Here is a 71,584-nt window from a genome sequence, read left to right as displayed (position 1 = left end):
GTAGAGTATGTGGAAACCATGTATGTATATACACTTAAATATGTGTACATATACAGCACATATGTGTACATGTATTTGTATGTAAATAAAGAGAGTTTACTAAATCTGGCACTTGCTTCTGGCCTATTTTATTTTTTTTTTTTTAAATGTTGCATATATAAAGACACAAAGGTACAGCAACACGTCACTGAACATTTTTCCCCAGTTGGAATTTGTTTTTCTAGGAGATATTTAAATATGTGCTATGGTGAACTGTGTGCAGGCCTGGGCAGAGTTCAGCACTATTCAGGTGATATTTGAGAAATGAAGTGCATGTTTTGACGAAGACAATCATGAACTGTTTAATAATTGTGCAAGTGAAGGGGTTAGTTTAAATTAGACAACGTTCCCAAGCAGGAACATGCTGGGAGACACAGCAGGCCACTGCTGATTCAGCCCTTGCTCAGTTTCACATGGAAACAGGAGCTGGATTCTCCTCCTCCACAGACATCCTCTGGCTGCAGCACAGACACCTCCCAGGCTGAGGTTTCCAGGCCTCAGGAAAACAAAGGATGGGAGAAACTCGCACTGCTCTCCTGCCTTGGCTCAAGGAGTCAGCCTGGCAGCCAGAGCAGGAGCAGAGGGAGGGAGCCTTGGTACCAAACTCCATCACACCTGAGAACTCACCACCACACTTTTTCCAATCGCAATACTGTACAAACCAACTTCAAAGCAGTAGTTTTCTTTGAGATCAGTTTTGAGAAAGTCACTGCAAATAAAAGCACTTAAAACCTTATTGCAGTCAAAATCTGATTAAGAAGAAATTATTCACACCAAGCAAAGTAAGCAAAACACAGTCCAATGATGACAGACTTGATTGGGTCAAATTTCACACTTCCCATATAAACAGAACTAACTTTGATTTCATTTCACACAGAACAGGCCAAATTTTTAAAAAGATTTTTCTGTATAACAGGTGATTATTTCAGACAAGTTTCAAATCTCAGTGACTGTTCCTCTTATGGCTCTTATTCAAAGGATTTTAAATCAAAAACTTCAAAGATTAAATACCTTTTTTGGGAAGAGTTTCAAGTGGGCAATGACAACTTATGACAGCAGCAACTTAATCTAGAAGCCTTTAATATACATCCCATATTCAATACAAATCTCAACAGGATAGTTTTGCACACATTTATATCAATGCAAATATCATAGAATCATAAGAATATCTGAGGTGGAAGAGACTCACAGAGATCATCAAGTCCAACTCCTGACCCCGCACAAGACAATTCCAAAAATCCCACCATGTGCACAAGAATATTGTCCAAGTGCTCCTTGAAGTCTGGCAGGCTTGGTGCTGTGACCACTTCCCTGGGGAGCCCATATTAAATCCATTAAATAAGTATTTAAACTTCTTGGTAAATACATATCCTACTCTTCTCACCATCCATGGATATTCATAAAAAAATCCCAATAAAAAGCTCATTCATGACACGCAGACAAGCATCAACTTTTTTATTTTGGCCAGCATTCTGTACAGAGCTGCAGGGACTGTGCACATCCATATTTTTTAAATCATTTCACCTTGAACAGGAAGTAACTTAGTTTGGTTTTCCTTTTCCCCTGAAGGATTTTGTCCTTTGTGCCTTTAAATCTTCCTGCAGCTCTCACCACTGGTCAGATCCTGCCACGAATTCGTCAGCCTTGGTCACTGGATCCCCAGCACTGCGGGCTCTCTGCCCACATGGCACTCCCTGAGCCCTTACACGGGGTGCCCATGCTGTACCACAGAACCCAGCAAGGCAGCAAACAGCAGAGCTGAGTGTTGTGTGCTCTGAGCTCCCTGGGGCTGGCACTTTTTAGGGAGAATTTACTGGGCAGTGCTGAACGAGCAAATCCCTGAATTATCCTGATGCAACTGGATAAACTCTCACAGCAACTAGAAAAGGTGTTCCATGCAAATCAGCATCCAGTGCTGCTTTTCTTTTTAAATTGTAATTCAAGGACATTAGAATTTGCTATTTGTTTTATGCTCTGTTGACCAGCATAATCTGGATAATGTTTTATTTATAGTATAATAATGATTTGTCATTAGCACTGTCTCTATTCAAATATGCACAGTGGAAAAGACAATAACAAGCTGCAATACACTAAGTAGCTCAATGAAACACACATCAATCAAGTAGATTTTTAGTTGTAGGGTGTCTCATTTGAAAAACTAGACTTTGCCATTCCCATCCCTCCCTCATGAACACCTCTTGCAAGCACCCGTCAGAAGCAGCATCCTTCTCTCAGAACTAGCAAATAAATTGGGTTTACAGAGAAGGAGTTGAATTGTCATGAAACATCCCACTTCGTGTCAAACCACACTTCCCTTGGTGGGTTGTTGAGCTCAGGGCTGCAAAACCTGTTCAGATCTGCAGTCAGGAGTGACGGGAACTGAAGGCCTCCAGCTGTTGGTACTCTCAAGCAAGAACCCCAGCCATCCAGACTGAATTTTGAAGGGGGGAAAAAAACAAACAAAAAAAACCACAAAAATTGCTTTTTCTAAAGATGTAATTCGGTCTCCAATTCAGCACAAATCCAGCACCAGCTGCAGCCCAATTAAAAAGCCATCACGGTCATAGGAAAACAGTTTACTCCAGGAAGAAAAAATTCTACCTGCATAAACAGTGGTAGGACTTTTGAGTCCATCATCAGCAAATTTGCTGATGACACCAAACTGGGAGGGAGTGTCGACCTGCTGGAAGGCAGGAGGGCTCTGCAGAGGGATCTGGATAGACTTGAGAGATGGGCTGATTCCAATGGGATGAAGTTCAATAAAGCCAAGTGCCGGGTCCTGCACTTTGGCCACAACAACCCCCTGCAGCGCTACAGGCTGGGCACAGAGGGGCTGGAAAGCAGCCAGGCAGAAAGGGACCTGGGGGTACTAATTGACAGGAAGCTCAACATGAGCCAACAGTGTGCCCAGGTGGCCAAGAAGGCCAATGGGATCTTGTCCTGTACCAAAAATAGCGTGGCCAGCAGGACCAGGGAAGTGATCCTTCCCCTGTACTCTGCGTTGGTGAGGCCACACCTTGAGTATTGTGTTCAGTTCTGGGCCCCTCAGTTCAGAAAGGATATTGAGGTGCTGGAGCAGGTCCAGAGAAGAGCAACAAGGCTGGGGAAGGGACTGGAGCATAAGTCCTATGGGGAGAGGCTGAGGGAGCTGGGGTTGTTTAGCCTGGAGAAGAGGAGGCTCAGAGGTGACCTCATCACCGTCTAGAACTACCTGAAGGGAAGTTCTAGCCAGGTGGGGGTTGGTCTCTTCTCTCAGGCACTCAGCAATAGGACAAGGGGGCACGGGCTTAAGCGCCGCCAGGGGAAATTTAAGTTGGATATCAGGAGAAAATTCTTTACAGAGAGAGTAATCAGGCATTGGAATGGGCTGCCCAGAGAGGTGGTGGATTCACCATCCCTGGAGATTTTTAAATGCAGATTGGACGTGGCCCTGAGTGCCATGATCTAGTAAATGGACTGGATTTGGACCAAGGGTTGGACTCGATGATCTCGGAGGTCTTTTCCAACCCAATCGATTCTATGATTCTATGACTCTAAAACAGAGTCCAAAGGAAACATCAGCATCTTCCTATTCAACAGTAATGGAACAGCCAACCACGTCAAACAGTCTCTTACACTGCTCTCTGGTTTTGTCCTCAAGTCAAAACAGAGGAAAAAGAATTCCACTGCTTCAGGGACATTTTAATGTATTTTCCTCATTTTATGGAAAATCCACACCCATGATTCCTCACCCAGACACAGGAAGCTGACTAATTCTGAGAGTTCAGAGGTGACAAGCATTCCTCTGTACGAGTCAAAAGGCTCAGCCACCTTTCCTAGCTGGATACCAGGAAAGGAGCGATGTGGGAAGCACACAGGGAGACTGTGGTCTCTTTTAGCTTTTCAGCAGGCAGGACTCACGGTTCTCACCCAGAACTGGGCCATTGGAGCAGGGCACAAGGCACACAGGACACAGCCTGAGGGCAGCAGTGGAGCACAACCACGATGGAGGAGCAACTGTGCAACAGCTGCCCCTGGAACACCTTCCCAGACATCCCACTGCTCACCTTGCCTCTCTCACGTTAACTGTCCTTGGAAAACAAGACAGCTTTATAACCAGCCTGATCCCAGATCAGCACCTCACATTCAGTCATCATGCTGCTCATCTGCCCTTGGCAGCTCTGCACTGCAGCCCCCTCGGATGCAAATCCCATTTCTTTATTCTACTGCCTCATTCTCAGACAGTATGTGGTTCTTTCATCACTAGCAGTCAATTAAGCTTTGGCTACCTTATCTTAACAGCTCCATATAAGCTGGTGATCTTCCTGAAAGATGATACATGATAATTGGTTCCAAACTGGCAAGAAAGAGAAGTATGAGACTTGTAGGTTATTTGAATTAGCCCTGAAGTTAAAAATGGCCAAAAAAACCCCCTCCACCTAAAGCTATCAGGGTGTTTGCTTTGAACTTCTAGTATTTTATCAGGTTTGTATCATCTGTTAGAGTTGCTGTTACTTCCCAGGACACAAGACTTGGGACCTTTTGTTCTGGAGATCCTACAGACAGCAGCAATGCTGCCAGCTCCCAAAAGCAGGCAAAGAGCTCTGCTGTGCTCACTAAGCACCCAGCCACCTCGAGGAGAGAGGGAAGGGCAGAGCCCAGCACAGGGCACAGTTCAGGTGCCCACACTCCGTGGGTGTCCCTGGCACATGTCAACAGTTTTTCAGAGCCCACAGCTCAGACAGTCCCAGGCAAGCTCAAACAAACTCTCACTTCTGAACTGTAACATCACGGTATTTTTTTTGCATTGCTGTGATCCCTGCTTTCATCCCTGTGATACTCCCTTGGGAGGGTGGTGAGGCCCTGGCACAGGTTGCCCAGAGAAGCTGTGGCTGCCCCATCCCTGGAAGTGTTCAAGGTCAGGTTGGATAGGGCTTGGAACAACCTGTTTCAGTGGAAGGTGTCTCTGCCCATGGCAGGGGTTGGAACAAGATATCTTTAGGATCCCTTCTGGCCAAACCATCCTACAATTCTATGACTGAAGTAATAAACAATGCCATAAGAAAATCATCCCAATCATGATGTTTTTAGATGGGTGAACAGCAATTACACCACCTTCCATCCCCATTCCAAAAGGCCCTGATGAAATGCAGCTCACCCTGAGCTCATCTAGAGCATGACAAAGGTATCTCTTAAAAAAAAAAAATCAGTTCAGGTTTCCAAAACATGCCAAGCTGATTTAACTTGAAAATGAGCACGTGTGTTCTGGCTTAGCAGGAGAACTGCTCTGAGAGGAGACATCAGTCTATTCTAAACCAGCAGTACTTAATCCTTAAAAGAAGAGGTGGTGGTCGAAAAGTGCATCCGAAGCAGGTGATGCTGAGCAGACGTGCACTGCTGTCCTGGGAGTACAGAATATTTAACACAGATTTCTGAGCAGGTAAACCGAAGGATTAAAAAATATTTCAAGTTGCCTTATTGCAGATGATAAGCAAGCCTATTTATTAGATAGCACTTAGAGCTACTTAATTCCAATCCACTTCTCATGTCAGATATATTTAACTGCGATGTTTCTGACTTCAATCACTGAAGATTTGGATTAGCCAAAGTACTCTGGGAAAACAAGATGCCTGCTCACACCAGCTTCTTGGAGGCGATGCCAGACAGGGAGATTGCTCTGTCCCAGAGGAAAAACCTCTCTTTTCCTCCTTTTTCTGCTGGTTTTAAAGCAATTATATGATAAATACCAGGCCCGCAGTGTTTGGTCACAGCCAAGCACAACCTGACTGCTCAAAAGCAAAAACAGCACCACAGATGAATGGTGTGCAAGGCAGCCCAGACCCACGAGGTCAGCCAAGCTCATCAGTGGGTCCAGACATTAAGGGATACTTATATTTGGCTAAAAGTGGAGAGGGAAATCTATTTTGATTCACTATCCCAGTTATCTTTTAAAATAAGCACAGCCCCTTATTTAAAATACGAGTACTGAATTGTGTTGCCAGAAGCAGATTAATTGCAGCTTCCAGGAAAAAACTCTGAGCTTATTTCACACGGACTTTATTCCCACTTGAATTAAGTTCCTTATGTTACACCAGCTCATTTGAATTTTTTGAATTGGTTTTGCATAGTATCATTTACTGATGTACTATCTTTAATTACATAACACACATACACTCTCCAACTGCATTATTAATGAAAGTGTTTTTAATTAAATGGCTCTCAGCATAATATTCAGTCATTAATTTCACATGCTCAGGGTGTGGAGAGATTCTATTCTGATGGTCTGGGGAAACTCTGTACTTTAGATGAGGGATACTTGCGAAGTGATAGTTTTAGAGAGAAGTTGAAATCATTATGAGCACTGAATTACCCTCCCAGCAGCTGGTGCCGCAGTTCTGCTCTACTGGGTATTATCTGTTCTTCAGCTCAAGTGCTCCTTTTGCTCTGACACGCTTCACCACTGGTAATCTGAAAATGCCTCTCACTGGATTCACATATATTCCAGGGTGGATAATAGCAGAGTTATCTTTTAGGAACAATTTACACTTAGACAATGGCACTAAGGCTGCACCCTCTACAATAAAAAGTTCTGCACCCTCCTCCCCAATTATGGTCACACACCTGCCTCCACTCTTAACCTTTCAGTGCTGTTAGAAGTGACAAAGAGCATTCAACGCTCTTGGGACTGGGAGGATTTTTTGCCCATGCACCACATGGAGGCACAGCACACACTGGAACATTATACAGCCACTGTTAGGAGCATGCTTAATGCTCACCTGCTGCAAAGGTTGCCAATTAAGGGCAAGAAGCAAAAGAAAAGTACCAAAAATTTTTTTTTTCCCTCCAAACTAGCACGAAGTTACCACTGCCTCATACAGAGGTGGCAGGCAGGCCTCTTCTCCAGTCCAGCTTGGGAAGGAAGGCCCATCCAAGCAGTCCTGTACAAGCTTTTCCCTTCCATAAAGTCTGCAGAAAGAATTAATTTTCACCTCAGTTTATGCTTTTTATTTACTGATGAAAAAGACATTCCTATTTAAAAAAAAAAACGTTCTAGGACAGCATTTTCCAGGAATACTTTGGAAGTCTTGGAATTAATTCTTTTGTTTTTCTAGCAGAGTCTAAAAGGGCCTTGAGAGGAACAAGACTGCACAGAATAGTACCTGTTTGACTTCTGAATTTTGTGGTAAGTTTGTCCATCCTCCCCAAAGGCAACTGCATATAAAACTGTATTTGTATTTGTTCCTGGGACTTGTCATCTAATTAGTCTCCAGTCTAAATAGTCCTGGACTTTTGTTTTTGAGTAACAAAGTCCTTGCCAAAAAAAGTCCTCTAACTTCTCCGGCTTAAAAGCCTTTTTCTCAGTGCTAATGCATGTGAGGAAGGGAGCAGCTCTTGCCCATCCCATTCTCCTGAAAGCAAAACGTCCTGGATTACATCTCCCTTACCAGACCCCTCTGCTTCAGCTCAATCTCCCACTGTCAGGCTCACCCCTTGGACTCCTCTCTCTGTTATGCTGCCCTACAGCTCTGTCCTATCTGAGCTCAAGGCTGGCCCTTCCAGCTCCTTCAAAAGAAAAAGGGGTGAACACAAAAAACTTTATTTATATTAAATAAAGACCTACTCCATCAAAAAGATACTATACATGGACCTCCAGTTCATTTACAGTGAATTTCTGAGAAGAGAAATAACTAATATTTTTATATGACAAGACTAATAATAATACATGCCCACGTTCCCAGCACTTCATGTCTACATAGAACATTGCACCATAATGAAGATAATTGAGAGTATGACTTCCATCAATATTTAATTAGCATTTGGTGCTAACTCATTATTTCAGTACGATTAATTTGACATCTTGCTGTACAGCCTGCACAGATTTCCTTCTAGAGGACTGTTTTATTGGTGGGACATAAGTAACATAAGACATGTGCACCTTCCCCGGGGCTTCTAGGAGACTATGAAATATGGAGAATATGACTGACATTTTAATCTACTGCAAAAGGATACAAAAGGATATTACAGCTCAAAATATGCAAGTGTATTTGCCTGATGTATTTTTGTAATAAGGGAAGTATTCTACCAAACTAACATTTTCAGAAAACAAACTGTACCATCATCACAACGGCCTTTGCCTTTTCCTCCCTGAATCGTCTAGTTTGTGTACCCAGGAACAATTCAGTAATCCAAAATTTCCCACATATTAAATGAAGGGCTCCATTGGATCCTGAGTGTGCTGCAAGTGGGGATTTTCTGAGCCACCTTGAGTCAACACGGAGTAGTTTCCAGAAGCAGAAAGCAGTTAACACCAAATCCAGCATTTTCCAAAGACAAAGGACTACCTTCATAGTAAATACACAACAGTACTTTAAAAACTGTGGTGACACATTCAGAATTGTCATTTATTGGAATTTTCACCAGTTTTAGGCACCCCAAAAGTTGGCCCCATCCCAAAATTTGAGATTGCTCAAATCATTACTTTCCTACACTTGAGGCATTTGAATGAACTGTTCAACAACGCTTTAGTGAGAGTTACACATTATGTACAGGTATTAACAGCTGTAAGTGGGAAGTTTTAGGAGCTGCTTTAAGAGCTGCTTTCCTTCTCTTGGCACATACTCACATTTTTTATTAAACAAAGTCTTCTCAGTCTGATTGAATTTTGGAATTTTCTTCACCTCTCGATTTTCAAACATGTACTACTTGAAATTTTTAAGGAAAGATGGTTCTTTAAAAATTATTTTCAAGTGAAGGTGAATCTAATGAACAGATTCTACAACTTCGTTAATTTTGGAAACTAAAAGGACAATAATATTCATGCCTAGCATGGTAATTAGCAATATATTTAGGAAGAAATTCTTTACTGTGAGGTTGGTGAATTCCTGGCACAGGTTGCTGAGAGAAGTTGTGGCTGCCCCATCCCTGGAAGTGTTCAAGGTCAGGTTGGACAGGGCTTGGAGTAATCTGGTCTAGTGGAAGGTGTTCCTGTCCATGGCCAGGGGGGTGCAATGAGATGACCTTTGAAGTGCCTTCCAACCCAAGCCAGCCTATGATATTTAAAGAACAAGTAATTGCTCTTTAATATTGGAAAGTGTTTCTCAGCTGGCTTGGCAAATACCATTTTTGAAATGCAGGCTCTTCCATGTGTTCTTGTTCAAATCCCTTTACTGGGACGCAGAAGGACAAACATCATGTCAACACACAGTTCTGGGCAAGGACCAAAGAAAGATCATGTTTTCTCTGAATTCTTCTTGCATAACTTCCCAAGTTAGTAGTACTGAACACCTACTGGCACTCCTGAGCAGCACTCACTGCTACTTCCAGCACTTCCAAGCTGCCAGCCTGCCATGAAAGGGGCATACTTTTCAAACTCAGCTCAAAGCACAAGCACTCACTATTTCTGCTCTGTTTTGAATATTTGACAAAGACAAAAAAGGAAAAAAAAAAAATCACAACTATCAAACTGCAATTGGTCGCTCCACTGCTCATTCCTCCTGCCCTGCTGGAGAGCACTGCTGTAGGCAACACAACTGCCCTCCTTCATTTCACCCCCAACTTCACTATTTAAGCCAAACTTGCTGAAGCAACAGCTTTTGACCACCCCATACGGGGATATCAGCTGTTTAGCAGGTGAGCAGTGGTGCCTCAGCTCCACCCAGCCAGCCACACCCTTTGCCTTCCTCCAAGGCAGTTCCTCTGGGGGAACTGGCATTTCCCTTACAGATGCTTAAACCCTGTGTATCTGCAGGCATAGAAGCCAGTTCTGACAAAGTTTAGCCTTATAAGAAGGAAGTAAAGATCACAAAACTACACCAGCAGCATTGATGGTTCTGTGATAAGAATCTCTACATACAGGTAAATAAAGTTTATTTTTATTAAAGATGCTGTCCTTGTGGCACTGAACTTTGCTGAGCCAGCCCTGGGCTTTGTGTTCATCTTTAAAGCACAAACCCCCCCATTTATGCCAGGAGAAGCTTCTTTCCATCTTTGTAATTCATGCTAAAACACTAACGAGGATTATTGTTAAGGATGGCCTCAGTGCAATACCACCTTCCTCTACATGTTTTTATATCCAGGGAATCAGGAACAAATGTTTAGTTTGCTCTCAGCAAACAAGTAACGAGGGAAGATTATGGACTTGCTGATAGCACTGACTCAAAGTAAATACAGCGACTGTTCATAGTATGACTACCACCAATAGTGTAGATGTGATTATTTATTTACACAAAATGTGCCCAAATTCTAGATGCTCTTGGACTTATACTACATGGGGATTTTTTAATAGTCAGCTGTTGAGGATACTCCAAAATCGTCCTTTAACATCCCTTTTCTTACCATTGAGTCACAAAATACCTACACTTTTTACTTCTATGTTTTTAACTGCCCAGAATATCACCTTATTGGAAAACTGCAGCCCCCTAAGTGTGCACCTTTGTTACCATCTCAGCACCTCTTGGACACCCATACTATTTTTTGGGAGGATAATTCTTCCAGAAAGCCAGTTTCTATATTCTGCTTAAGTACTCTGATTAAAATTTGTACAGAATATTCAGAGGTGGATATAACCAGGGCATGCTGCCCAAGCAAACACCGCATATTTAACTAAATGAGTGGCAAGAAAACTAGAATGAAGTATTTATTGATTAAAAAAGTAGTTGAAACTGCAAGCACTCCATGTCTTTGATAAAGTGTGTCTAAAGAAGCCTTTGTAGAGCTACCTGAAGAAATGTTATTTCAGACATACAGAGCCTGCCACTCTTGCAGAACTTCCAACTATGAGTTATCCTAACAAGCATCTGAAATACATGTCCTGTGGGCAGGAGAGCTGCAGAGTCACAGCTGCCCCAGAACAGCCCCAAAGGCATTTTTCTGCATTAGTAGCTTTACAGCATCTCCCTCACACAAAATCTGTTTCAGCTAATTGTCCTGTCAAATATGAAGTTCCATTTCTTCAAGTTGAATCTTTATGTCCTGCCAATGAAACAAAGTTTTACCCTACTGTGCCCTTTTTCTGCTACTGAAAAAATACTTTCGTTTGATCTCAGTTCTTTCCTCTGGAGGAGCATTTGTATCAGAAGGCAAAAGACTAATTAAGCAGAAGCCAAAATTGCTGGGGTTTTTTTGTTTGGTTGGTTTTTTTCTAAGAGCCAAACATTAGATACCTGCAAAGCAGCATGGAAAGCTTGAGTTCCTATGCAGACAAAAAAACAATGGCTTTCAAAACTTCATGCTGCTCTACTGATTTCAAACACAAAATTCAGATCATGGATAAATCCATACATGTGTGCATGTCAGGAGTAGAACAAAACTGAATGACAACATAAAGGAGGCATACAGAAACTCTAAAAATAAAATAAAATAAACAAACCAAAACCAACTGCTCAAGAACAGATGCCCTCTACTGCAGATGTAGATGTTTTCAGATGCAGACTAAAGGATGAGTTAAGCTCCTGACAATAACTTTGCACCCCTACATTCCCTACCTATCCATCTTTACAGGGAAGATTGGAGACCTCGGTTATGCCCAAATTATTTATGTGGAAAGAGTATATTAAAGTCCCTAATGCATCCATCATATTCTCCCTGTTCAATTGGAAGTACAAAACCGAAAATCTGGAAAACCCCAACACCCCAAAGAAATAACAGACAAACGTGCCTCACCCACATACACAAATCTGTATTTTTTAGTAACACTGGAGATTGAATATGCAAATTAAAAGAATGTATTAATTATCATTAATCATTCTTTCACAAAGACTAGAACTAATTGGAGAAATAATTTGAGAAAATTGAAGTACATGACAGAAAGCATTGAGATTCATTAAGTTTCAATTCTCTGGTCTGTCAGCTTGTCAAAAGTAGATGCATGCTATTCTAGCATTACTGGTAAAATACTGCACATTTTCCTAATTTAGTACACAATTTAACCCCTTTTACAGTTTGTTCTGAGATTAACTACATCTGTCACCATACATTTTTGTTAAAAGGCACTTCCTTTCCTTTCACAAGGAAATTCACATCTCCATTTCTTTAAATCAGGACAATTGAACTTGATGACATTTAATTGCTAGGTATTTTGTATTTATTTATATTATTTGAGTGGTGCCAACACACATTCCAAAAAGCCACCACAGCAGATAAACAACAAGGCATTTCAAGAATCCAAAAAGACACCCACACTTCTCCATACCTGTGTCTCCAATTCACCTTGACCAAAAAAGCCAATAAATACACAAAAAAAAAAATATTTCATGTTCCTCTCTTGATTGCCCTGCAATAACCCTCCCCAGGGAAGTTGTGTTGGTACAGACTCTTTTGATCCAGTGTAGTAAATCCCAGTCCTGCTGTAAGGGAGAAATGAAGACTTGGTAGCGTAAGAACTCCCTCATGTGTGTGTCTGACAGGAACAGCCCATCTGCGAGATGTGACAGGGAGAAGATGCACAATCTAACAGACTTTTTTTTCTCCATTCAAAAACATATGGTGTGGGCTTCACAGAGAACACACCACCACAGCTCTTCATCTGGGGATGGCACAACTACCCGAGCAAGATTTAGTCTTTGCTGACCACAGAAGGTAAACATTTCAGTTGAACACTTCAGTAGCGAGGAGGTGGTTTGTTTTAAAATTTCAAGACTCGATAAACACAGCTGGGTTAGAAAATTGTGTACATAATACATGAAATTAATTTCAAAGCTTACAGAAAGTCACCAACTTGAAAATGGAATATTTAAAATAGTTTACGTGGCAATTCCTGTTAAAATAGGTCAGCCTGCAGTTAAAGCTTCTATGCTTTAAGATGTCACACTATTAGAATCTTTTTTGCATTTGCTTCAAAATTTACCTTTTGTAACTGAAATGGCTCAGTCAACTATGCAGTGAGAAACGTGGGAAGTCAAAAACTGTAACTGCTTAAAATGCAGCACCAGCCGCTTCCATCCTGATCAGCAGCTCGGAGTCTGACATGGTGCAATTTATTTTCTACATGACTATCACTGCCAACGCATGAAACATGCATAAGTTTGGCAAAGTAGAGATTTCCACTCATTATATACAAACCCTTGATTGAAATACAGTACCTGCACAAAAATATTGTTATGCTCCAAACCCTGCTAAAGAATGCAAGACAAAAATGTCGGTGTCAGGCAACGTTTTCAAAGAAGTCCAATCTGCTCCCTGCTTGACAGGATGATAATCACCACTAGCTCTAAGGCTCCTTCAAAATACTTTAACTGAGGACTCAAAACACTCTTGGGTTGTTTCTCTATAAGAAGGCCAAGGCCAAGCAAAGTCTGCAAAGTTATTTTTCCCTCCTGAGTCTTGAGTCACAAGCTCATTTCTGTTATTTATACTTGACTCATGAGAAACCCAATTTTGCACTTGAGCATCAACTTCACATACTGTTTAAAATATAACTTATTTGACACCCTCTGGAATGCCATTCCAAAGCACTCAGGAATTCTCACAGCTGAGAATATCTCACAGTTGATATTTTTTGCAGTGTTTGTAATGGAAAAAGCAAGTTCTTTGCATCATACATCAGAAATGCTTCATTCCACTCCTGTACTTGTATTTTTTCCAGCTTTCTCTGAGAGTACAAAGAAGGAATCTTCAAAATTGACAATAAAACCCATGTTCCTCTAGTGGAAAATTACCAAGAAGTTTGTAGAAAGACAAACTGTTCAAAACTACTCTAATTTTCAATGGCAATTAACAGCAATTCCTGTTACCACACTATCACAACATTAAGTGCAAAGTTATTTGTGTATAATGGAAGCAGTTTGTTAATCTAATTTACTTAATAAACATGGCAAGTTAAAGTTGTAATGGAACAGGTAATACTCTGACTTAAATAGTAACAGAAGTTATCTTAAAACATAGAAAACCATTAATGCTGTGAGATTTGGAGAAGTGGCACAAAGACACTTTAATCAACATTTCTCACCTGTGACTGTTCAGGCTGCATTCTGAAATAACTTCTCTTCTCATGGCAGTAACAGAGACTGGTTAAGCTGGCACTACTCTGTAGGACATCAAACTGTGCCTTCAGTGTATGGCAGGATGGGCAATTCTGTATGGCAGGAGATGGTTTTTAATCTAACAGCATATATTACCAACTTGTTATTTGAGTTTTCCCTTTTTAACGAAAGAGAAGGACATACACTGGACTGGACTGACACTGTAAAACACTCACAACAGAAGCATTCATCTCAAAGGAGAAAAGCTTTCTTTAAGTGCCTAGTTTCCTCACAAAACACTATTAGAATTCATTTTACAAAGAAAACAGGTGCTTTTTTTTAATCAATGCTCCTTGAATCCATTTTGCTGAATAACAAAGAAAACTTCTGTACGATGACAAGATAAACACCTTGGAAGAAAAATTACTTCAGAAAGACTAAGGATAAAAATACAGCCTTCTAAAAAAAGAAATAATGAAGTTTAATATTTTTTTACCTAAAAGATGAAGCTCATTTCAAAAAGTTGGACTTGCACAAATAATTCATATCACCACTCACAGTGGTAACAGTCCTGTTTCCCTTGCAGGTTTTACTGGAGTTGCCTGTGAAGGTGTGAGTTATGCCATTGTTAAACCTTGAGAATTTTACATGTACCTACACACAAACACTTTTAATGAAATAACTTACCTTGACATCCATTGTTTTCTGGAGTTCAGTGCATCCAAAGTCAAATACACAGAAGGCAACTCTCAATATCAACAGTCCTACATATGAGTGCAAAATATTTACAGTCATATTAAACCCCATGAACTCCTCATAGAGATTACTCTTACAAACCACTTCTTCTGTAACAAATGCAAACAGCATTCCTGTTGGATGTGGTCATTATAAGCCTATACTCTTTTGACAGGACAAAAGATGACAGTTTTTGATGGCAGGTGGAGAAAAAAATCTTCATTACCACAGCACCAACCCTTCTTCCCACCAAGCATCAGTCCTGACAGAGTCTGTGTAAAGGCAATCGCTTCTCAGGTAGGCAAGTTAAGCTGTTCAGAGCTCTAAGATATTTGAAAGCGTCAAAATGGAAAAATAACTAAGTTAGTGGAGATCAAAGTAAGGCTGCAAGATGATCCTCCCCAGAAGAGGTTTCCAAAAGCACAGCAGTATATTTTTCACTAGACTCAGAGTGCTGGTAAAATACCTTTCTCAAAGCAAAGGTAGCCACTGGGAACAGATACAGGGGGGGAAAAAAAAGGCAAACAAATACAAGCCAGACAGACACATTCTGTATAAGTAACAACTTTATTGTAACTTGATGTGCTGAAACGCAAAAATATTTTCAGCAACAAGGTACAAAAAGTATTTCACCATTAACATCAGCTGATAAAAAAAGGCTGGATGGTTTGATACAACTGTTTACATATCTGAATTCTCTTAATCATTTCCACCCCAAAACAGGTCTAAGTCATTTCACTGGTTTAATTTCTAAAATAGGACTCATTGATCTTAAGCCTTCAAAAACCAGGTTACAAATACAGTGAAGTTCCTTGCAAAACACTTGAAATAGTGAATTCCCTTTACAAACATAGTCCATTTACTGTAAGCAGAAGCCAAGTTATGAGACTAAGTGTCTTGCTAGCTAAGGAGCTAAGCTCTGCACTAAATACACTATTAACACGAGACAAAGAGGACAGGTAACATTCCACTTGTCAATTAAAAAAAGACCCAAAATCAATTAAGCTTAGGAATTTTAACCAGCTGTAAAATTCAACAAAATTTAACATTTCAGGTAGCAACACCTCACATTTTCAATTCACTGTCTTCCATGAAACACAGTTTCAAATACTGCACATCATTTTATACTCCCAAGGGAGAAAACTTGCTGTGAGGATTTAAAAGGAACATAATCTCCATACAGGTCTTCTACTGATCTTCTGTGCAAAGGTGAATTTTATACTAAATACTCAATGTTTAGAAAAACATCAGAACTAGAGTAACTCTGTGTCCATGATTATCACGTTTTGACATACACTTATCTTGTAACAGCAAATATTATCACAATTTCACAAAATGATACCATTACTCAACTTGTATCTGTAATACTTATTCCACTTGTTTGTGTAGTTTCTACCTCGGTGAAACTGAATTTAGGAAGAAGAATCGACATGCAACTTTTCCATCTCAATTGAGTATCAAACAGCATTCTCCTTCATCTTTAAAAATACCTTTCACAAAGACCTTGTATCCTGTTAAACCTTCCCTTCACTGCAACAGTTTCCTAAAAAGGCACAATGTGTTCATACTTCTGCATGCAGTAAATGGACTAGGAAATAAGGATTATTTATTGAAGCAACTTCCACCCAAAGCATCTCCTTAGGAGAGGCTCGAATGGAAAAAAAAAATATATATATATAATACATAATAGCATTTTAACAGCAAATTGAGTCCTTATTTTTAGAAAGTCATTCTTGACAAAAAAAACACCGCACAGTCATACACACACGCGCACGCACACACAGGACACATGCAGGGTTCTCCCCAGAAAAGTATGGAAGCGGTGGTTCACATCTATCTGAGAGGGTAGTGTTGGCAAGCCAAAACATGGCACCTTCATATGTCATAGTCCTAATCTGGATAGAAAACTAAGGAAGAAAAAAAAAAAAAAGAACAAAACACAAAACTCAGGTTTCAGCCTGAAAAAAATCTGTCCGTTGATTTAGATAGCTTTTTTTCGATCTGCTGCACTTTGAACTGACAACTGAGGCTTTGAAGGGCAAGTTCTTGAGGTGTGGGGAATGAAATGAAGCTACTGAATCCGAAGAAGAAGGTTGTAATTACCAGCTGTCCCATTTCAGTGAGAACACTGCATGTAGGTAATTAAAAGAGGTGAATAATTAGTGCATTCACTTAAGAATACAGCAATTGTTTTACTTTTTCTTAAGAGCTGACAAAACTTGAAAATATACATAATAAATAAAATCAAATCTAAACAGATCAATCATCATAGGGCTTTTTCCTGTTAGTGTAACATCTGGTTTACACTGCCTGACTGGAGAAGGGGACACTCTACGATGTAGATGATATCACAGCACAGTGTCTGACAGTTTTTGGTACCAAGTGTGCTATTAAGCTTCTTAAAATAAAAAAATTCACAGAAATCCTTAAGCTTTCCATCTGATTACTCTATGTTGTTACTTCAGAACAGGCTGACCTGGGCAATCATTACACCATTAACTATTCAAGTCACTTTGCACGTGAGAGCTGCGAGTTTTACAGTGATCAGCACGAGGATCTGTAGTCCCAACGCATTACACAGTGCAGCAAAAAAATCATGGTTTTGGAATAATTGCCTTTACTCTCTTATTGTGGAGAATGCCTACGAGACCTTATTTCAGATGAATACCTAAAAACTGGTAAAAGGATAAATCTCTACAAATATATAACTTGATGCCTTCTGTACTAATTAAGTTTCTGATTTTACACTTTATCCATTATAAAGATTTAGTCAGAAGTCAAGAAGAAAATGCATGTTTAGAGGTTTTAGTCTTCAAAATTGGACTGGATATTTTTTCCTATTTACCTTTGCTAGTGCCTTACAAGAAGCCAAAGTATAAAACTATATATTCTTTCCTCCAAAAATTTTGTTCAGAGCAATTCAGATGAATCTGAATGAAATGAGGATGGAGATAGATTTCAAGACAGTAAACAATTCAAAATTCTTCCTCTTTCCTCCCTGCATAACTTTTTTTAATAGGTCAACTCAAACCCTTATGCAAATACGTTTATAAATTACGTGAGATCTCCTCTCATTCCCCACTGCTAAACCCAAGTCTTCCCAAATAAAAAGAAATACAGCATATTATGACTATTACAGTAAACTCAATGCAATAACTCAGGGAACATTTAGAGTGTGCACTACTGCAGACTTTTCCTCCCAATTGTAAACAAAGCTATCAAACACTGAGGATGTTGATATTAAAGCTAAGGTTCATATAATAAAGAACTGGCCCGTGACAAGCAGTTTACAAATGTTTCATCCTTTTCACATTATGCAGAATTTCAATACCATCCACAATGCTAGTACAATAACTGAAATGCAAGACTGAGCAAGTCTCTGCTTGCAAATACCATCTGACATTTCAGGGAAATACTCCTCGATGTGTACACAGCCTCCTCAGGTGTTAATGGAAGCTGTGCACATAAGTCAAGATGGGAAAAATCCCTTCAAAGTTTTTACCATTCACATGCCTTTTTCAAATAAGCGAAAATATTCTGTTACTTAAATATGAAAGCTTGCAATAGCCACCTTCAATTGAGTCTTAAAAAGACATGCCTTTCTTTTCTAACAAAACTAAATCCCATGTGGCTGTGGGCATCTTAAAATGTATCTAAAAAGTTAAGCCACAATTACCTGTACCTCATTAATTCATCAAAAGCAAAATATATATGTACCACACAACATATAAAAGTTACACATTAAAAGTGCATATTCAGAATCCATTTGGCCCATTTCCTCAATTTACATTTGGTCATTCTATGCATCCTTTACTTTTCTATGTTAACCATACACGTGGGATATAATTTTTCCATATACAACATTATTCCTTTTCACACTGAACTCTTTACCTCTCGTTCAGTTCTGCATTAAATGTAAACTAATGATGGACCGTAAAGAAACACAAGCAAGAGGTTTATTCTGTGTTTCTTTTCACCGCTTGGACAGCTTTGACACACACACAGTAAGCATTACAAACTGTAATGAAAATACATTTTTGGGCCAAACCATTGCATATTTGCCCCCACAATGAAAAATAAATTACGTTCAAAGCAGTATATTGCCATAAATAGCCTGTAGGCATTCGCTGAAGGTAAACAGGCTCTCCCTATATTTAGCACTTGTCTAGGGTACATGATGTGCCTCTGGTTCAAGTGCTTTTAATGAGAGGCCAGTCAAAACCTTCCAGTTAGCACAGGACCAAACTATAATCTTTTTTTTTTTTCTTCTGAAAATAATGGAAGATCCCTTTCAAAAATTAATCTTCAGTTTTCAACTTTACTGCATTATGGAGCTAGTGCAATCCTGCAGAGCCTAGTCAAAAAGACAAGGCACATTAAAAATAATAATAAAAAAATCAAGATACATTAGACTATATGGACTAGAGAGTCATTGAAGATAATTTAAGGCCTTTCAGTGAATTAATCAGTCTAATTTAAAGCTGAGGATTAAACCATAAATTATCCATCTGAAAAGCAAACAATAGGCTTTTTCAGCTTCTGTTCTGTGGACAAGGATAACAAAAACTCTTGTTATGCTTTGTGAAAACACCTCTGGACATGGAGGAGTAGAGTCAGTCCAATTTCTCTAAAGTTCATGGAAGATTTCATGACTGTTTTAGCCGTTTGCGTGGAATGCCAAACTGTGGACACTGTGCAGACGCCAGTGCGCGAAAGGCCTCTGCTACTAAGTGAGGGTGGGAGTGGATCATGGACTTCCAGCCTGCTGTTTCCATTATGTCTGTTGCTTGGCTGAAAACAGAAGCATTAAGAACAGTCACACAATTTTACAAACCAAATGCACAGCGGAGAAGAGCAGGCAAGGCAGGGTTAGTGCAGAAGAGCCACTGTAAAATGACAGACGACGAAAGCCAGTAAGGATGCCGATGGACAGATGCAGCCAATTGCAATATGGGTTTATCATCATAATCAGATGTAGGACTATTCAGCACCAGCAAGACCTCAGCTACAGAACTACATCCATTACTGCGCACTGTTTTAGGATAACCACCTTGAAATTGCTCAGGAAAAACACTAAAATAAAGAGGAAAACTAGAGGAAAATGAGTTCCAGAGCAGAGACAAAATGCAAGGCGAGACATGATAATCTCATTACATAAAAGGGCATGCTCAATTTGGGGAGAGAGAAGGATGACAAAATGAATCAGCTGAAACTGCAGCAAAAATGATGTAGTTCATCTACTATAAAGAGCCATGAAGACAGATTAGCTGGCTGGCTACAAAACCCTTCCCTGGGAGTCTGCAGTCTCAGTACCAGTGGAGCATACTTGAGAACATTCACCCTTTTTTTCAGTACGGATGATGGACTACATTCAAAATGGCTTTCAATGGCCACTGTTGATTTTTAACTAACATAGAAACAACAACAGATTTCAGCAAGTATTACACTGACATCCTGGAGATTAAAAACTATGCATTTACTCAACGTATGTATTTACTTTTTGGTGAAATACTATAGATGAAAGCAAAAAAATTCACTCTGCACATGAAGAATATTGCATTGGTTGGGATGAATACCACATTGACACAGGATAAATCTGTAATTTGGAACTAACACCTTATGCATCAATCCCAAATTTCTGTTGCTCTGCATTTTCAGAAGCCTTTCATGAGCACCCTCATACTGTTTCAGGAACACAATCAAGTATTAAGTTAGCAGTTGACCTCTGTACCATATGATCTCTAAAACACCTTTGGCAGATTTCTAATACAAGTCTTTAATCTTCTGCTGCAAGTCAGTAAAGGTAAGTGCCTTGAGAAACAAAACCAAAGTTCAGACTTCCTGGTGCCCAGAGTCAGTAAATTAAGCCAGGCCCTCTCACATTATTTCTCTGATTTACTGTGGATGCTTTAGCCGAAGCAAAGATGGCCAGCATGTTAGCTGGCAATTACTCAAGACTGAAGTCAGCTCAGGAACTTCCAAATCACTTGAGGAAGAATAAATACATCGACTAGTTCACATAGTCACAATTCTGACTTATCCTTATTACTGGTATTTTACTACTTACTTTCTACCAGCCCCTTCTTTTCCACATCATGCTCAATCATTAGGCCTGTGAAGCCTTTTTTATTCAAGGGAGAAACACTCTAATTTAAACTAACTGGTACAACCCAGCCTTTAACTTCTCTAGAGATCCTGACAGTAAGAAATAAATGCTCTACTGCCCTTTTACTGTCTGACCCCACCACTGGCTATTCCTGTCTTCTACCCCATGACTCACTTGAGCTGCTGCTGCAAGCAGTCCCACAGTCTGAGCCACACAGTCTCAACCTATTTCCAGTGTAGGCAGGAGCACTGAGAGTCAGCCAGATCGGAGGGACCTGCCTGACTAGTTGTGTGGCCTCCAGAGCACCAGTGCTGGCATGTGGGAAGGTGCACAAACATGTCCCCAAAGGCAAAAAAGAGCAACTGCCCTCCTGTCTTTGGAAATACTGCAGGCTCAGGCAACACTGCGGGCTCACACTGACCTAAGCAAGTCTTGAAACCACACTGGGGTTATCACTCCTCCAGGCACAAACCTGGTTAGTGAAGAGAATGGTTTCCTTTATAAAGGCTGCTGCCACCATCTCACAGCACTGTGTCCCTAGGAGTGGGAATAAAAGCCAGCTATTGTTAGGTTCTCACACTGGAGGGCAGTTAACGCTCCCTATCATTTAAAGGGGAAGTCACAATCATAACTGGGGTAGCATCTGCTGATTCCTACTTTACTTACAGTCAGTGACAGGCCTCAGTAGTGTGGAAATGAAGCAACAGTTCTTAAGATCTGCAGTCTATTTAGCAGTGTTTGTACAGAACATCGTGGGGCAGGGAAACTTACTTGCTATTCCAGTTTTTCCCATCTTTACACCCAAGTTGTCTAAGAACACTGCACCTGTAAGAGAGAATTGTGCCAATATTGAAAAGGTACACAAAGCATAAATACAAAGGTATTTAGAGTCCCATAAACAGTACTTGCCTGTTAATAAAGTCTATTGCTTGTGCTTTTAACTGTTCAGCGCTGTGCAAATCTGCGAGGATAAGAATGTCAGCAACGTTTTCTACGGAGAGGTTACTGCAGAGTGCTTCCTCACACATCACCTTCAGCCTTTCCAGTGCATACTGGTGAAAGAGAAAAACTACACTAATCATTCTCCAGACTCATTCCTTCTGCCCTTATCTCCACAGCTCTTAAGACAGTTCCAGTCCTGAACGACTTGGTACCTCCCAAGATTAACATCAAACCTCCTCCAAACATGTACTTCAAAACACAATATGCTGCACTGAAGAGTTCTCAAACATAAGACATGCACTAGGCTTGACCAACTGATCAAACACTTCACCCACAGAACTTTTATTAAAACAACAAAAATGACTAATTCAGAAGTTTTCATCTCCTTTCAGTTTGGTAAGGGAGGAAGAGCAAGGAACACACATGGGTTTTTTATCAAAATCAGAATTAGACATGTTCTTATCTCAAAGCAAGACGCAAGATATTATAAAATGGAGAGTTTCATCAAACTGTCCAAGGCAAAATACATTAGCCTATTTAAAACTAGCCTGTTTCAAGTTTAGCCCCAACCCATCTTTGAATTTCTTAATTTCTGTCATACCTTTGACACAGCATACCAGAAATTTGATATTAAACAAATGCATCCTCATATTATATTTTGCATGAATAAACTGTGCTTCTTTTTTTGAAAGATGACACATTATGAACAGGCTGCATTTTTATTTTCTGGTAATGCAGATGTACAACTGTACCTTATAATAGTCTCTACATTTATCAATTATTCCCTAAATAAAGGCCATCATTCATAAAATAACTTTAATTGCTGAGCTGCTGTAAGTCCCTTTATCTCAAAAAGCACAGCAGAAAGAGTATTTTTCTATTGAGCAACAGTTTAAAGAGTAGACAAGATCCTAACACGGAAGAGATAAAAGATTAGAACTGTTATGTTTATAGGGAAGACAAAGAGATGAAAGTTCTAAAGTAGCAATACTTTAGGGAGCAGTTAATTCACGAATTTGTATAAATCTTCTTGAAGAACACAAAGATCTAGGATACGTTTTATCCAAGACCAATTTTCCAAATCATATTAATAATCCTCAAATTCTAAAAAAAATTGATAGTAAATAAATATCTGAAACACTTCTGTTTAAGAAAGATTTATCAGCCTTCCACTTCTAAAAAAAAATAATAAAAATCTACTCTTTCCCATCTTTCTCCATTTCTGATGAGATCTGGTTCTCATATTTAAAAGTCAAAGTATGTATCAATCTGAACCTAAGATTTTTTTTTTTACACGAATATTCCACAAGCAAACACGAGGTTTGAGAACTGCAGAGTCAACTACTTACTTTGTCTGCAGCTGCCAACAAATTGTCAGCCATTTTTTCAAGGTTTGGTGCTTTTCCTGTGTAAATGAATCTCATCATTTCTTTAAAAACTTCAGGGTCTACATCATTTATTTCTACACGATTCTGGGAAAGAAGAAGAATCAATAAAAGTCTTTTAAATTTAAAGTGAATATCCATTATCATCTGCATGCACACTACAAGTTTTCTTTTGCCATCCATCATACAAAATCCTTACAAAATTAAGTTAACATTCAACAAAGTTAAGCAGAAAGCACTCGAAAAAGCTCTTAAAAAGTCAGGTGGAAATCAGTTGGAAAAGCTTCAGCAATAAAAAGTAATTGCAACTTTCTTTCTAGAAATGTATAACTCTGGAATCTATCATACAGGTTGTACATAAAAATCAAGACACAGTTTCAGGAATATTTAAAAATGCTTCAAAGGTTCCAATCCAACAGCAAAGTGTTTGGAATATCAGAAGTCAGAGCAGCAGATGGAACAAATTGAGGCATTTTTCGCTTGACTTCAACTAAGTCCACACAACCTAAGTTTTGTTCTCAGAATCCAAAAAAGCAAACAAAGCAGCACATTGAACAGGCATCATGTAGTTGAAGACCATCCTAATACAACAGTGGTATTGCATGTTTGACCCAACTCTACAGTAGCATTCCCTGGAAGCAACTAAGGAAGTAGGAAATTATGTCGGAGATGTAGAATGAAGCATCAGACTTTTGAATGGAGTACAAAAATCACAGGCCATCAGCACACAAGAGGCACTGGTGTGTTCTGGTTCCCTATCACACTACTTAGGAGTTGGGCTGTGCTGGACATCTACTGCTAACAAGAAGACAAAGGCCTGGCATGGCACATTACTGAAGCTGTAACATGGCTGTGTTTCTTTCAGCCCAAAAACCTCAATAAAATGCTCCAAATATTCCAATTCCACCTGTGAAAGTTTCCAAGCTGGAGAAGCGCAGGGAAGCAAAGTGCCACGTCTGTGAAACTCAACTGTACTACAGCACCATATCCCTCTGGTATATTTGCTCACACAGTGGCATCCTGCAGCCTTCAAGAACAGGTGATGATCATCTATTCCTATTTTTCATATTCTTTTTCATGAAAGACACAAACAACTCCTCACTGTGGGAGGTAACAAGCGCATAAAAGCAGAAGCAGCTCTCTGCTGATTAACTATCCATCCAAAACACTTACACAGGTCAAGTGCCTGCAGAAGCTGTGAATGAAAAGCAGTGTTTCACTGCCTCAGGGCTTAATTTGAATCATAATTCACCCCTTGTTTCTTGGCTACCATAAAAAAATGCTTTAATACACAATAGTAGAACCTTAGTCAAGTCAATCAGCTTATGTGAAGATAAAAACTAAAGCAGAAAGGGGCAGAGATTACCAGGCCAATTACAGCAGTAGCTAATGTTTAGAAACATCATCTAGGGCAGACACAAGTACCTGAAAAAACAAATCCTGCAGCACCTCTCTGTTCTATCTACACAAACTCCCTCAGAACTCACCAAGAGAGAATTCAGGAGCAGTCCCTCCTCCCCTCATGCACCCTCATCACACAGTTCTCATCTTCCTCAATCTGCAATACCTCGAGTTTTCTGCAAGTTTTTCCTTTTTCACAAAGTTACAGGTAATATTTTCAGTAAAGCTTACCTTTTTGCTTTCCTCCATTTCATGTTCAAACATTGCATTAAAAACTGGAGATCTTGCTGCATCGAGAAAAGTTAAGTATTAAATATAATCAAATTTTAAACTTTAAGCAATTTAAATTACAAAATAATAGCGAGACAAAAGTAGAAAGTACCTGCAAGGACAGATTTATGAGCTTTGAATTCTTGTCCTCCTACATAAAAACTGCAATCTGTAAATCTTGTGGTTTCCCAGAGATTCCCTAAATCTTCTGCTAGTCGACATTCAGGTACCTTCAAAGTGTTTGTATTAGACTGTCCTGATATATTTACTGAGTCTTGGACCACGCTTACCTAACAGAAAATCACAGCAAGACAACTCCTTCATAACTGAATGCCAATAATAATAATATTTAAATTACAATACCTATGGCTAGAATTTCAGTAATTCCAAAGAAAAGCAAAAAAACAGTGATGTTTCTGGCATTAGACCAGAACCATAAACTAATGCTTTACAGTTTACTTTTAAGTAAAATACAACAAATAGGGCTTTACTTAGAGACTCTAATATTATTTACTTATCCAACCAAAACAAAAAGAAAGAGCACAATAGCACATGCTACCTGAAAGACATGCCAAAGTAAATAAGTCGAGGAGAGATATGGTTCTTGGGATATCAGTGGGATCAAAAAAAAAAATTAACAGTTTAACTATTTCAGAGTTAAATTACCAGTTCAACACTTTACACTTAAATAAAATATATACAAAATTTTATACATATCATCAGGATCACAAGGTCACAGAAACTTTTCATAAGAATAACCCACAGAAATTTTTAATCAGATAGCCTTTATTTTAATGACAGTAAGTTCATACTTAACCTGCAATGTGGTAATGCAAACTAAGTGCAAGTAACAGCTCCTTCCTTATTTCCTTTTACTGTGTCCAGCTGAGGCAGGAATCACAAGTGATTGTTTTCCAAACAAGATTAAAAGCCATTATTTTCAAAATACCAGATGTAGTAGGTAACTTCAGTAATGAAATGCATGCTCACAGGATGTAATTTCTGTACAGAACTACCGAAGAAAATGGTGAAATATGTGTATTTGAAGTGAATATATTGCCATTATGCTCCATGTTTAAGTCTTTCACACAAGAAGTAAACAGGTCAGTAGCACTCCTACTTGCTTTTTTCAGGGATCTTCATATGCTGAATCCTTTTAATGAGGGAAAACAGAAGAGCTCAGCAGGTTTTGCTTCTCTTGTCTGAGAGCACACACATGAGAATAAAACCTTTGTAAAGAGCCATGCTACAAGACCTTGATCACTCCATCTCCCAAATACAGAAAATTAGGGTTATGTGTTAAGAGAAAATGCTGATACTGCCAGGATCAGGGCTTTGATTGATTTCCAGAGGCACAGCATCTGGAATAAATCTGGCATAAAGCAAAAATAGCACAGCTAAGCTTCACAGAAAGTTGGAGCACTGCAAACCAAACTCCAGACCAGAGGAGGAGGAGGATGATCCAATTATGACAGCAGCTTGGGGATTTGAGTCATTGCATAATTCCCTGTATCAACCCATTCCCCCTTGTGAATATAAGAAATTCCTTTACATTCTTCCACCTTTTAAAGGGAAAAAAAAAAGAAACCCAAAGCACTGCAAATCTTCCCTGTCATGGTAAGACTGTACATTTATAAAACTGGAAAAATTTATAGAGCTGTTGTGTTCTCTATTTCACAGTTTTCACACACACTGTGATTTCAGGAGATAAACATACACACAAAGGAAGTTTTAGCTTAGCCAAGCTCATCTTCTGTTGCCAGAGGAGAGCTGTGCTTCTCCAGAGCCTTGACTCAAAGTTCCTGATCCCTGTTGTCCACTCAGCATCCTCTTGGTCGCTACAGACAGTGCCTAAGAAGGTCATCTACACACTCTTCATGTGCACCTAAACTGATCACTGACCTTCCAAGCTTCCATTTTAGAATGCTTTCTAATATATATTGAAAGTTGTGCAACACAACAATTTACTACGGTTTTAACATATAACCCGAGCAAAATTTTAATTCAAGGCTCCTCCACCTGAGTGGCCTGGCATGTATTGTCTATAAATAGCAAGAACTTTTAAATATTCTAAATACAAAGGCTTGCAGGGGTCTGATGTTTCATATCTCACTTGTCCAGATGATATGCTTAAAATCAACCGCATTTTCCTTTTTTAATTTATTTAAATCAAGCTGAAATCCAACCAAGTTAATCCCATATAATGACTGAAAATTCATCAACTTGAACAAGTTCTGTGTGTGAGACATTATTGTATTAACTGATATAATTTTCTTGATTTTGAATCTGTGGTGATCTAATAGTAAAGATATAAGTGATTCCCTAGACTACTCTCATGCTAAGCCAGGTAAGAGATCTGTGAAAGCACTCATGAGGAAAAACATCCCTGCAGAGAATATACTATTCCATTAGCAAATGAAAACACTTGTAAGGCTTCAGTACTTTGAGATTATACAGAAAGGGAGAATTGAGTGAAACAGAGATCAGTTCACTTAAAAAAAAAAACCAACCAAAATTGAGGTTGTATTTAATCACAAGGCCACTTGTCAGTGGCAGCACCAGACTTCACAAAGTATTTAAACTTAACAACCCTTCAGGTTCCAATCCAAGGGCATATCCAGCTGATCTTAGGAACCTTTGGCAACACAGAATATCTTTGCTGCCAAAGGTGACCAAATAATCTTCCTGAAATCCAACAGGAGGAAGAGCCAACCAACACAGTCAGACTTAACTAAATACCTGCTGTGCCTGACAAGTCTCATGCAATACAGTTTTAAGTGGTAAGTCAGTTTTTCAACCAGGATACAAGTAGGAAGGCAAACACAGAAATTAGCACTTAAAGTTAAGTTTTAAAAGTTAAAAAACTTCAGACTTGTCTATAGAAAGAAGTCCTTCAAACAACACCTGTTATTTCTAATTGCAGCTGAAGAGCTGGAATCACATATCTAAATAAATTCTTAAAATATTTGGATTGCCATTTTTTCCTTTATCCTGAAATAAGCCAGAAGTTATTTTAACATGTTCACTATGCACAACTGCATGTTTTACTTCCTTCAGCATTTATAATCAGAGTAGGTCAAACACTTCACAAAAGTCACTCACATTAAAACATCAAAAAATTTTGTAGGGAAATACAGTTACATGCAACAATTAGCATCAAAATTTAAATAACAGTATTTCTCTGTGGAAAATTCAGTATTTCTTTTTTTTTTTTCTTCATTTCTAAAATGAGAGAGTGATCTATTTCCAAAACCAAACACTACTTTTAAGAGCTGTTCATTTACATCAAAGTGTTCATTAAGAGGACAACTTAAAATGAGAAAATACTCAAAAGTATCTTTATAAAACCATAAAACACTTGTTTTATCTGCTTTTATCACCCAAATAATTGTATTCATAACAAATTTATCATGCAGCTAATTTAACTTGTCTAAATGAAAATAAGATGCACTATATTTGCAATGAAAATAAGATGCACTATATTTGCAATATCTAGTCTCAAGGGCCACATTTCAATTATTCTTCCTACCCAGCATAATGACATATAATTAAATTGTAATCTTGCCAAGACAATTTTACACATTTCCTGTAAATACACAGATCAAAGCAAACTTATTAGCAGTTAGAGCATCTATCATCTTCCTAAGTCACTAATCACTTTATGGCAGCCCAGATAACTGGCCAATGTATATTTAACATACACTCTACTTACACTGCTACTTTCCCTAGTTTCCATTTTTAACACTAAGTAAGCTTTTTACTGAATTTTAATATGATAATTTAGGTTACCAACATAACTGATATTATAGAAGCGACCCATAATACTCCATGAAATTAAATTTATACCACAGCTCTCAATACTAATTTTCAGTATCAAGCACACCTTCTACAGGATACTTGCATTTGCCCAGAAAACAAAATGTAACAATTAGTACAAAAATAAAGTGTTTAATTTACTGGGAAGACCTGTTAATTGGTTAAAGCCATCAATTAGGATATTACAGGAACAAAGATTCTGGCAATTAGCTGGGGGTTTTTTATAACATGAACCAGTACGTAAACATCTCCTTTTGCTTATCCAGAGAAAAACAATCCTCTAATTCCAAAGAGAGCTGCTTTAAATAAAAGTGACCTCAGTAAAACAGCACTTCTATAGACAGCATATATGCACATGCATAAATAATTCTACAGTTGATTCTAACATACTCCTGACAGATTCATGGAGAAGTCCAACAGTTTCCAAGTGATCAGTTCAGACATTTCACATTTCAGCACACATGCATCAAAAAAGAAAACAAAATGCAATGCAGACAAAGCAAGTAAATGTGTATTTTACACGTTTACAGTAGACAACTTCTAGAGTATGTTACTGTTTAAGTCAACATAAATCTCTAGTTCTTAGAATATAAACCACTTTATTTAAAAGTTTACCACTTAAAACCTCGCAAATATCAACTTACCTCACAAAATAACGTAAGCTTGTCATCTGGTAGAAGACCATTAGCTTCATCTAGCAAAAAGTCTCTTCGGATAAATTTCTTAAACCCCCAGTCCTTGCCTTGCACAAATCGATAGGCTCTTTGGCTTTCTGATAACAAACAGTTATGGACAAACAGAGCAAGTTAAAGGCAAATATTAACAAATAGCAACACCTCATTCTACATCATTCTACATGAAGGCTAAGTGTTAATAAAAAACCCCGAATCAATATCACACATTTGGATTGTGTGTCACATTTCTAGAAAACCCACAACTGATCAAAAGCTTTTTAATATTGTAATAGTGTTATTTTATAAAACACTTGATGGAACTTAGTAGAGCACAATTTGCAATTCAAACCATATCAACTCTTTAGACCTATCTTAGGCACCTCCCAGCATGAGGAGTCTTTCAGTTCATGTTTAAGAATGCCAACGTGTCAAAACACAAACTGTTCACAGGGAAGTACCATTACAATGAATTTGTCACCACAAACACATCCTGACAATGCTCTGCAGTTGTCATAACAATCTGTTTTGACTTCTTCCTGAAATGGAAAATCTTGTTTCACAGGTTGAAATCAGTTAGAAATACAGTAGAAGCATAAAAATAGCCAAGCAGAAATATAAGTTTTCAAGTAGCAAACTAATTTTTGGTCATAAAAAGATATTATTTACTTTTACATTTACCTTTTAGCCATAGTTATACGAATTTTTTTTTTAAATCCATTAGATTTGTTGTGACCACACAACTCTTATTTTCCAGTTCTAATGTTCACAGCCCAAAAAAACAGTTTCCACAGTCATCTCAGTGCAAACACATATAATTCAGTAAGATCAGGTATTTTGCATGGCTTGTTTACTGTAAAGTGTCACTTGTTTCCCAGATTGAACCACAGGAAAGAGCACCATATACTTTTATGTAGAACTAAAACACGGGAAAGAAGTTGTTTGGGAAAGGCTTTAAGAATACATATAGAATAAAGCATATTCTGGATTATATTTAGAAAGATCATTCAAAATGAAGAGAGCAAGAATACTTCTGAAATAAGACCAGAGGGGAAGCGGGGAGGGATCTCATGAAGAATCCTCCAAGACAGACCTTTCCTTTCATTCCAAAAAAGCTGGGCAAGAAATGCATCACCATCTGATTTGCTGGATGGGGAGATGCTTTAGCCTTCTGGAGAGCAATTCAGAAGTTTAAGTCAGAAGTTTGTATTAAAAGGAAAGTATTTTTCATGACAGAATCTGTTAAAATATCAATTCCTTCTACAACCTCCAAAATAAAGCCATGAGGAAAGTCACACTTCTCTGGACTAATTAACTTGGTAGCATCACTGGAACACACCTGACCACGTACTACACTGTGTATGTTAGAAAACATACATATCATACATTGTCCTCACCACCAGTAGCTGGAAAAATGATATTCAGAACAGTTTTTCACTAGAATTATATCAAGAAAAATGCAGTGTAGAGGTTTTGATTGTATTTTCAGAATGCAGTGAGGAAGCACTCAGGAACTGACACTGCAGGAGGTGTGGTGTCTCTGTCCCTGTCACCTCATCACACCCGTGTATCAACTACGACCCCTCACTTGTGCAGAGCACAGAGGGAAATGCACTCACTGAAGTGCAGTGTGGGCTTTGAGGGTGACACAGCAAACACAAAGCACTGTTCACGTGTTTAAATCTGGACACCAAGGAAGAAAACCACATTTTAAAAAATATCGTATAGATTTTTAGGCATCTAGATTAGTGTTTTCACATCCTGGTCAACTTTCAACCTCATTAAATTGAATGAAAAAAAAAATAAATCAGAAAATCACATTCCAAAAGGGTTCAAAACTTTCTTCTCTAGATTCAGTCCAATTGTTTAATCTGCAGACTTAGATTTTACTCTTACGAGCAACAACCAGTGTTAACCCCCAAATTAAGTCATCAGTAGCACTTTAAGTATAAAAAACCACAAAAATAAAGCAGCATAAAAGTATAAATGTATTTTTAATAAAGTTAAAATGTTAGTTTGCTCTCTATTTTGCACACAGCTTCATCACTTGAAGGCAGCAGTCTGTGCATGAATTATCAATTTAAAAAGGACATCTGAAGTGGGGCATAATTTCACTGTATAAATAAAAACGTGGCATCTCCAGCAGATGGCAAATGGCCGGAAAGTCCAAGGAAAAAGATTTCTGTTGCTAATTTCCCAAAGTGAAAAGATATTTACATTTCCTGTGGTGCCAAATACAGCACAGCTACTATTGCAGAAACTGAAGACACACCTACTCACAGGATTTTGGGGTTTTGACACCTTGTGATTTTTAGCATTGCAATGGATAATGAACCAGCTGAGAGCTTTTAAGTCAGAATTAGAGGGCAGGCCAATGTCAGCAATGCTGTGCTCAGTGTCTGCTCAGACCTACTGATCAGGAAGAAACAGGTCACTGGAGATTGGGTCCTGGTAGACAACAAATGAATGAGAGCCTGCAGTGAACCCCTAAGGCAAAAAAGGAGCAGCAGCATCTAGTTAAACACTAAAACAAGCTGCCCAGATAAGGTGTGGAGTCTATATCCTTGGAGATATCCAAAGCATGACGGGTCCCAAGAAAACTGCCCTAGTTGACCGTGCTTTCACCAGGGGGGTTGGGGTAGACAGACTCCAGAGGTCACCTGCAGCCTTAGCAATTCTGCGATTCTAGGATTATCTCAAAATATTTTTTGATGCACACACTGCAGTTTCACATTTTATCACAAACACCAATCCACTACTGGACTAGAAGATTGTCTCAAGCCAAAAGATTCACCAAATGTATAGAAGTGTATCTTTGCTCACACGAGCTCCAGAATCTGGAGGCTTGCAGGGAACAGAACCATCTCCATCAGTGAAACAGATGAAGCAGAGTGAAACATATACATGAAACACAAACATCTACTACCCTTCCAAAAAATCCCACAACTTAATTTTTAGATTTGCACTCAATTCTGTGGATTTACTTAAAGATTACAAATGGGCCTAGTTACACAAGGAGAAAGAGCATCAACTTTGGGTACAAGAACTGCAGAACTTTTTAGAAGAAATTCAGAACTCGCAACAGAACAGACCTTGCAAGATCTCTTAAATCCTGGAGTAAAAGGGATTATTCATATACTGGACTTGCAGCAGCACAAATTCAATGCATATCAGCAATAAATTACACATTTTCACGAGAATTCCAGCTTTCCCAAAAAGCATTTCCAATGAAGGTGGGGCTTCCATATGACCCTTCCATAATTTTTCATATCGACGCAACAATTAAAACAAATCACCAGTTATTCCAAAGTCTTCTAATTCCCTGGGTACATGGCTCATGTTTATAAACCAATTCCAGTGTAAATCAGATGAAACAGGCCAAAACATTGTAAAGGAGTATCTAAAAAAAACCAGCCATGCATGTTTATCTAATTAACTATGGAAATCAAACACTTCCAACTTTAGCTACAAACAAGCAAATACACCTCTACTAACAGGAAGCAAGAAAAATCTGCTAGAAAAAGTAGGTGACAAGAATCTGGAGTGACAGCAGTTAGCAATGTGCTGTAATTTATACTGCTCAGGATAAAATTAACATAGCTCAGTGATCAGAAACGTGCGAAACATGAACAGGAGTTTTTAATTAAGTTTCTAAAAGGATATTAAAAAGATATTTTTAAAGTTTATCTCAGTATTAAATTCTGTTCTCAACTGAAAAAAATTACATTGCTGATGTTCTCCAGGATGTTCTTACAAATTCACATGCAACACATTCATATTCCCTTACCCATTGCTTTTGTTTCTTCTCTTTTAGCATTCAGTAGGGAAAATTTGAATTTTGCTCTGACTTCACTTTTTGGACAACTGACTAGAAGCAAATATAATGACAGATAGTCTTTGCTTTCATCATCTAATCCCTTTGGATTCACTCTCAGGCACCTGAAAAAAATGGACAAATTATAATTTTTAAATGGTATCCACAATAAATTCAGAAATATTTCTACAAGACACAATGATACATGCTATCAAAACAAATGTTCCCCTTGTGACTGCTGAAACTTGGAAATAAGAACCAATTCAAACATATAGTAAAATTCCAAGAAATGTCCAAGTTTTAAAATTTATCTGTAATTTAACTTCATATTTTTGTAAATAAAAAACCCCCCAAAACACTGAAAGCAGTTGCTAGAATAAAGACCTTACCACTTCATTTTGTCATTTGGCCCTGATGAAAAGGTAGAACTCTTAAGAACTTCACCCATTTCTTCTCGGCAAAAACTGAAGTTATTAATGGTCCACATGTAGGAAAATTTTACTACTTTAACCTGAACAAAAGATGTAGAAAATATTAAGAAAATTTAATTTACATATCAAGCATTAACTATGAGAGCAAGTTAGACTGTCAGCTATAATCTTTCAACATGCCAATAACTTTAGATTTTTTTTTTTAAACAATAACTTCGACTAGAAAATAAAGCCACTGGAATTTATGTAGATTACCTGTGTGTAACACCAGCTTTCAGCCACAGGTCCACTGGACATCTCCCCAGGAGGAGGTGGGGTGGGAACCCTTGACATTGCCACTTATTGCAGGTTTATAGAATCAAGACAGCAATCCAAACTTCAGTAATTCTCCTAAAAAAAGTAATTAATAGATTTTGTTCACCCTTTTTAAAGTGTGGGAAATACAGAAATCAACATTACTGTGTTTACTAAATGATGCATCTGAAAATTAAACCTGAAAAGAGGACAATGGCTCTGCTGGGTGTCACACTTTTAACAACTCTTGGTGCTCAAAACCTGTAGGCTGAACCCTCATGCAATGCTTTACAAAAGTAAGCACCTAGGTATGCATCACACAACACCACTAATGACCATATTTCAACATCCCCTTTGCAAATTACCACCTTGACCACTCCAGTCATGTTACAGCTTTCTTTAGGATCTTCTCCTTTGATTTGCAGAATAACCAGGGCCTTGTGAACACTCAATTATTAGTACCAAAGCTTTAGTGTTCCACACAGGCATCATTCAGCCCTAGAAGAAGAACATCCAGCCACCTGGGAGAAGAATATGTTCACACAACCCTGAGATTTCTAAAGGGAGGGTAAGAAATTAAACTTGCATTAAAAGTAGTATTTCCTCCACACATCTTTTATGGATGCCTTGTATCTTTAACTCCAAGAGCTTCTACTCAAGAACTAAAATCACCACACCACAACCATGTGATGGTTCCCTATTGAAGTACAAAGCTTAAAACCAGTTTGAAGTCAACTCACCAACTCTCCAGAACTTTCTAACTGCAAATGAAGCAATTTTGTTATGAATTACCACCTAATAGAGTACTACAGTTTCTCCTGCCCATCAGGAATTGAGTCACATGCCCAGATCCATCACATAATACCTAAAGACACATCATTAGTCAGCCTACTCGCCTTTGAACCTGGCTAATGAGAGAAGGTGGGCCCATCAGAGGGTAGCTCTGGGTTACTGGGCTGACTCTGCTCTAGGGAGGGTTTGCTCTCACCTGCAGACAGGTTCCTGCCAGAAGCACAGCCTTTCACTTAAGCCGCTCCATTAAGTTGCTAAAAAGTGAAATGAACCCTGATCAAACCAGATGAAAGTCAATTATTTCTGCCACAAAACATTTTCTCTTAGTACAGAAAGTTTCTTTAAACATATCCTGCTATCACTTAGGGCAACAATCTTCCCGCAACATTTGCCATAAAGGTCTTTTTAGTTGTGATAGAACAGCATTAATTGCCCTACTCAAAAGACCTGATTGCACATCACCAGTACTGCTGGAACTCTTAGAACTCTTCCTTCAGGGATGGGCAACACTTAAAAACAAGGTTTCATGCAAACATTGGTAAGAAGACACTGCAAGACCACATGTAACTCACTCATGAGGTAAAGGAGTTTATTATTCCTACAGGAAGAATTCTCCTTTGTGAATGGCTACGATCCTCAGTCGATGTTTTCCCACCCACCTTTCTGGTACTGCTTCTCACTCAGTTGTGGTATGAAGTAGCCCTTCCACATTAAAGCCTGCTGACATGGGCATCTGAATCACAGAAGTATAAAACCCTGAAAACAAAGCTAATTCCCAATTTTTACCAGATGAGGAAGCAGATGATATATAATCACTCTACTAACAGATCTGCTAAGACAGGATGAAAACAAAATATTGAATAGGTCTCCTGTAAGATACGGATCACTGAGACACTGAAGACTAATCATAACTACAGTTCAGCTGTCTCTCATAAATGACTTTTTCCCAAATAAAACTTGCATTTATTTACAACAATATTTAGTACTTAATTAGTACTTGTCAGAAATGAAAACTAGTAACAAATAGCACCCCTAAATTTAATATAATAGAACTTGTTTGCCCCATATTTTAAGCAGGAAACATATGTATTGTTGCGTTTACACAGATTTTGCTTACAGGTTTATAACTGGCTTTGATTCTCTGTACAGAACCATCCAGAGTAAAATTCCTGAGGATACACATGAACATCTCTCTTTCATAATGCAAATATTAGCACTTATATTACCATTATTTCAGGAAGCACATCCTAGTCAGTGATAACAACTGAAGCTGTTCCCCACACGATTGATTTTACGCAGAACCATATCCTGAAAGGGTTAGAACAGCTTAACTCAGCTTTACTGAACCCATTTGCTGCTCTTCAATTCTTCAGAGCTAAGACCAAGAAGAAATACAGCCCATTCCTTATTCTGTCATTTGCATGAGATGCACAGGACTGTCTCATCTCTCATCTGTACCTCAATTCTTCAGTCCATTGGACCAGTCAGCTCCCTGTAACCATGAAGGAGCAGCAGATCTGAGAGAAATTTGCTCTGAAGGGGTTTCTAAATTGAAAAAGCCTGAAAATAACTGCTGTACAGGATCTCTTTAAGAAAGTGTTCAGTGACCTCATGCCAGCTACCAGTAGCTACCTGTCCCCTCCTGTCTCACAGTTAAATCAGCTTGATTCAGTAAGAATTTAAGTAAAGGTAGTTATTTTCAATTATTTTCAGGTCCATCTGCTGCCTTGTCTCTGTACCACCTCTACCCAGGGCATCCATACTTTAGAGGATGCTTTCACCTAGTGCTTTTAATTCATTCAGGTCCTGAAAGAAGGCCTGATTTTACATAAGGACACTTTTCAGGTCTTTCAAAATAGCTTCAGCTTTTTGTAAAGCTTCCAATTACAGCATTAGGATGAGGCAGCCGATTTTCATGACCTCCTGATACGTCTCTGAGAAGCAGATTTACATCTCACTTGTTTTCACATGGATTTGCTAAGCAAATCAAACTTTTCGATTGTGAAAACTGGGAGAAAGCAATAACTTTAAATACTTGATATTATCCTGGGAGTCTGTGCTGAGCAGCTGTTTGTATTTTTTAGTATGCCTCGATGCACAATTTTAAAAAGTCTTACCCAATCTGAGTGGCCACTGATGGTCACCAGGGCAAAGTGGACACTGCATGGGAAGCCTGAAGGTGAGGACAGAGGTGCAACTACACACCCACCCTTTGTTCTGCTGAGCTCTGCGTGGGGAGAAGACTAAATACTACTTTGAAGAAATTGTTTATGAATCATTGATTAGCCACTGTCATCAGCTCTGACAAAAAAGTTTTTCAAGCACCAACCCCTCATCACAGCCCATTAGGGCAAATGGCTGGGAACAGAGAGAGCTGCAGTTCACAAAACCAGTTGGAGAGCGACTGGGCGGAATTAAATCAGTGAAGTGCAGGACGAGAGGCCTGCTGTCTGCAGGATGAAACAACTTAGAGGGACAATTTTCATGCTACAACCTGCATTTATTTCTCTGCAGGCTATCCTGAACAAAGCACCAGAAGTGACAGGACATTATCAGGCCATAGCTCCAAGAGTTTTCAGGCAATGTCATACCTGTCTGGACAGGGCTCAGCAAACCAGTCAGTGTGGCCATTCTGCCAGGCAGGAATCTCTGGCCATCTGAGGAACTTGCACTGGGAACAGCAAAACAAGTTTTAGCAGATGAGGGCAAAACAAGTTTCTGGTTTTCAAAAGGAGAGCAAGATGTATTTTTGAAGGGTGTCAAGTACCTTTGCTGTTTGTTTGGGGTTTTTTTTAATCAAGTGATATACTCATACTGAATGGGGTGCAGCAGTCAGTGCTGATTTTACTCTCTGAGAGTTTGAGTTTACTGTCTTAGAGAAAAAAAAAAAAAGAAGAAAAGCTCAAAGATACTTTGCTTCACCTGTACTCTCTGACCCCAAACATGATGGGCTTGACAATTCTTCTACTGGTCTCTTAAGGAAGGTATTGGCTTCACCTGATAATCACTCTACTCTCTGATAAACTCTCACCAATCTCTGATAAATCAGGACCTTCACAGAGCTCAGTACTACTTGCAGAACAGTGGGCAAGTAGGCACGTAACATAAAAAAAGAGGAATTCTCGAAGTACATTTTATTTAGGATTCAACTGAAGTGCTCTTCTAGTCAAACAAATATTTGTGTTTAACTTCAAGCTATCTGAAGTTGATTATTGCTAATTTATTACCTGCACATACAGTGTAAAGAAAGCATGGGCTACCTTCCATAAAATGTATTTACATGGAATTTCATTAAAAGCTGTATTAGCATTCTATTTTCCTAACTTAGGATGAGATCTTAAGATTCAAACCTACTTCCTATATCAATAACGTGAACTTCAAAAATATTTTGTTTCCCCTCCCTGACATTGAGTATTTATCAACATTATTCTAAACAAAGTTACTTTTCAACCTCTCAGAGCTAGACAAGAACACATTCCCAGTCTCTTACATCTTGCATTGGAATTATCTCAACTTTTTCACTGCAAAGCACCACATACATATGAACACACACAAAGAAGAATTCTCTATTCCCCCCCAATAATAAACCCACAGAACACTTATTTGAAGAACTGCCCCATTAGCAGGATCTTGGGCCAGCTCTCACACTCAGGAGCAGAAGCTCAGTTTAACCAGCTCCTAGGAGATCCTTCAGAGCACTGACAGTGTAACAGGGGCACAGCAGCAGGTGCTGCACGTTAAGCAGTGACCATGGCAAGGGTTTATCTTTGTATTTCAATGAGGATTACAGTCAGCAAATTGCTGGCAAGAATAGCAAAACAAACTGCCTTCTGCAGGGTATCCAACGCACCCTGAAAGTCAAATCCAGCCTGGAAGAATCCAACCCACAGATCAGTTCACCAAGCAAATCAGTGACCCTGTCCTGTTCCCACAGGAACGAGAGGAAAAGCACATTGTGAACTGGCTGATCAGTCCCTGCTGAGGCTCTTCTCTCCAATTTCTGTTCCTCCCAGGGCTTGAGCCTCCAGGATCAAAGTGTTTCCCTCCTGGGCCATACCAGCAAATCCCACCCACGTGTACTGCATATTCCCTTTGAATGGTGATGGTCTTCTCCTGAGCAGGGCTGAACATTTCGAGAAATGCAATTCTGTTGTGAAATACCTTTTTTCCCCTTGTCGTGGTTTAACCCCAGCCAGCAACCAAATTAACTCTACCCCAGCCAAAACCAGCACACAGCCCTCCCTTGGGAAATATTGATAGTTCATCACTGGTTGAAATAAAAGATCACCCTCTGAGGGTTAACTGGCAAATAACACCCTGTTCCTCCAACTTTTTATTCCTAGTAAATACACGATTCAGAACCCAAATACAGTTTGTCTAATTGTACAGAAAAAAGTTTTAATTTTGTTTTCTTTTTTTAAATCTGAACTGAATAACCCTTTCATTCAATAAAATCAGCTTCCAATAACCCATTCAAAATAAACACATTCTACTTACAGATATGTTGATTTTATTTCCTCTCATTAAATGATCACCAGTGAATAAAGTATTATGTAGTATTATATAAGTAATAGGTGTTACATATAATACTATCTATCAGTAGTTGTCATTCAAGGAATTAGTTTTGTTTTTCAAATGACTGAGGAGAAAAATTCTTGGGAAAAACATTTAAGTGCTTTAAGGTTCACCATCTTACCAATTCTTCAGTGAGCAAGAACACATTTCTGAAGTTAAAGATGGGAGAAACAAACCAACCAGACCAAACAGTTACCTCTCAGGTGAAAGGCACTCTAAGGCCCAAGTAAAAGTCACTTATCACTCCCCCATCTGAAGCAATGTTCCACTGTGCTCACCAGTTCCAGGTAGCATCAACTTATGCAGGCCAAACTATTTAACAGTGAGGAAAGCCATGTCCCTTTCTCCTTGGTCACAGAAGGATTTGTGTAACCGCCACTCTCACCCGGGTCATGCTTATCCAGCAGCACGAAACTCCTGTGGCTGGAATGCTGCTCAAATCCACAGAGGAGACATTATCTTTCTCATTGAATCTCAGAGACTAAAAAAAATATCCAGCTGAAGAAACTAGGGTGTTTTTCCTGTTTAAGGATTTGTCTTATAAGCAGTTACGCTTACAAAAATTCATAAGATTAGCAGGATTTGCATCTCTTCACAATTGATCTTTCTGAAAGAATTGCTAAAAACTAAGTTTCCTGATGGATGATCCACGACACAACAACAGACATTTGAAAGGTCTATTAAGCTCAGGCAGTTATCCAGTTTGTTCAGTATCATCATTGGCTTCTCTGAAAACAGACTCAGGATACACTTAAGAAAATTTAAATACAGTGTTTAGTATTTATTGAATTAAAAACCTATCTATTGCTGCATCATTTTAGTGAACAGAATTACTGATACTGAGACAATTGCAATCACACAATATCTACCCCCTAAGTCAGAAAATCTACAGGTTAAGGATAAACTACACTTTACATTACCTATAGTACTTCTAACATACAAAATGTTTCTTTTTCAGGGTCAGAGAAGGGAAGAGAACTTGGCCTGTGCACAGGAAGATCCTGTGACACTTACTGAAGAAGCAGCCTATAACAGTTAAAAGGGTTTGAGGCTTTTTTAAAAAATGCTTATTTAAGTATATGTTTTCCCTGGAACCGCACAACAGCAACCAAGTTTACACAAACCCAAACCAGCTGTGGGGCTTAAATCATAAGCTCTGGCTACTCCCATGTGCTTCACGGTTAAAATCTCAGCCTTGCCATCCCCCAGCTCTGCTGGAAGCCTGTGCCCAGCCAGGAGACACACATACACACACACATCAGCACCCACACCACAGGCCGATTCCTGACCCTCTCCACGCTTCTCCAGTGAGAAAAAATACTACCTTGGACTGGACCGTGACAGCTGAGAAACTACATATACACCCCGTCACCCCTGCCCAGGGGACAGCAAACTCCAGCAGGGAAGGGCAGGCAGCTGGGGTCAGAGACAACCTAAAATAGCTGCAACTAAGACTACAGAATTCAAAAGCAAATCCTCATGGTAGTTCCAGCAGAAGAGCCCCAGCAAAGCAAAACCCAGCACATGTGAAACGCCCAACTTTTCAGGAGGATGGGGCTCCACCTGTAACTGATAACGCTGAAGTCAGCAGCTCAAAATTAGCAAGGTGATGATGATATTAGCTGTAAAAACTGTGAAGCTGAGTACATGTAACTTTCAGGCTTTTCTCTGAATTTTCTTTCCTATCCTAAGCCTTTGAAAAATAAAGCTGAATTTTACCTCAGCTGAGAGAAAACCCTAGTGGCTCAGCAGAGCTTCAGCTGTAACCATCTAGTTTACATCAGCCAAGCTTATTGATAAAAATCCCTCAGCATTAGCCTTGCATTATTGTTCTGTAGTATAGGAAACCCATTGTGCTCTGTATCAGATATCCCAGACCATTCCCTACAGCAGTCTTCTATGCATTTCCCTGGAGAAGAAATGCAAGATTATTTCTTACAGCATTTTTCATTTTCATTGCCCAGTCTAGTTTTATGGCACCCAAAAGATGGGTATTTCCACCACAACTTCTCTTGGGAAACTATTCTATTTTAATAAACTATTGCTGTTGGGTTTTTGTTCCTGGTATACAGCCAAAGTGATCTTTTCCCCTCCTTAGTTTCACTCCATTACTCTTACTCCAACAAACCAGTGACATGTGAAAGTATATTAAATAAAGACATTTTTTCCCTAAATACTCCAGTTACACACAGTCAAGAGTTCACCAAGTCGAAAATGCTAATCTTGAGTTTATTCTTTGCACTTGAAACAGAAGCTTGAATTAGCCAGCAGAAAGTTGACTTCAACTGTAACAAACAAACATCTTTCTCTAGCAGATTCACAGCTAGTTTGGGGTGTTTTGCTTTGTTTTGTTTCTCTTTTCCTTTAAAATTCATAAGAGTTGTGAAAAGCACTGGACTATGTTCTCCAGAGACTGGTGCTTTCATTTGCTGCAGAGAAGCTGTTCAGAGCAGCAGAATGCTCTGTCCATTAACCTCTGCAGACTGGTATCACCTGCAAAGCTCCCACTGAAGTGGTACAACTGCTTTCAGCAGCCAAAAGCTCGTACTTACAGATGTTATCAAGAGGGGGGTTGATCATTCATTTGTTGCCCTGTTACCTCTCGTGGCAAACAGTGGACACATTTGTTCACACAGCTGCATCTTGGAAATGTTGAGAGCTACAGCTCATTTCAGGCCTGTTCCACGCCTGAGGATCAGACTTTGTGCAAAAAAACAACTCATAAGCTAGGAAATTGAGAAAAAAAACCCCAAACTCATTTCTGTCAGAGGACCGAAGTGCATTTTGTGCTAGTTCACCCAAATACTCTTGTAACTGAACTAATTTCAATGGACTGGGTATTAAATTTCATTCACAACAGTTGATTAGACACATCCTAGGAAAGACAGGTAGGTCATGAGGTAAAGCTGCACACTCACTTGCTTTGGTGAAAATGAAGCTGGAATCTCTGAAAGCCATCAAGGCAAGCAAAACTTGACATCTCAGTATTGGACTGCAGCTAGACAGGTTTACATCCACAGAGGTAAAGAAGAAAATCCTAAAAGTTCATAGAATCACAGAGTATCTTGAGTTGGAGGTGACTCATAAGAATGATTGAGCCCAGCTGCCAAATTCAGTCCAAGAGAAACTAGTTTCTGAAGTTCAAAGACAAATACACAATTTCTATCATTCTACTGTTTAAAAAAATCCAGATACCGTTTTGCTTACACTTTTGGATTTAAGAACAACTCAACTAAAGCAATTTCAAACCTTTGCAGTTCCCTGTAAGTTTTCCCACTTACAGAAGAAAATTCCCCAAGTTTGGAAAGTACAGTAAGGCAAAGAGGCTGGTGCAAGGCTGTCAGAGTGGCCTGGTTATTGGGCACAGTTAAGCAGATTTCAGTCTGACAGAAGCAACGGGGTTGATAAAGAGCAGCAAAGTTCTATCACACCAAACTCTCTTTTCATGAGCTGCCTCAGCTGCTTTCAAGAGGCTCTTTCTGGCAACGTACAAGCCACCACGTGGGTGTCTGTCACCAGAAGCTGTGCTTGCACAGGCTGCATCACCCCCAGCAATCGCCCACTGACAGCTACACTTCAACAAGCCAAATATCCCTCCCGGCTTTGCTGAAGCACAGTCGGGCTTGCAAAGTCCTCCACTGGCTGTGGCAAGTAAACAGATTTGGTTTCATCTTCGGTGCTGCCAAACAAGGCAGACCAGAAGCAGATGCTCTTTGCCTCCATCCACAGACGACACAGCCCCGGTGTGAATCATCCCGACGAGGCCACCTCGTCAAATGCAGTGCAGTGCCTGCAGTGCCGCCACAGAAAAGTGCTCTCCCAAAGCAGGAAAACAAACAGAAGGAAAAAATGCAACTTAATACCAGGAAATCAAGAAGTCAGCCAACATCAAGAGACGAGTCTGTCTTTACAAGTGCCTCTGAAAACCTCTGTGAAGGCCCAGACACTCTAATTTATTACTTACCCAGACTAACACTTGATGATGCTACTGCCATATATCTTTCCTCTCACCACTCAGTGAGTGGAGTCTCACAGTTGTTGGAAGAGATGGCACATTTCCAAACACAACTGCTATTTAAATCATTAAAAATGATGCCTGGCCTGTAAAACAATACTCAAAACCACTGACTACAGAAAAAAGGTTGATTTTGTTTGATAATCCTATTAATATAAGTAATCATAGCAACTAACTCTGGATATAAAGTTTACCACACATGAATTTTGAGTGGCCTACTGCCTATGGAAGCTTTTCTTCTGCTTCTACTTGTATCATGCTTTACTTCCCTCCCCCCAGCCTTTTTTTTTTTCTTAAAGATTACAACCCACTTTAGGAGAACATTACTGATAGAGCATCTTCTGCTATAAGCAAGACAGGAACTTCCCTAATCAGAAGCCTCTCTTGGGATGTAACATTATTCATTCGAGACTACCATATCTGTTTACTGTATTTTTTCCCCTAGATCAACCACCTGATCAGTGTATTTTGCAAAACTTGCAAAAAGTGTATTTATGCAAACTTCTTCAGTAAAAGGATTTTCAGTTTCTTACAAACTATATTACCCCATATTGCAACACAAATATTATTCTCCTGTCATGCACATAAGTAACCAAAAAAATCTACCTTGACATGTTCTGCAAAGATCAAAAAAACATTGAAAGTACATTTCATACATTCTATTCCTCCAAAACCACCATATGCCAAGCACAGTCCCAGACCCAAGAGTGAGATCACACCCACTTGGACAGTCAATACAGCAATGGATTACATTAACCTACAATTACCTAAATCAGCTAAAGATTTTGGACAACTTGGTTTCCAGTATAACATTTCCAGAACTGAAGTAGTACGACTTAAGTCTTTAAATGAGTTCATACAGGCTCTAAGAACTTTCCAAATGCATGAAAAAACCACCTAAAAATAGGTACAAATTCAGATGAACACAAACAATTGCTGCAGTTAACTCTGCACACAGCACAGACACATCAGTTAAGATGACTGTATTTTGTCCTGTTACAAGAACAGTTATTCCATTTGATACATAAATATCAGTGTGCCCATACATCTGATGCTGACGAAAAGGAGCTAAAATTTATTGTTTCCATTATATATTGCAGCTGAAACAAAGCTGAAACAAACTATTTTAAGCACTTGTTATCTAAATCGATTACAAAACAGTTCTGGTTTCATCTTCAAGAGTTTTGTTTATAAGCAAACAAGTAACTCTGAAATCAACCTCGGTTAACAAGGAATCCATGTGTTTTAAAATTTAAGAAAAGCTGCCACCAAAGAGTACTGGTTTTATTGCTGAGGAAATGTCTACAGATTAATTCAGAGCCCTATTGTGTTCAATGCTGAAGGCAGTACACATGTGCCTCCTCTAAAGAATTTTAAAAAAATTATTAGCTAACTAATCTGAATCATTAGGTTAATACATTAAGCTCTCAAAACAACAAATTACATGTATGTAGATTTTATTTCAACTTAAACCAGTGATTTTTAACTTAAATTCTGCATATTGAAACTGTCCTTCACAGGCTACAGGCCATGCTGATGGAAAAAACAGATTCATCAATTAGAAACCGAATATGCATTAAAGAAAGCCAGGAAAATTAAAACTTTTGTGAAAAGAAGTTTTCCAAATAAAAAGTCAACATGGAACAGAGAGCTAGAAAGTAGGACACCACAGGAGAAAGTAATACCAGCTCTTCCTTGGGCCAGAGTTGTGCACCTACACATCATTTCAGTTGTTCAGGAAGCAACCGCTGAAGCAACTACCCCAAACTCTTTTAGTCACCCAAGTCTAATTAATTTGCTGAACATTTAATACACAAGAAAACAAATAGTTTGAAGGAAATCAAGAGCAATTCATTGCTCCCCCCATTCCCTTCATCTGCGCTCATAACTCTACCTATGAATCGATTTTGCAAAAGACCAACTGGTAAGCGAGCTCTTGGGAAGGGACACATTAAAGGAACAACCAGGAAGGAGGCCAAGAGAAAGCTTGGCTCCCAAGTTTCACCCAGTGATCCTTTCCACTGCACAACAATAAGAGGTTCCCACCCCATGAACTTTGGAAGTTTCCCAACTGCTGGAGACATTTACTCCACCAGCAGCAGCACTGCCTACGCCAAGAGCTACTCTGTTGCATTCTCCCTGGCACACAATTGCTTTTCCTTTCTATAAAGCAGCCAGGCAAATTACACATCAAATGATAATTCACCTTTGAACTACTTAAGGAGTCAAGTCACAATACAGTGCAAAGAGCAAATGTCACATGAACGAAGGCGGATGAACTGGCACAGGCTGTTCCCTACTCAACTGCTGAGGTACCACCAACTACAGGCTCAGCAGCTGCCTGTGCCAAAGCAATCCTACAGCGTGAGTACAATCAAACTGCAGCCCCCAATAATGCCTTGTCAGCTAGAAGAGCTGAGATCTGAAGTTTGTTCCATTAAAAACAATTGTCTCAAAAAACAAAAACAAGAAAAAAAACAACCAAACCAAACCAAAACTTTGACAGGCACACAAGAAGTAAATTGCCATCTTGGAAGTGCTCACACAACCCACCAGCTTCATTCCTTGTATTTAGCAATGAAATCACGGGAAAGCACACAGACATTTATAATGCTTAAAAAAAGAGGTTACAAGTACATACAGCAGCCTCTTTTACAGAGGTGAGAACTCAACACCAATACTTCTCCCCATTCATCCAGCACTGAACTTTATGTGAAGTCCACTTTGAAATCACTCAGTCCATCTTTAACCTCTGAAGAAGCAGCCTGACAAGGAAACTAGCTTTTTTCACTAAAGCAACATATTACATTCGGTTTATATCACCTATTTTTGATGATTTCCACAGAGAGAAAGAGACAAGTAACCAATTAAAAGTGGCAAGTGTAATATTTTTCACCAAAAAAAATTATAAATCAAGTGATAAATGGCTTCTGAGAGATACAAGGCAGTATCCAGGATAAGTAATCTAATTTAGGGAATTTGGACATGTGAGCTCTTTGGATTATTCCATGCCAATGAGTTTCTGAACCAGCTGAAAGAGTATCTCACTTTCCACTACATTTCCCAAATGCTATATGCAAACACTGATCACAACAACGTTGACAGACACATACATGCTTGCAAAGTGATTCCATAAAAAACCTTTATAGCTGACGAAGAATAATTTTAAACCAGGTTACAAAAAAACACACTGGAAAGCTATTAAACTTGGGTAAAATGGAACCAAGAGAGTTGAGGTTTTTCAGGTTAAGCTCTTTCCAATATTCAACATATACTCCTGCCAAAATTCCACCACACAAGTTGAATAGCTAAAACATTACAGAAAGAAAAAAGAAATTTATGCGAAATACACACTCTGCAACATACTTATACACACTACCTAAAAAAACCCACTGAACTAAGGCAAGTGTCCATTTTCTCTCAGTTAAAAACTACTACATCTAAATTACCACTATTAAAACACCTCCACTTCTCACACAGTTGCAACAATTCTCCTCTAAGTACTGAGCACAAACAGAAGGAGAGATTTCTTACTTCCAATAGGAAGACTTTTGGTATCAGTGGGACAAGAAGAAACAGAAACAAAGCTTGCTAAGGACATAAACTGGATAGTTTCTCAAGGATTCAAAGGAAGGAAGAAGTCTCTTGTGAATATGCACATATTTTGCAGAGGGGAAAGGGAATTGTGGAATCATAGAATGGGTTGGGTTGGAAGGTACCTTAAAAACCATCTTGTTCCAACCCCCCTGCCATAGCAGGGACACCTTCCACTAAACCATGTTGCTCCAAGCCCCATCCAATACAGCCTTGAACAATTCCAGGCGTGGGGCATTCACAGCTTCTCTGGGCAACCTGTGCCAGCACCAAGAGCCAAAGGTACAAGAGCCTCTTGGAGAGCACAGTCTCTGATGTGATGGCTCAGGCATTAGACAAGCACTGAGGCAAGTGCCTCCTATTCTATCCTAAAAATGCAAGGCCCAGAATATACACAACAAAATGCACAGTCCATGCTCTGATCCAGGGCATAGTGTTTTGAAGACCTCAGGATTTTACTACAACGAGTATCTGGTTACTGTTTCTAGAGAGTGTAACAACCTCATTTACACTTCCTTAGTCTTAACCATGTTTTGCTAAATACACAGGAAGCAGAAAGGGCAGCACGTTGTCAACTGCTTTTTACAACGAGACAGAAATGCCCATAAGGAGCATATGAACCCGTCACAAAAACTGTGAGAAAAAGAACACCAAAAATATCCACTTGTCATCAACAGAAAAACACAAGGAAAAAGAACAAAACAGGATGGGGTAGTTTTGCAATGCAAGACACACAGAAGCCTATGCCTGAGCATGTACCAGAGCCTGGAAACGAATTCAACAGGGCACATTTCTAACTATGATTAGAATCACTTCTACAAGGGCATGAGATGCAAAGAGAAAAAAGTGAACAGATAAGATAGAGACGTGAAGGGATTGTATATGAAAGGCTGGAAAAACGACAAATGCAGACAGAAAACTTGGGAAGAATGAATGAAGAGAGAAGTTAATGAGATCGATGTGCAAGTCGATCGATGCTACCTATTGGTGTCCTCGGCTATTTCTTCTCCACTCTAACTTATGTTGATAATGACAACTGGTTTCATTTTCTCTCCTGTATATTTACGTTTAGGTGCTTTCAAAGGCACAAAGAGAGAAACATAACACATAGAAAAAAGAGGAAAAAACCAGTTTTATAATATGTGATTTCAACTGAACATCTGAAAACTGTAAAGAGCATGCACTGACAGTTGAAATCAGTGATTAGGGCCAGAAAAAAACCTGGTGGCTTTTCAAATTCATTTTATATCTGTCTGTAGTATATACAAGTTTTTAATAGCAACAAGTAGCTCGCACTGCCTATGCAAGCACAGAATGTAATTCTTTATTTTCACTGACAGTTTAAAAGCAGACTGCAAAGTACCAAAGTTAAAAGTTTGGCAGAAAGCTGTTTCAAGGCAATATAACACCAAGGATATTTCTGGATATATAAAATCTCAGGTTTCCAGAAGAGAGTTAAAAGCAGTTTCTGCTGATGTACCAAAGCCTATATAAAGTTAGCAGCTTTATATACAAAAGACATATTGTTTAAAAATTATTTTCCCTTTCCTGAGTAAATATCCACTTACAGAGTGGGGGGGAAAAACCATGCAGTAGACAAACACTGGAAATCCTTCACAAACATTTACATTTGTCCTCACATCCCAGAAGGCCCAGAGAGAGAAAAGCCAGGTAAAACTTTCAGAAGTAAGAGTGAGTACTACCTGTCCCTCTAAAGAGGGATATTTATTACCAGAAATAAAGGTTTTAGTAAAAACAGAAAAAGGAACAAAGCCTTTTTTCAACAGTTAAAACAAAATGCCTTGGCAGCCATACAAATGGCTCAGCTCACAACCACTGTGGTAAAAATTCCTGTAACCATATGGGATATCTATCAAAATAATGCATTCTGCAGAACTGATAAGAATAAGGAATGACCCAGCTTGACTGTCACAGATTGTTCGTCTTGGCAGGAGGCTCGAAACAATCCTTTTTGTTTAAACACTATTTTTATAACTCTTAACACCATTTCAGAAAACAAGTTAAGAATATATCCACAAAGCAAAGCTACATTTTAAAACAGACTGGTTTTATATCCTGCAGTTAAAAAAAAAAAACAAACCAACCAACCAAACAAAAAAAACAGGAACTCAGCGATATCGCTTGTGTTGCCTCCTTTGTTTTGCTGTTTTCCATTCTTTACGTTCTTGCTCACCTACTTGTGCTCTCAAGAGGCTCAAAGTGATGCAAATTCCCCCGGACTCCCGGGAATTTCAGCAGGCGACATCATCAGGTGAAACCCAGGCTTAGTCAACTCCACTTCCTGACCACGTCTAAGATGGAGCGCGCAGCCCCGATGAATCAACCAGGAGCTGTTTTACACATTATTCACTCGTCCCTACAACCTCCCTAAAGTTCTCCGCAGCCCCGAAGGGAGAAAAACCCCCTCCACTTCCCTTCCTTCTTTTACTTCCCTACGAGACGCGAACTTCCCAAAACAAACTGCGCTTGGGGATAACGAGGGCACAGGCGGAACACAGCGCGCTGCCTGGCTGGGCTCTCCGCGGCTGGAAGCGCTCATCCCAGGGCCTGCGGGAGCCCAAGGCAGGGATCCTGGATCGCTGGAGCAGTGGATCGCTGGAGCAGTGGATCCCATCCCTGCGAGCACCGCCCGCCCCAGCGCCGGGCAGGGCCGCTCCCGCCCTGCCCTCCCCGCAGCACCGCCAGGCCGCTGCCCGGGGCAGGGGCACCCGGGCGCACAACAAAGGCTTTTCCATCCCCTCTCCCAGCCCCACACACACACAGACCCGCACGGGTCCCCCGGCACGTACCGGATCGCGGCGCTGGCGGGGTCGCGGCGGGGCTCATTCCGCCGGGGCGCGCAGGGTGTGACGGTCACCGGCGCCCCGCGGGGGGCGAAGGCGGCGAGCCCGAGCGGCGGCGGAGCCGCATCGCTGCCCTGCCCGCTCCCCGCCGCTCCCGCTGGCCCCGTCCCGTCCCTGCCCCGCGCTCGGCACCTCCCGGCTCCCGCACGGCCCCGCTCCCGCTCCCGCCGCACTTCCGGGAGGGAGCGGTCACGCGGCGCCGCTTCCATCCGGGAACGCGCGCGGGGCGGGGCGGGATGAGCCGGGCGGGGCCGGGCGGGGTGTCGGGTGGGCGCTCCCGGGATGGGACCGCGGCGGGGCGTGTGGTGCGATTGACCTCCCCGCTCAAGAGCGTGGCACAGGATTGAGTCCAGACGGTTCTGGAATATCTCCAGTGAGGGAGACTCCGCACTCTCTCTGGGCAGTCTGTTCCAGTGCACGGTCACTCGCACGTTCACTCCACCCCATGTCCAGGTGGAATTCCCGTGTGTCAGTTTCCGCCTCTTGTCCATCGAGAGGGATGGAGCACCTCTCTGAGGTGCTGAGGGAAAGAGGTTGTTCAGCCTGGAAAAGAGAAGGCTTTGGGGTAGGTGACCTAGCTGTGGCCTTCCAGTACTTGAAGGGAACTTCAGGAAAGGTTGAGAGAAAGGGATTGTTCAACCCAGAAAAGAGAAGGCCTTGGGGGTGACCTAATTGCGGTGTTCCAGTACCTGAAGGGAACTTAGAGGAAAGACTGAGAGAAAGGGATAGCCTGGAAAAGAGAAAGCTTCAGGATGAACTTATTGTGGCCTTCCAGTACCTGAAGGGAACCCTTCCAGTACCCATTGAGGAGAAGCTGAGAGAAAAGGATTGTTCAGCCTGGAAAAGAGAAGACTTTGGAGTGACCTAGTTGTGGCCTTCCAGCACCTGAAGGGAACTTACAGGAAAGATGGGGCAAGACTATTTATAAGAGCATGGAGTGAGAGGACAAGGGGGAATGGTTTAAACTGAAAGAGAGTAGGTTTAGATCAAATATTAGAAAAAAATACTGTGAGGGTGGTGAGGCTCTGGCACAGTTGCCCAAAGAAGATGTGGCTGCCCCATCCCTGGAAGTGTTCAAGGCCAGGTTGGATTGGGGCTCTCAGCAACCTGATCTGGTGGAACGTGTCCCTGCCCATGGCAGGAGGGTTGGAATGAGATTATTTTCAAGGTCCCCTTCCAACCCACACCATTCTATGGCTCTGTTGCTTGGCATCACCAAGAAGAGCCTGGCTCCATCTTCTTGGCACCCCCCCCTTTAAATATTTATACATGTTAATGAGGTCCCCTCTCAGTCATCTCTTCTTGAGGCTGAACAGACCCAGCTCCCTCAGCCTTTCCTCATAAGGGAGATGCTCCAGTCCTCTAATCATCCTCATTGCCCTCTTCTGTACCTCCCCTCAGAGTGGTCAGGGGGGCTCCCCTGAAGCAGCTGCCTGGTCATTCCCCCAGTTGCCAGAAAGGTTCACAATGTGGGGCAGATTTGGGGCTTCCGAGGACTTTTTAGTTAGTTAATTATAATTTTGGTTTTCAGATGATGTCATCCTAAAATTGACACTTGTGAGCTCCGTCTGCTCCCTGGTATTGGGCTTAACAAGAACTAGCCTTTGGTGGCTGCTCCCTGACTTACAGGGCTAATGTTGGGTTCTCAGCCCCTCACCTGGTGCACAGATCTACTGACTGGCACAGCCATGGGCTTCAAGCTCTTCACACCACAGCCCCTGACCAGGGTTCTTCTGCTCTGACCACACGTGTTCACTACCCAGCAGTTCTGAGAGCTGTCGGTCAGCTTGGTTTCCTTTAGACACAGGTGAATTTCTCTACATCATTGACATATCTTCCTAATTGCTTCTAAAAATAAATGGTGTGATAATTGGTAAATTGCATATACAGTACTGCAAACTTCCCTGTGGGGGGTTGGAAATAAAGCTTAAGCAGTATGCTTTACTTTGTTTTTCAGACAAATGGGACTTTAAAGAAAACATCCTCTATGGAGACAATTAAGACTCAGTGACACCTTAATTGCTTCTCTTGAGAACGAGCACTAAGAGTACATACACACAGCATTGTGCTGTGTAAGGATACCCAGACCAGCAAGGTCTCAAGATCAATACAACTGCATTAGTGAGGCACAGAGCCCTGGATAATTCATCCTGCAGAGAAAAACTGCACTGACAGGGCCATAGTGCTTTTGGTAGTACTAGTTCTCAGAACTATTTCAGGAACCTGTCTAGCATTGCACTGTATTTTCAGATGTCTCAGCATTTTTTGTTCGCTTGGAGCCTTTTTCGTACCAGGAAATAGTTTTACAGCCATGACCAGAACTTACTCCATTTAGAAAGCCAGATGAGTGCCAGGAGAACCAGGCTGTTACCTTTCATAGGGCCCATTACTTAGAGGAAAACACAATATACATTTGTAGACACAGATAGACACAGGTAGAACACAGCCTGTAGGAATTTTTGGTCTTATCAGTGCTTGGAGACACTGTTGCAACTGGGAAGTGAAAGATGTCCACTCTTTCACAGGGCAGAATTCAGTCACTGCTACTGGAAATTAGGAGTGGATTCCTACTTGAGGCTGAGAAGTCTGCCATGGAAATCTTAGGATTTAATTAGACTAACTTAGCACATAGGAAGAACAGTAAGCCAACTGAATCTTTGTATGTAATAACCATCATTTCCCTTAAATCCTGCTGTAGAGATTGTCTGCAAAGATGGATCGTTAACAGAAGTTATGGAAAACTGCATATTTGTCAGCAGACAAAAGGTGAAATTGCAGCTCATGCACCCATTGGGCTGAAAAGTCCTTTTGCTCACCCCCACCTATACAATATTCTGGTGTGGGTGGGCACATGCCACAGAACAGTGTGTAAATGCTTGCCAGTCAAAGCAACGACCACCTTCCAGATCTGGAGTCTCCAGTTAGTTTTAACCAAAGTTTAACTTATTTTCCTGTGCTTTTCATCCAATGCTCAGTCCTATTCCTTGCTATTCCCCCTTAGATTCCCATTTTTGTCCCCTCTTAGTGCTGAATTAAAGTACACCATATAGTACTGGCCTCTTGTGTAATGTTAAGGCAAAATGGTGTAGTGTCAGGATGCATTGGTGTTATTTGCATTATGGCAGCACTTAGTGGGTCAACTGAGATAAGTGACCTTTCGTGCCAGACATTTCACAAAACACAGTTTGTAATCTAATAAGTCAGGACAGAAAATGGTAGCGAAAAACAAGGCAGGGTGAAATGATTAAGCACACTTCCAGAACACAGATTCTGTTAGAGATGAGGAGGAGGACAAAACTTTCCTGGGTCCAGAGTGAGTGCCTTAAATCATGCTTCCTCAGACCAGACAGGAGGTCCCATAGGAATATGCTCTTACAATACACACCGCTTTCTGGCAGAAACTTGGTGGTATTTATACTGTTCAAAGCTTTTCATAGAAAGAGCCTATGTTAGTTTATTGTCCTAAATAAAGCCTAATACTAAATATATTTAGTTTTCAAGTTATAGCAAGGGAAACTATATTTCCAAAGAAACCTTGGCACAGCACAATGGCTGTTGTAGTTGTTGGTTTTAATTGTACACACAGCCAGTAGTCCTGACTCCTCTATTTAGACTGTTTATCACTTGTCATTATGAAAAAGATCTCATTGCACACATATGTGTAGGGGGAAGGGTTGTTTAATGTGTGAGACCTGTAAACATGTCATGATTGCAGCAAGGAACGTGAACTTGGAAGCAGTAGCAGCTGTCAAGTATTAAAGTCAAAAGAAGAAATCCGCTGTTGTAGAAGTTCTTTCCTCCCAGCTTCCACTGGGACAGAGCAATGTTTCCACTGTACTGTGGTGGTACCATCCTTCATTATGAAGTCCTTATATTTAGAATAGAATAGAATAAACGTTTCAGTTGGAAAGGTACCTACAGTGTCTATCTAGTCCAACTGATGATATTCCTTTATTACAATCAATCTGGATCCCTTCTTAAAGGCTGTTTCAAACATGTTACCTAACAGTTCTTAGGGGTTTCTTTATAGAATAATTTTGCTTAAGAGTGCTCCTAAAAAGGTTAAGTAAGCATGTTAACATAGAGTTATACAAGGATTAGTATTTGGAGATTTTAAGTGCTCTAGTCTGGGCAGCCAACACAGTGATCCCAGCGTGATCAAGTTTCGGATTGTTGAGACTTTCACCTTAGATAAACCCTTCAAAATACAAATTCTGTCTGCTGTCATATTAAACATCATATTTCCTATGCTTCTATTTGAAATAGAGAATGTATTCTAGGTTATTGATGAGATTTCTTCATCCTTGTTTTGTGATATGAGGTGAACTGAATTAAGCTGCTGCACATGATGATATTAACCCTCAGAGCATGTAAAATAGATTGTTTTCAGTATTAATCCCACAGATTTAAGGGAGGTAGTTGCATATGTAAATATGAAATGAAGTTATGAGTAGAAGCTATTCTCTACCCAATAAGTAGTCACATTTCAATTAAATTATATATTCTAATTAAAGATTCATTATAAGCCTCTTTGTGATCTTTTTGTTGAAAGGAGGCATTATACACACACATGTAAGCACATTCCTGCAGGATGTTTTCAAGAATCACAACAGGATTATATCAATAAAATTAAATTTTTGAAAGAAATTAAAGACAAGAATATTAATTTCATCAATTTTCCTAATCAGTGTGATTATTTTTATTGACATATTCTAGAAAAAACGGTGGCAAATAACTCAAGAGTATTAGTGTCACATGCTTTCTGTTTCCTTTTCCTGTCTGTTGTCCAAATGAGAGCACCTTCTGGAGGAATAATGATAAATCCATAGCATCTTATTTTATTTTACCCTATTTACTTTTAACAGAGCCAGCAGACAACATTGTGAATGTACTGCCAAGATGTATGGGTGACTTTGCATTAAGTAAATGCAGAGGCAGATCTAACTGATATGAGTCACAATTTCATGGGCAGTTTTAAAAGAGTATAAAATTTCAGCAGGGAAGTTTTTAGTCATCTTATAGTATAGTGGCTTCAGAATTTGAGTTGCTTTTTGGAATTTAAAGTTCCAGGGTATTAGGGCATACCCAATTTAGATTGAATTTTCCCCTTAACTTCTTTCTGTATTTTCTTTCTAGATTTTCTTTCTGAAAAGGAAAACAATAAAACATGCTAAGTTGCGACAAACAACTAATTCCTCACAAGGTAAAGATACAGCTCTGAAGTTGTTCAGTAATGTTTCAACAGAATGGGTCTTCACTTGAAAAGGTCAGTGTTTTGAAACCAGAACTCTTCACTGTGAAATACATGCTAGTTTTGGCAGAAAGGTTTTAGCAAAGATGCAGTTTCTTCTGAGAGAGGAGGGTGAGTTTATTGTAGGAATAAACAGTGTTCCAGTGGCTGCAGCACAGACCCTGCAGTGGTGGGTGAGTCAATCAAGTCTGTTTTTCCTGATTCAGTGTGAGTTTTGATATGTCTTTCACACCACAGATAAAAACCACCAAGCTACTGGCTGATATGGAATTAGAGTCTTCTCTGTTTACACTTTGTATAAACAAACACTAGTTTTAGCAGATACTTGAACTTGGGACTTCCAAACTTTGCCTGAGCTCAGCAGCTGTTGGGTGTGATCTTCTCTTTCTTCTTTCATTAAAAACAAATAAATAAACACTGAAAAGATTTTCATGCAAAAGGTGAAAACACTTGAGTTTTCTAACTTTCACAAAGACAGGCAAATATTTCCCACATAGTTTTAGTCAGTTTTTCAACATATTTTATTTCAAGGGATGCTTGCATGTTATTAGTGTTAAAAAAGAATTATTAAATTGAATTTGCTTTGTCTTGTCATGTTCCTTTCTCTCAGTTTTTCTGTGTTTACTCTATTCACTGTTATGCCCTAAAATAGACAGTAAAGACTTCAAAGCAGGTGTCCTATCTTCCTGTGGATATTTCTTTGATGCATAATGGCAGAAAACTTATTGGAGACTGGTTGCAGCACTAAATGACAATAATTTTTCTGCAGAATGTCGAGCTGCAAATCACTGACCATCTTTGTTTACTACCTCCTCAGTGTTCTCTAATGTGTTATCACCAGTTTCTTGTCAAAAAAAATTCCCACATTTCTTTCAGTCATTCATCCAGATAAATCTGCTGATTTTTCACTTATTTTTCCATCCTGCACACCTAAGTTGTTGAATTCATTCGTATTTGCTAGAACTCCACAACCGTGACTGTATAACCATGTGATGTGTCCCAGGGTCTTTCTCCTTGCCTCTCCCTTCACTGTCATTGCAGGGTCACAAATGATATGGCAAAACAGGGGGGTGTTATTTGACGTACTTAATAAGACACAAACCTGACAGGCACTACTGCTAACACTGGATGCGGTCAATTTTTTATAATAGCTTCATGTAGAAAAGATGATTTTATTTTTTTTTAATAAATGTAATAGATCCTTTTCGGATCTTGAGAAAGGATGAAAACCTCGCTTTTAAGTTTTTTGCAAATCAGCATTCCTCTCCTTTCCCCCGAAGAAAATGAAATGGAAGCCTGTATTTTTGAATATAATGCCAAATCTTTCCTTGTCTACTCCCTTCTGCTCTCCAAAAAGCACTGAAACACAAAGGACCTTCTCTTCCATAGACTTCAGAGAGTGTGGAATCTTTTTTTTTATACCAGAAAGCAACAATAAAGAGCAAATTTTGCTTTGTGGCTTATACTCATAAATTTGATAGTGATGCCAAATGTATACTCTTTTCCTCATTTCAATACCAAGTAGCTTTTAAAATGCCTTTAAAAGTAATTTTCAGAGAGTGAAGAACAAGCATGAAGTTCTGAATTTTATGTAGCCCCCAAGCATCATCATTTATAAAGAGGGATAAACCCAGCATCTGAACACGATTTGGTTGGCTCAGAGAGCACACAAATAGACTCTCAGAAGCATCAACAAATTCTTCACTGAATGAAGATCAAGTTGCTAAGGCACATTCAGAGAAGGAAAACACACACCTCAATTCAGTCTGTGAGGAAGACAAATAGTTTTGAGCTTTATTACCCTTTTTTGTTTTGAGATTCTGTGGAATTGCCTCTCGAAACATCCTCCTGCTTCCTAACTGATAAACAAAATCCTTAATTATGCTACTCACAAGACTACTTTTTAACATTAATATTCCCCCAGTTCTCTTGAGTTTCATGACAGGACTTGGCTCAATTGTCTCTATGCATAGCAAGAAAACCAATATTCCTTCTAACGTAGCATTTTATAGGACTGAGCTCTTTTGTCATACTTTGCAAACCTAACATATTTAGGTTGGGACACTAAATACATAACTTTTAATAATTGAAATAAACCAGCACTGTCATTTCAGTAAATGCCTATTTTTATACCTGCCAAATATGCAGAACAGGTAACTGGAGATTTACTGATTGTTGCACAATTGTTATAATTTAGCCATGGATTTACGAGTCGCACATGCAATTGCCTATTTTGTTCAGTTCTGCATATTGCACAAAAAATATTGTATTTATTTTTCCCCATATTTTGCAGGTTTTTTGTAGGAAATAATGGAAAAAGTTGATTTGGTGAGAAATATTAAATTGAAAGCTCATGCTTTTATGTTTTATACGTGGGTTGACCTCTGTTAGATCAGAAGGTTAATTAACCCCTAATGACACACGTTTTTACTGTGTGTATCAAACAGCATTTTTGTTTGACCATACATTGTTTTTCTTCTTTTTTTTTGTTTTCCCTGAGAAGTGAACGCATGCTACTGGCTGGGTTTTTTCTAATTTTTCAGTTTCAACATCCTCCCCCAAACCCATAATTTACCCAGATTTATTCACCACCTTTATCTATAATTGATCTGGTCATATGGTCTTAATAAAGTTTAAGTACTTAAAATGTAAGAACACGGCTATCCTCCAAAAAAGTTAATTTTAAACTGTGCTGAAACACGTACACTAGATAATAAGCAATTTTAGAGATATATGCATGTAACAATATACGTGTATAATAGTAATCAAAATAACATAAGTACAATAAGTATGACTTCCAATTGGAAAATCTCCTAAACAGAATGACTTCTGAATTTTGCTGAAAAGACACAGGCTCACTGAATTTCATCTCTAAGAAATATTGGATATTTGTATAAGACATTCACCATTCATTATGAATAGAAATGAGGATAAATAGCATATTCTAAATACCAGGAAAAAACCCCAAACACCTTTCAGGATTATTGGAAGGATCTCAACACAAATGTTAAATACTAAGCTGAGAACACAGAACAGCCACATGATAATTTCTAACAGAGTTATGCTTGATATTTGAAATTTTCATGAAGCAAACCTTTTCATTTTAAGAGAATAGAGGTGTTTCTTACCCATTCTTTATTTCTTTTGGCATCTATTTAGATTTAACACCTTTTTACATAGCAGTATGTGCTATAAGTACGGTAGTTCTCGTTAGCAAAGATTTTTTACTGTTGATGTTTTCATCTAGTTCATTTCTCCTTGCTGGCAAGCATTTAATGTCTCCAGACATATTATGATTCATAAGATGAATAACTTCCTCTTGCTCTGGGATTCAGGAGACCAACATGGAAGTGTCCTATTCCTAGAGCAAAAGCTTAGATGAATAATGTAGTATGACGACAGTATCACTCAGTGAGGGAGTTGTTCTGGGGAGTCTCTTCAGCAGCTTAAAGCTGTTGGTCAGGAAAAGGTAGATTAAGGCAGATAGTGGTCTTCTGAGTCAGATTTTTTCTGACGTAAGAAATATATGGTGGTGAAACAGTGTTAGAATCATTTTGCAATACTGTATTTGGATGCAAACTTCATTTGAGATTTTAGCTTTCAACTGCTTTACCAAATTTATGTAACACAAATGTTAATTAGGGTAGAAAATTATACAGCAAACTCTTATGCACATTGCACTTAGTCAAGGTCAAAATCCCATTTTTATCAAAAGGTTAACGTAGCTTCTTTTTTTTTCAAATAGTCTATTGACACCATTGATTTGGAAAGATGTGATATTTTCAGTAATTATTGCATCATGATGCAGTATATTTGCCTATGGGTTCATTCTGTATCTCTTCATTTAAAAAGAATTTTCCATAGTTTTCCCATATATATGTTAAAAGCCCAATTTTCTTGTAACCAGAATTTGAGTTACTTAATTGCTTTCAACTCTTTCTTGTTTTATACTTTGAATACCTAAAATTAAATACTTGAGGTTTAGAATCTGATCTTTCAGTTCTGTTTTATACCTGGTTTATCTCTACTGAATTCAACAGAATTATTCATAGTGGTAAAGAAGCTGATTCAGTAATGGTTATATCCAGAAATCAGGAATTCACTTTAGAACAACTTCAACATATTGTGTTTAAATTCATAAAACATAAATAGTAGCTCCCTGGTGAGTCTTGGTGAAAAAGACCAGATAGGTACCAAAGCAGAGAGATATCTTGCATTTCAGTTGTTTGATAGTTAAGAATTGGAATGTCCTTTGAATTTTAGTATTTCAGGGTGTTTATATAAGCATATAAAGTAGCTAATTAAAAAGAAAGAAGTCAAATATGATCATTCTGGTTATCTACCTTGAACTGCCCTTAAGTGCCAGCAAAAACTTGAAGTGTGTTATCCCCAAGTCATTGGCAATCATGGCTGCAACTCTAAAAAATGTCTTTTAAGAACACCAGTGTCAGATTTGTCATCTAAAACACTTATTTGGCCCTGCAAGTTTTAAGATGACGGAAGATGACAGCAGCATCTCCTCAGAATGAAGAGATTCACAGGGAGCCATGATCTCATAGACATAGAATAGCTTGAGGCTTTGCTCTGAGTCATCTCTCTCTAATGGCAATTTTAAGGTCACTCCTCAACATGGTCAGTTTATTTTGGAGATGAGAAACAACACTTGGCAAGAAAGAAACAGAGATCAATTGGCACAATACATGACTATAGCTCAGTTAATCAAAGTGCCTTTGAAATACTTTTAATGTGTATCTTTGGTGTTCTGTTGTTCCAGAAATGTGTTCTAAGTTTTCATCTGGTATTTTAGAAAGGAGTCTGAATTCCATAACATCTGGATAGGGTGTGATTTAGTTTTAGTACTTCGAAAAGTCTTCCTTGACAAAGCTGCATTACTGAGATTCATTTCTTAGTCTTTATTTAAAAAATTTTATGCAAGGAAGAGACCTATCACACATGTTAATTCCTTGGAGTTAGAGGCTATCTCAGAGACCAGAACAGAGAGGGAAATTTTGTGTTCGTATGATAGCTTTGTCAGAACAGCTGCATAAAAGTGAGGGAAAATAAATGTTGTTGAAATAACTTCCACAGACGTGGCTGAGAAAGCAGAAAGCCTAAAGGAGACCTAAAGCTCATGGCAAGACTTTTTCACCAGGTGTACTCTGTGTGTCCACACACGCAGATAAAGAACATTTTTAGGCAGTGAAGGCAAAACATTGGTTTAGGAGGAAGTTCAATATCAAGAGAATTTTGAGTTGGTGCCAGAATGAATACTATAATGTTCTTTAATGTTTCAAGTAAAGGTTTGCCACACTGTTTGAAGAAACGTGCACGTATCCATCTGCAAAAAGCCAGCTGTCCAGGAAGCAGTTCTATTGTGAAGAGTCTACTCTTGCCTTTCAGGGAAATATGTAAGTTCTCACTTTCTGATGTGGAACAGAAGGATTCACACCCTCTGAATACTTCCAGCTACTAGTTTTCTAGACATGTGGTCCTATCTAAACTCACTGTATGACATCCTTACCTTCTACCCCTGAGAGCTCAGAACTTCCTTCTTCAGGCCAAGGAGGGACTGTTAGCCCTGAACCCTGAAGTTAACAGAGAACTCACGGTGCTTTTACTCCATCAGTACTGTCTGCTTCAGGTAAACTGACTTTCTAAACATCTGACATGAAAGATAATTCTAGGCAAACTTGAAATATTCATTCAAGATATGATGAAGACAAATAATTTCAAAGGCTTGTTTTCATTAGCGAACCACAGCTATTAATAGCATGATTTCTTTTCCAGTGAAGGGAAAGAATTCCCTTCTACTTTCCAGCTGTTTATCTCAGTTAATATTACCTTGCACTTGCTTTTAGTTCCTTGATTACTCATGTGCAAGGAGGTGGATAGGTCTTATCTCATAACTGTGTGCACCTTGTCTCAAATGCTTTTACCCGAGCTTGGGAATTTGGTTCTTTTCTGCCTAAATGAACAACCACAGAAGAAGCTTAAAAAACTAGTTCATGAGAGTTCCTTTTCAGTAACAAATATATTTACTTCCGAGAAATGTTGATGGTGACACCATGTTTCCCTTCCTATTTAAAAAAGTCTATCATTATTTTTATTTGAAATAAATGGAAAACTGTTTTCCATTCAGTCATTCATTAGTTATTGAATGGTCTATATTACTTGCTCTTCTCCCTGTGCACTGAATAATAGAATACAGGTATACAACAGGGCTTTCAGAAGAAGTGTGCAAGAACAGATGGGGTTTGTGCAAAACACATTTGTATAGGTGAAGGAGGAACTTGACCCCAGGGCTTCAGATTACAGAACTCTCATAGAGAACTGGTTCCTGGGAGCAGTCAGAGACAAGAAATAGAAATAGAAAATAGAAAATAGCTGAAATAGAAAAATCTGTGCTCCTGATGCTACATTTTATTCATAGGAAAGTTGCAGTTATATAGTATGGCATACTGGTTAATGAAGCTTTAATTAGCTCTTTTTAGACTCAATAAACCTTGGAAGTGTAGGCCCTGTTCGTACACTATTGCTGACCTTCATGTCTTACCTGAAAGTGAGCAAATAACAAATGGTATTAGTGCTACCCATGAAGATAAGGCTGAAGTTGAGCAGCAATTATGGCTGAAAACCTGCAACATTTGAAGCCTTTTCAATTCTTATGCTATAAGGAGTCTTTCATGCAAGTAATAAATTGGATGGCACTTAGATGAGGAGTACAAGTTGAAAGAGAGAAAAGTGAAGACCAGACAGTGCAAATCCATGTGCACGACTCAGACATTTGCCACAGTTCTGGGATTTCTGTAAGTGGCAGATAAAGAACAATTTGACTGTAGAGCTCAAGCTGTTACTATTCAGCATTCCCAAGATGAAATTTGATGTCACTGAGCAGATTCATGGCACCCACAGCATGGCAGGAAACGCAAATAAGAAGGAAAAAAATGCAACACCTACAGAAAATGATGATGAAAAAAATGAAGGTAAAATTGGGTGTTACTTTTTTCATTTTTCTTTTTTTTTTTTCTGTCTGTACTTTCCCATTGTGAAGCAAGGACATAAAATGATTGACATTGTTACCAGGAATAACTCCTGAAATATTGAAATAAGTAAAAAGTGTCTGATGAGAACTGTGACCTGAGACAGAGAGAGGCTGTAGAGTGAAAAGGATCAAAACATTAATAGCCATTAATGCAGAACAAATACAAAAGTTCAAGGTAAAGGAAGGGGGAAGCAGAATAGGCAGACACTGAGAGAACAGACGTTGCTGCTTAAGGTAGAGAAAACACACAGGAGGCAGGAAGCAAAATGCTCAGCCTAAAATATTACTGAGTTGTGTGTAGGCAAAGAAAATATCCTAGTGTTTGTTCCCTAAAGGAAATGGAAGCTGAAGCATGTGCAGGCACACAGAGAGGCTACCAAGAAGCACAGGTTGTATGACCAGATTGTCTCCAATGTTCTCCATATGCACACTCCTTATCCAGACAAAGCTGACTGCTATTCTTTCCACTTTGCCATAGGACCAGGGTTCTGGCTGACCAGCAGAGCTATAATCTTATTCCAGCAACACCAATAAGCAACTGGTACGTGACCATGAGAAGAGAACTTCAGCATTGCAAGACCAGAACACTGGCTATCAAAAAGATTAATCACAAGGGGATATATTGTTGCCTGAATATTTTAACAACTGGCATGGAAATACTCTACCTTCCAAGAAAACTCCCTCCCAGAACAGCCGAGTAAATCTCAGATGAGCTATCAACTTGACCCACCACCGAAACGTTTAATTTTTTCCAAAATCAAATTAAATGAGTTAATTCTTTTTTCTACTTCTCTCTTTAATTTTAAAGTGACTTCTAAAATGTTTCCTAATGAAAAACCAATATGAAATTATTATGTTACCTAAATGCAGAATGTTTCTGCTATTCCAAAATGCATTGACTTCTCTTATTGCTTACCATTTTTGACACTTACCTAGACAAAATTTCACTTAAAATCACAAATAACTTTGATTCTCTTCAGTATTTCGAAGAGAAATAAGGAAGTACTTGGCCAAGGGAATCAAGAAACATGTGCCACAATAAGGAAAAAAATGTGCCTTGATAGTGAGCACAAGGCAGAATTCACTGCTCTGGAGTAAGGAACTGGTTCCACTTTCCACATGAGAGATAGGACAAAGCCTGAGTTGACAGAGCTGTCTGGGAGTACCAGAGGGTTTGCAAGTCCTCTGTTTTGGATTGTTTGTGAAAACAAAGCTCTCTGTGAATTACTGTGTTATGTTCACACCTCACATTTTCACAAACCCCAGTCTCTGTTCTAACAAAATCTCACAAGTGACACAATTATAAAAGTAGACTAACATTAAAACTGACAGGATATAAAATGTTCTCAGTTCAGTAGCTTGGATATAAGCTAAAAGCAAAGACAGCACATTTCTGCACTTGAAAAACTTCCCCCAGAATCTTCTTTCAGGGACAGCTTGAAAAGACAAATTGTACTGGAGTTTTCCAATCTGTCACAGTAGAGAAAATCTTCTGAGCTGTAGAGAGATGGCTTCAAATGAATAATATATCATTTTATTTGTGAATTTATAAACAAATTTATAAATTTTATAGTTTGGTTGGGTTTTTTCTCACTTCAAATAACAGAAATACACCTTCCAACTCTAATCCCAATACATACTACCAAATCAACTCCAAACCAAGTGTTGGAGTACCTCATTAATTGAAATTTGTGTCTATTTGTAATGTTAATTCTCTCTTCAAAATGAAAATGTCAATGTAGAGCAAAGTGAGCAAATATTTTAGTGGGAACTCTGGGCTAAAGAGGATCTCCCATACTGCATGAAGTTGGAATTCAGGATCAGTGTATCTCACTGAAAAATAACAGTACAAGTGAGAGGTTATTGTCTCTCGTGAAAGAAGAGAGATTATGTATAAGACCCTAAACAGCAAGTTAGTTTTAAGGCTAATGAAAAACTCTACCAATCTCTGACTTAAAATATGTGGATTTAACCAGTTTATGAGAAATTTGCCTCAGTGCACAGGAGTTGGTAAAATCTCATCATGCTGTGACATGACACACGTAAAACTGAAAAAAGAACAGTGTTTTCTGATCAAATTATTCATAGAAACATAACTTCCTCAGTGGCTGCTTATTCAGTGCTCATCTATGATCATCTGTAGGGTTACACTTTCATATGAACTCTGTTCTAGCATGCTGTCATGGGTGATAGCCTTTATAGTTTGGTGAAGTTCTCAAAAATGAGCATTTTATAACTCATTTTCTACTTGTTCTGATTTCTCTTTTTGTGAACTATGTTAACTGCAGGTTTATTTTCTTTTCCTCGAGGAAGGTTCATATATATTTTTTCAGTTAAGCATTTTGATTAAATGAATCACTAAGATTTTCTGGGAAATGAGTAAGTAATGATTTTCGTGTTTTATAAATGGGGAAGCTGAGGAACAGAGAAGGAAAGTGACTTTCTGTTCTGTAAGTGGCAAGGCTGGGAATAGAAACTGGAGATCTTTACTGCCAGTTCCACTCTAGTTGATGGAGACCACTGTTCCACGGGTGACATTCCCACAGCTCCACTTAGAGCTGCTGAAAAAAAATTCTATACAGTCTCAATAGTTTAATAGCACTGGCTGAAGTAGGGTCCCACCATATCCTTCCCTACTCCTCCTCCTTTTTCCTAATTTCCTTTTTAAAGTGATTTTCCTTGTGGGGTTTTGCAGATCATATGATAAGTGATACACTAAGTCATCTGTCACAGTTTCATGCAATTTTATTACAAAATAGTAGATGCTCTGGAAGTGCTTTGGAGAAAATAAACTAAAAAAAAAAAAGCAGCAGATCTTAATTCTGATTCTTTTGAATTTTCAAAAATTAGAAGGAAGTTCAAGAAATGGACACATATAAAATTCAGCAAATTATCAAAAATATTCAAAGAAATGGTTATAAAAGCGAGAGTGTAGAAAGCCTATAATGCCTTAAGGGAAAGGAAATGTGTAGTGGAGTTGTTGTGATGGTATGTAATTCAACACCTTTCACTTGGTATAATAATTTGAGGGTGTAGTAAGTTAGGATTTTGAACTCCTATTGCCAGATCAGAAAAAAATCTTGTGTTCCCTCTGCAAACCATCATCTCAACATAAATTGCATTTGCTAATTAAGATGTTGTCTGTCTTCACGTCATGGTAAAAACCTTCATAAACATCATAATTGGTCTGGATATTCCACAGAAGTGCAGTTATCATCCCTGGCTGATGTGGATCAGATTTATATGGTAAAGGGATTTGATCCTGTGCAGATCTGGTGTTAGTGAGTCATGACCTGAGTCAGAATGAACAGTAAGGACCAATCTGGAAAGAATCCCTGTGTTATCACTTCTTTTAACGTAGTAAAAGTCTCAACTAGACATGGTTCTGCCTCCATTCTCTTTCTGGCTCATTTCCTTGACCTGTCCATGAACAGTTTTTTGAGCTGTCTGTTCCCAGCTGCTGGGCTGTTCTTGCTCCTCTGTTCTCAGCCTCATTCTCAATGGACATACCATGTTTTTTTCTTCTGCCTCCAGTATAAGATCACCCCCGCCCAAAAACCTGTGTGCCAAAAGGATCCTTACTCAAGGTGACAGGAAGATTCAAATTCCTTATACTGGTGATAGGCAAATAAGAAGTCAGTAAATTGCTAGGGTGATTCTCTGATTTTGTCAAAAGATTTAGTTAAAAGACCCACTTCCTGAGCTCTTACCCCATCTGCTCTTGGGCAGATCCAGGTGTTTCTTTTAAAAATATACTCTTACAAGCTTTACATCAGATAGCAACAGAGCTTGCTGACTCCTTACCAGCAGGTTAGGTTGGGGAACCCCATGTAGCAGCTTCTGTTGGTGGGAAGTGAGCTGGGTTGTGCAGAAAAGCTACATGAAATGAGCTAAGACATTAAATAACAACTTTCAGCCAAGAGTAAAAATTTTATGCCTGAATTATGAGCCTCCTGTAATAGAAAGTGTAAGGGAAATTCAAACAGGCTATTAATTGTAGCAGTGCCAATATATTAAGATGAATAAGATTTTCTAAAGGTATATACTAAGCAATTTCAGTTCCTTTTACTTGCTTCATTAGGATGAAATTCTTTGCAGATGCATTTTCAATAAACGTGTGTTATGATTTAAGAGCTCCTGCGTTGGAGTCAGTCACCTCTGCCAAGGCTCAGAAAACACCACATTCATAATGCCATCAGGGTTTATTCTGTGGTTACATGCTCCTCTCTGCCTTTGGCTTTCTATAATCTTCATTTGACCTGTGGTAAATTCATGCTGACGGTTCTCACCCTCAAGGAAATGAAGTAAGATTAAGTCTTCTAAGAGTATAAAGTTTTGAAAATTAATCCCATAGTCCCAAAGCCTCTTGGCTGTTTTAGAAAATGGTACAAGTCCACTGGTCATGATATTTTGTTCAGTTGACAAAACTGTTCTGTGGAAAGGCTGAAACTCCTTTGAGAAGGGCAGTTTCAGTTGTTCTTGGTCAATGAAGGTTTCCCTGAAATTCTGCCTGAAATTTCAAACACTGAGAGAGACAATCTATCCAGTGTTATCCATGGCATGGTGGCTCTGTCACACAGCAAGACAAGAAAACTGGCTTAATTCCCTTCTCTGCCTGATTCAGGTCAAGGATTTTAGTCTCAGTTGAGATCTTTTGTCAAAGCACTCACTTCACCTAGTTCAATTTTTTTTTTAAATATTCATGCACTTGAACATTTCTTAGGAAAGACACTGAAAAAAGGAAATGGGAAATGACTTTTAACCTGATCTTATTATGCAGGAGTGGATTGAGTGAAGTTCATAGTACATATGCATAAATATGTCAGCCAACAAATCAAGGAAAAAACCAGAGAAGGCTTAACATAAAAATGATAACCCTAAACACATTTACAAAGGACACAGAGCAGAGTTCTAGACTGAAGTAAGAACTGTGTCTATAAAAGTGATTCTTGTCACTGGAAGAAGAGAACAATTTTGTTTCCATAAAGGATCATCTGCATTAAGTTATTTCTAGTTGTGCATGAGATAATAAGGTTTTTTTATTCCATTACTGGTTCTCCTGTGTTCTTCCTGTGCTAAGCTTCTGCTATGTATGTATGTATGTATATGTGCTACTGTGAACATAAATTTGTGTTACATCACTGTAGAAGTGCTTGCCATTGTATATCTGCCTGCTTAGGTATATTTGGGGAACAGACAATTCTACCAGAAACAACTGAGTAAAAAAATATGCATCAGCATAAATGGTTCCCTTTTTTTCCTGAATATTCATATTCTCATGGGAAGTATTTCCACAGACTTCCTTTAAAGGAATGAAGTGTTTGCAAAGTTTAAAGGGACAAAAAACATTTCCTCTGACTAAGCATCCCTAAAATGTTAAACATAATTTTCACAATACACAAAAATATCTGTTACTTCATTTGACTTGCTCCATAAAGAATTGGTTTTCTGTCAACTTCTTTCCTTCTCTGAAAAAGATATTTCCATCTGAGGCCAGTTGCAAAAAAAATTAAGGAATCTATCAATGGAATAAAAGAAATATCAACTTTATCACAGATGAGATTGGACTATCATTGAAATTGGACTATCACAAAATAAACAAAATGATTTTTTTCTCACATTTCTTGGTGTTTGATGTCTATTGTCATTATGGTAAGTCCAGAGCAATGCTTATTTCTGTCTGTCCAGGAGCATATGCAAGACAGTAGCTTCTCACTGTTTCTGACTGCAAGGTACCTATCACACCACATTTAGCACTTTGAGCTACTGGTGAATTTTCTCAAGAGATCCAAAGATTGAAAATAAAGACTCTGTTTTATGGTTACTAGAGTCAGTGAAGCTATTCCAGTATATACCATCTGAGGGTCTGGCCTGTAAGAGGCAGTGGTGGCCATTGGTACAAGAGCATTGTCAGGAGGCTTTTATGCTGCCACCAGTATAAAGCACCTCTGCTTTATTTCTTGCTCATTTTCTCTGCTCTGAAATCATGCAGCTTCTTTCCTTAGCTGCTATTCATTACAGTTCTCTCTGGAAAAATACCAGTAATTTAAAGGTTAATAGAATGCTGATGTCACTGTAATTAGAGCAGAGGAAAAACATTTCTGTAATTACTGTTAATGCTTTCTTGCTGTTCAACCAATAAGATATGGCCCCCAGACTGAGATGGAAGGTGGGTGTAGAGATCTGTGTGAGTGAGAACTTCTGACAGGGTGATCAGACCAGTGCAGAAATGATGCCTGAGTCACTGGGAGCAGGTTGGAAATTAGTTGTTAAGCAATCCACCTAGGAAAAATAGAAGTCAGAATGTCAAGGATGAGTATGTCATAAAAGTGCAGTATATGGAACTGGCGAGCTAAAGAAATTCAGGACATGCAGTTAATCAAAATTCATATTTTGATTTTCACTACACTGCATTACAAACAAACCCATTAGCATAGGAGTTTTACATTTTCAAAAACAACCGGTGATGCTGCAGAGCTGCCCATCCATACCTGTGCCCCTACTGCCTCTGGTAGTGACCCCAGGGACAGAGCTGGCAGTTGGTTGCACCCGGATCATTATTCCTAAAGCTATTGTTCCATGCTGTGCCTGGTCACTTCCCATGGAGTGAGTTAGAGCCCTGAAGTGCACAGTGAGGTCTCTGTTCTGCCTCCTCAGGTGGCAAGTGGTGTTTCAGAGCTCAGTGGAATAGCTGTGAGCAAACAGAGTAGCTGAGTTTGGGAGGTTTTCTGTGCTGCCAATGGGACACCTCTCCAAATTAAATGTATAGTATCTATAATGTCAAAGGACCATAAAAAGAATAATTTTTGCACTGTAGTTGTTTCAAGAAATGCCAAATAAATTCTTCCCTTGTTTTCCAGATGGTTGGTTCATACACACACACCTGAAGTCACCCACTTCTGGGTGACCAATCCCCTTGATTTCCTTCAGCATTGTATTTTTTTTTCTTCACACACAAACAAACCTTTATCTTTTATATAGGTATGTTTATGTATATATTTAAAGGACAGAAGTTCAAAATTGGTGGTTTTTTTACTAGAAAAATGTTTGTTTGCTTGCACCTAAGACCTTGAGAAAAACCTACATACAAATAAGTCATATATGAGTTTTGCTGATTTTAATGGAGTTGCGTTTGCCCGAATGCTAATGAAATCCTACACTCTGATGAATACTCTGGTGAAGACACACTAACTTCCTTCTCCAAAGCAGTGTAACCCTGCTGGCATGGCACTGTGCTCAGGCTGATTATCTCTGTCCCCAAGAGCTGGCCCATTCAGTAGTAGCTCAGGCACCCTGTGAACTGTAGTATCCTACATTACAGACATACCCTGAGAAACTCATCAGTAAAGGGCAGAAAAGAAGAATAAATTTTGCTATTGGTTTTTTACCATCATATATTTCCCAGGCTCCCTTTGGTAAGTCGTTTGTCACCTCACAGTTTCCATGTGTCACAGTGGATGCGTTTTTTTAAAAAAGAGTTTACGACAAAATAGCTACATGTTTCAGCTCAGAGCTGGCATCCCATAGAGGAGCTTGGACTGAGAGAAGGAACACGTGCGGAGGGAAGGCCAGAAACACCAGACACAAGTTGAAGGATGTGATAATAGACAGGAGCAGGTAACAGTAAGAGTTTCATTGCAAGGGGAACAAGCATGCTAGATTAGGGAGAAGATAAATAGCACTTTGAAACTTCAGATCTTCCTCTTTCCGGTTAATATATGAAAGTGAATTATATCTGAATTCTTATGGGCATATAAAGCTGAAAAATAACCAAGATTCTTTCTGACTTCTTTTAATGTTCCAGTAGCTCAATTTTCACTTTGAAACACAAGTGGTAACAAAATTCTCAGAACGTGATCTGTACATTTCAGAAAGGCATGTCCTCAGAGATGATTATTACAACAGCAAGAATTCCTTTCTTGCATCATCACTGCAGTGATCAGGACTCTTGTACAGACTCAGAATGTTGTACCAAACTACTCCTAAGTGACTTTAATGATTTGGAATTGCAAATAAGTTATAGTTTAACTGTAGTAAGTCAAATGTAACACTGAAACTACATCCTTGAGTACATATTTCTGTACTACTTTATAGTCAACTTAACTATGTGATTTTTTACCTGGTACTGTATATGTAGTCTGCATTAAATGGTTTAAATTCTGAGATACCTGAGATCTTCATGGTCTCTGGCTTAGAACAGTCCTTTTTCATACAGGCCAAACTGATTAACAAAAATTGTAACATCTGAAGACTTACTGTAAATTCATTATCTATAATTATTTTTAATCTGTTTTAACTGAGCATGACATCAAATATGGACAAAATACCTTAGACATTTCAAACAAAACCAGAAAGTGAAGGAATTGTATCTCTTCTATAGATCCAAAAGTTCTTGACAATTCAGGTAAAAATGCAATAACAAAAGAATGAAGGATATTCTTTACATCTTGGATCTTCAGAAAACAGAAATCCTCCCCTTCAGTTAAATGTGATTGCTGTAATTCAATGCAAATATTAAATTAATCACTTTAGTACAGGTGAAAGGTCATTGTTCAAATGGTGGTTTATCCTCTCCCTTTTAGGTTCAGTCTCCAGCTCCAGCTTTTTCTATCTGTCACTTCTGTTTAGACTACATCAGGCTAAACTGAAACTAATCATAGACATGCAATGTGGCAAATCTGCTTGACCAGAAATTTCACTCCCTCTTCTCATAGGATTACATCCTAACACTGTGTTCACTCAGCCAGACTTTTCCTCTGGTCAACGGGGTGACTAATAGTCCTGACCTTAGTGTTTGTCTCAAGGGCAAAGCATAACCTGGCAGCCAGGAACTGGAGCTATCATGTTGGACCATCAGCAGTGTTTCCATTGCTGTAAAACTTAGGGAAGCTGTGGCCACACAGAGATACTTCTGGCTGGGAGCATTTTCATAGGACCTATGATTTGCTCAGACTCATGGAAAGGAGTTGGCTTCTTCAGGCTGCAGGGGAGCAACCCTTGGACATGGAGAATGCTTATTTAGATTGTGGATTGACCTCCAAAGAAAGGTTATGATCTCTGTGAAAGCCATCTCTCTACAAGTGAGAATGGTAGCAAGCTGCCTGACTAACAGTAGTAGTTATCAAGAGAATAAATTCCCAGCCTCAGAAGTATCCATGCATATTTCTGAGGGACAGTTTGCCAGTGAGTTAGAAGCCATATTATTGGTGTCAAAGAGCTCTTATGCCTTTTTAAATCTTTTTTAATATCTCTTTCTTCTCATCTTCTTACTTCTATTCCCCTCTGCTCCTTGTTCCTATTGCTCCCCTGACCTGAGTGACCTGAGCTTGGTGAAGACATGGTGATAATATGCAGCAAACAGTTCTTTGTCAGGTCCTCAAAACCCATGTGCACTTATTTTATCCTCTTTACCAGATATTTAACTTTAATTTGGTATGGTACAGAAGACAGTGGTATACAGAAACCATACTGACTGACATAAGCTTCTCAAAGGAAAATCTGGTGTGGATTTCATACACATGTTGATGGAAAACAGCATTTAATTTTCTCAGATAGCTAATGGCATGGAACTCCCAGAGACAAATAAAACAATGAGATAGTTTTGTAAAAA

General features: G+C 39.1%; 1 protein-coding gene and 1 long non-coding RNA gene across 6 annotated transcripts; one reads left to right on the top strand and one right to left on the bottom strand.

The window, feature by feature from the left end:
* Nucleotides 1–15,259: 15,259 nt before the first annotated feature.
* On the bottom strand, nt 15,260–49,812 carry SPOPL (speckle type BTB/POZ protein like). Of its 3 annotated transcripts, none has more exons than XM_039386327.1 (11): nt 49,628–49,812; nt 33,803–33,937; nt 33,506–33,627; nt 33,090–33,241; nt 29,276–29,403; nt 24,928–25,105; nt 24,777–24,832; nt 23,109–23,231; nt 21,727–21,869; nt 21,589–21,642; nt 15,260–16,618 (listed from the first exon to the last, which is right to left on the bottom strand). In XM_039386327.1, the coding sequence occupies exons 2-11, from the start codon at nt 33,878–33,880 to the stop codon at nt 16,594–16,596; spliced, it is 1,059 nt and encodes a 352-aa protein (XP_039242261.1). In that variant the 5' UTR covers nt 33,881–33,937; nt 49,628–49,812; the 3' UTR covers nt 15,260–16,593. The 3 variants fall into 3 exon arrangements, 2 of the variants coding, with proteins under 2 accessions (XP_039242261.1, XP_027604752.1); XR_003545984.2 differs by lacking the exon at nt 15,260–16,618 and adding an exon at nt 18,981–19,502 and having other exon boundaries at nt 21,484–21,642; nt 49,628–49,811; XM_027748951.2 differs by lacking the exon at nt 15,260–16,618 and adding an exon at nt 18,983–19,502 and having other exon boundaries at nt 49,628–49,810.
* A 10,033-nt stretch (nt 49,813–59,845) lies between these two features.
* On the top strand, nt 59,846–62,761 carry LOC114002754. Of its 3 annotated transcripts, none has more exons than XR_005565465.1 (3): nt 59,846–60,340; nt 62,310–62,363; nt 62,453–62,761. It is a non-coding gene; the product is annotated as an uncharacterized LOC114002754 (long non-coding RNA). The 3 variants fall into 3 exon arrangements; XR_005565464.1 differs by lacking the exon at nt 62,310–62,363 and adding an exon at nt 60,468–60,573; XR_003545988.2 differs by lacking the exon at nt 62,310–62,363.
* The last annotated feature ends 8,823 nt before the right edge of the window (nt 62,762–71,584 follow it).

The sequence above is a fragment of the Pipra filicauda genome, unplaced genomic scaffold, assembly GCF_003945595.2.
Source record: "Pipra filicauda isolate LSUMZ 115617 unplaced genomic scaffold, ASM394559v2 scaffold47_size6085603_pilon, whole genome shotgun sequence".
Taxonomy (NCBI): Eukaryota; Metazoa; Chordata; class Aves; order Passeriformes; family Pipridae; genus Pipra; species Pipra filicauda.
Note: the sequence above shows the minus strand (reverse complement) of the source record. Positions and strands in the feature narration are given on the sequence as shown.

Excerpts from the sequence above, each read along its gene's own strand:
- SPOPL (XM_027748951.2), bottom strand. The coding sequence starts at position 33,880 with ATGTCAAGGGTTCCCACCCCACCTCCTCCTGGGGAGATGTCCAGTGGA. Across the intron at positions 33,242-33,505 it reads CCAAATGACAAAATGAAGTG|GTGCCTGAGAGTGAATCCAA; the intron begins GTAAGGTCTTTA and ends CATTTTTTTCAG. Across the intron at positions 29,404-33,089 it reads AGAAGAAACAAAAGCAATGG|AAAGCCAAAGAGCCTATCGA; the intron begins GTAAGGGAATAT and ends GTTTGTTATCAG.